The sequence below is a fragment of the Arvicola amphibius genome, chromosome 2, assembly GCF_903992535.2.
Source record: "Arvicola amphibius chromosome 2, mArvAmp1.2, whole genome shotgun sequence".
Lineage (NCBI taxonomy): Eukaryota > Metazoa > Chordata > Mammalia > Rodentia > Cricetidae > Arvicola > Arvicola amphibius.
Window position 1 is genome coordinate 17,138,228 of NC_052048.2, and position 72,089 is coordinate 17,210,316.

Below are 72,089 nucleotides of genomic sequence, written 5' to 3' on the forward strand. Positions count from 1 at the left end.
AATTATACAGGGATTATGAATCACACTTCTAAAGAAATTAATATAACTAGTGTAGAGAAAAAACATAATACTACTCTACGGCAAACCAGAGTTTGCCTGGATCCTCCCTTTGTCTGGCTTTTGTTTAATACTACAGGGAGTTCAAATAATACTGCAGTTGATTGCAAGAAGGATAATTGCTCTCTGTCACAATGTTGGAATTTCTACCATTCAGGTGCGATTGTTATGCGCATCCCTACCTTTGTGTTTTTGCCTGTGAAAGCCAATCCTAAGAACTTCCCATTAGCCACCCTGGTTCGCCGGAAAAGGGATTTTGGCATTACAGCAACTATTGTGACGGCTATTGCAGTGTCTGCTGCTGCGGCTGTTACTGCAGGAGTAGCTATGGCCAATCAAGTTCAGACAGTTACTATTATCAATTCCGTGGTTCAAAAAACCTCGGACGCTATGTATATACAAGGAAAGATTAACCATCAATTAATGTCAGGTATTTTATTGTTAAATAAGAGAGTTGATTTGGTGGAAAGAAATATGTTAGAAATGTTTGATATAGTTACCTTTGGTTGTGTGGATCGTACTAAGCACTTGTGTGTTACCCCCTATACTGCTACCCTTAATGAATCCCGAGCGATTTCTCAATATCTAAATGGCAATTGGACAAGGGAATTGGAACAATTGCAAGCCAATTTTAGTTTGAAGATTTTGGCTTTGAATCAAACCCAGGCGACTATGGTTTCGCTGGGGGAATTTACAGATTGGCTGGTAGATACCTTTTCATATATTAAGGAATGGGCAGGGGTTGGCGTGCTAGGATTAATATTAACTTCGGGAGTGATATTGGCGTTGTTTCTGATTCTAAGGCTGATTCGGGTAAGGAAACGGGAAAAGGTGGCCATTGCTCGTGCCCTCGCAGCCTTGGAGGCCGGTAACTCCCCCCAAGCTTGGATCAGCATCTTACAGGACTCCTGACCCTAATCCCTGCTTTTGCACCCGAAGGCCATTGAGCCATTGCACTCGGAAAGAGGGATCGATGAGGTTCCCCTGAATCTGGGGATGTGTTGTCCTGGACAGGAGGTTTTGCACCTAAGAGTGCACTGAGTAGATCCACTCAGGAGATCATGACCTTATGCATATGGGTAGTCCCGCTTATTTTTCCCATCCCTGAGAAAAACGGGACATGTCTACATTTTCAGGGTAAGGTCCTCTGACCTCTGCCTTGACTGTCTTTTAAATGTCATAAAATTAAAAGGGGGGAACTGTGGCGGCCGCACTTACATTTCGCCATTACAAGATGGCGCCGAGGGCTAAAGTAAACAAGTATGTGGCGCGAACTTTTCGCGCCACATCTGCCTAGCAACAGGTTTCCACCAATCCTTTTCTGCCACGTCACCTAATCAGTAGACACGCCCCGTCCTCCTGTATATAAGCCGCCACCCAGCCCGGCTCGGAGCCCCCTGCTTCCAGCTCTCCCTCAACCAAGCAGCGCTTCATTAAAGTTGTGATCAGAGAAGAATCCTGTGTCGGTGGTGATCTTTCCCTGCTGGTCAGGGCTCGCTCGCCGCAGGAACCCTGACTGTTCTTAGGACTGGAGAGAGAGGGGTAGGGATCTGGGGAAGGGAGAAGGAAATGGGAGGTGGGGCAGAGGCAGAAAGTTTTTAATAATAATAATAATAATAATAATAATAATAATAAATAGTAACATCTGTTGAATATTATATGTCTTTATGCTGAAGATGGATTCCTTAAAGTTATAAAGGAATGTTGACTGACTATTCAGGCATTCAGTTGTTTCTGTCATTACTCATATTTTTTGAAAGTCTCTTGCTTGCACTTCTTGTTTACTAAGTTAATATTATTTCCTTCTCATGTCTCTGAGGTAGTTGAAGGCTAGACAGTTATAGTTTTTCTTGTTTATGAGACTCAGAAATGATACTCACTAAAGAACTGTAAGATGAATAAGGCTGAGAGGTATCAAAAGATAGTTTTGGATGATTATGATAGAAAATAAATCAGGTATAAAACTTTGGACTCACCAAGATAGAATAGATATCAAGTATTTTTTACAAATTTGCCAAATGCAATGGATTATACATTGTTGATGTACTTATTACCTGTATACATTATATAGCTATTATACATATTGCATATAGTTTTTCTTATATTAGTTATAGCCTTCTTTCTTTAACTTAGATAAAAATTGGAAATATAGTGATATTTTCTTTGTGTTTTAATAAATAAAGCATTCCTGAAGAGTGAAAAGCCAGTCACACTAGTCAGTCATAAAGGCCAGGCAGTGGTGGCACACAACTTTAGTTCAAATTCCCATACTAGTTAGCCATAGAGGCTGGGAGTTGGTGGTGCATGCCTTTCATCCCAACACTGGAGACAAATATAAAGTGGTATGAGACAGGAACTTCCTTTTCAGTCTGAAGATTTCATAGAGATTGTCTGCTTCACATCTCTGATCTTCAGGTAAGATTTATTAAAATAGAATAAATACTACATTGCTTCATTTCCTGCTTGTGTAGGTCATGCTTCATCCTTGCAGCTTGTGATGGTGGCAGTGGAGAAGATACTTGTTGGGGTTTATGTCCTGTCCAGTCCCCACAGCTGGCAAGTCCCAAAGAAAATCACACAGAAGTGTACATTAGATATAAACTGATTGGCCCATTAGCTCTGGATTTGCATTAGCTCTTATTACTTATATTAACCTATTATTCTTATCTATGTTAGCCACATGGCTCAGTACCTTTTTCAGTGGGGCAGGTCACATCCTGCTTATTTGGTGGTCTGGGCAGGACTGGGGAGCAATGGTCTTCCTCCTTCTCAGCATTCTCCTGTTATCACTGCCCCAACTTTACTTCCTGTCTGGTTGTCCCAACTATACTTCCTGCCTGGCCTGTCAGCATTTATTTAAAACATGATTGATGGAATACATACAATTCTTCTACACCACTTCCCCCCACCCATTTTTTTAAACAAAGGAAAATATCCATAGTCCATTTTTTGGGGAATGTGGGCATAGTATTTCAGGCTACTTAGGGCTGGTTGGAGAGCTGATAATCTTATGGGGACCTAAAGAAAATTTAGAGTCATAATCAAGTCCTGACTGGAGTATCCTGTGAGGCTTGACCATCTCAGGCAACATCTTGAATCCGTTCTGGATGTAGAACTCTGACATCTGGGCCATCTGTTTCTGCCAGAGATGTCTCAGGTGGTCTTCCTTGATCAAACCTGATTTTTCTTAACTCAGAATTAATCCACAACCTCTCATTTCCTGGAAAGAAAAGCACAATCTCTTCTCCAAAGTAACATACATTTTGATTTCAATTTTGAAGTCAAGGTATTTTCAAAATGCCTATCTTGGATTAATTCAGCAGCATTTATAAACAAATATCTTATAGCAGCTGTTGCTCCTTCCTGAGCATTCAAAAAATTCAAAAACAGCATAATAACATACAGTATCAAGATTCTCTGTGTATTTTTCATCTTTATGTGGCTCTATTTCTTTTATTTTTACTTTTTGGCTTTTTGAGATAAGGTTTCTGTGTATCTTTGTCCTGGAACTCACTCTGTAGACCAGGCTGTCCTTGAACTCACAGAGATCTGCCTGTTTCTGCCTTCCCATTGCTGGGATTAAAGCTGTCCACCACCACACCTTGAATTCACAGAGGTCTGTCTGCCTCTGCCTCCCAAGCTTTGGGATTAAACATGTGTACCATACAACCAACTACACTCTTTCTTTCTTTTTTATTTTAAGGACTTTAACATTTTTTTTCAAGCCAGCATATTTTTTAACATACTGTAAAAGGTTTTCTTCCTTTTTGAATCTCTGTTTACTGTATACCTCTCTTTTTCTGACCACATGAGTCTTTAATTTGCTAAGGAATATGGAGAGGATTAAAGCCATGGCTTTGACAACTGGATCGATCCCATTCCTTAGCTTTCTGTGATTCCAGCCTCATGTCAGAGGTACTGGATGTAGTCATGTTTATTGACTCAACTCTATGGCATTTCAAGTTCCCTGCCAGCAAGCAAGCTGCAAGAATGTGCTCACAAGCCACATTCAAATGCTCCATAGTTGGACCGCTTGCCTGAAAGAGTCATGCACAATGCCCCAGAAAGCATCTTGACAACTATAGCAGTATAAGCATAAGTTACATGCCCAAAATTCTAATGGTAAAACAGATTTACTAAATGGCGATTCAAGGGCTTTTGTGTTTTTCTACTTGAGGATAGCAGTGTGTCTGTGCATGCAAAAAGTAAGATGGTTATTATTCTTAGTACATAATATCTTACAGACAGTGATATCTAAGAGACTTTTAGGCAAGTTTGATAGCTTTCTATAAGAGCTTTGGGAAACCTATATAGTTCCCTGGAAAACATAGCTTTGATTTATTTAATGTACTTCATCTATGTGCCATTCTTGATTTGGTTAATGTCTATGAGTTACAGTTCCTTAATGTTACTTGTCCAGAAATCAAATATCTAGACTAAAATATGTATGAAGAAAAACTAGTAAAAACCAATGCATATTAGTGTATCTTTATTTTGATGACAACATGTAAAAATACAATGTTTCTTCCACATCTATGAAATAGACTTCAAGGTTCCCTTTGTAAGGCACATAATATCTGGATATACTCTAACATAGCTGCCTTGGAACTTCTAAAATTTTGTGCAGAAAAATATGGAGCAAATCAGTAGAGAATTGATATTTGGTTGGTACTGGGTATAGGGGCTCATGACAATGAATGTTATGAGAATTCAATGTTTTCACAGCATTATAGAGGACTTATTAACACATCTTCATCAGTGTACCATCCTAGTACATCCTAGTGAGAACGAGTCATATTCTATGTGACATTAGCATTTATTCTAAGTGTGGAATTTATAATAGGGAATGCATTGATGGCACTGGCGAACATCATGGACTGAGTAAATAAAAGAAAGATCTCTTCAGTGGATCAGATGCTCAGTGCTCAGGCCATCTCTAGATTCTCTCTGCTCTGCTTATTAATTGTATATTTATTGGTTTCATCCATCTATACAGCTTTGATGCTATTTGAAAAAATAATGAGAATTATCAAGATATTCTGGACAGTGACCAATCATTTTAGCATCTGGTTTGCTACATGTCTCAGCATCCTTTATTTTTCAAGATAGCTAATTTTTCAAGCTATATTTTTTTATTTGAAGTGGAGAGTAGAACAGGTGATATTAGTGACATTGCTTGCATCTTTGCACATCTTGGTTTTAAACATTTTAGTTATAAACACACATATTGATGTCTGGATTGATGGGCATGAAGTAAATGTGTCCTACAGTGCTATCTATCACAAGTAACTTGGCTCAATTTTCTAAACTTATTTACTTATCAACACTATGTTCACACTCACCTCATTTATTGCATCTCTGACATTGTTTCTCCAGCTCATTTTCTCCCTGTGGAGACATCTGAAGATCATGCAACACAATGCCAAAAGATCCAGAGATGTCAGCACCACAGCTCACATAAAGGCCTTGCAAACTGTGGTCATCTTCCTGTTACCATATATGATTTTCTTTCTATTTCTTCTTTCACTGTGCTAGAATGCTGACTTCAAGCATAGAAGTATCATAGTTTTGTTTTTACAGATAATGAGAATTGCTTTCCCTTCTGTCCATTCATGTCCTAATCCTAGAGAACAGGAATCTGAGTCAATTCTTGCTTTCTGTGTTGTGGTAGGTGAGGTGCAGACTCAAAGATACAAAACATTTTTTCCATTAAAACATATTGGGGACCACCTTCCATATTCTAGAAAACAAATCAGTTCATAGTTGTCACATGTTATGGATGACCAGGGTGGAGATCCTCTTTAGATGAAGGGTTTGTTAGAGATGCAGATAGTGTGGAGGTTTCTATTCAGATGGGAGAGACCACAAGCATGGGTAAAATGTTGGTAATATCTATCTTATAATAACAGGGTTAATTATTTTCCTTCTAAGCATGTCAGGAATTTGGAAACCATTATACCATACTTGTGTGCATCTGAGATTAGCTGACACCATCTAACTAACTAGACAGAAACATTATGCTTTCCTGGATTTCTGGCTAAGTATGTAGAACAGAATGACAATCCTGGAAAAAGGCATTCCCTAAGAATATTAGTATGTGATGTAACAGTTGTTGCTTGTTTGTCCTACATGTCTTCTAGGGTGTTACTAAGGGATTATTCCAACGAAAGGGGACAAACTGGGCATTTTCTTGTGAGAGCTTTGAGGAGAGGAAGAAAGCCTGCAGACTGCAGTCCTCACATCTGTTTTCAGGAGCATCAAAGTGAATAGAGTCCATGATGGATGGAAGTCTTTTATGTATATATGCGCACTTTCCAAATTATTTGGGTGTCTGAAACTTTATAGATTTAGAAGGTTCTGTGTAGATTAACAACTATTACAACATATTACAGCTCTACAGGCAAGGTGCAAGTATGGTTTTTGTTGTACAATGATGTATTCATATATTTGAACCACTTAAATATAAGAACTAGCATCTCTATCTTATCAGTCATTTAACTTTTAAAGATTTTAAAATGATCAATGAATAAGAAGTGAGATGTGTATGTGTATACACTCATGTGAGGCACTTAAGGAAAACTGTGTGTCAGTACATGAATAACTTTTATTCTCTGAAAATGTCATGCAATTAAGTATAAAATATAGACTCAGACATAAAATAGACTTAACCCATATTTCAAACATAAGATCAATTTAGAAAATACAAGAACACATTCTGAGCCAGTGTGTAAGCAGTTTTACCTTTTGAAATATTACACACACACACAGACACACAGATGCATACAGACACCAACACATACACTGCAATTTAAAAATAAAAATGCTTTCAGTTTATTCCAAGTTGCCTATGTATATTATTAAAATGGTGAATCAAAGAATTCTTGAAACATGTCTATCACTGGGAAATTTTTATTTAGTTCTTATGTATATATTATAATATATTTTAGTTTTTATGTTCATATTTTATCAAATGAACCCATGATAGTGTCTTTCTCAAATATCACAGCAGGAATTTGGCTATATATTTTGCTTCATGTCATTATGCACATGAATTTTCTGTGTTAAAAAAACAGATTAATGTAGAAGTGACTAACATTTAATTAACACAAATGTTGTTATACGTTTATAATATTGGTATATAATTTATGTAAAACATACTCAAACTTAATCAACTAAGTGAATAATTTAAAATAATTCAGGTCAAAGAAAGAAGAGTTTAGCTAGCTCAGCATGCTTATTTTCATAAAAAAATCCCTTCAGACTTTTTTGTTAATGTTTGGCATACATTTTTACCTTCAATACAGCTTTTTAAAGTTATAAATTAAAAAAATAAAATTTGAACATATTTCTGTATGTTTTCTAGAGATATTTTTTATGAGAAATAGCGGATTTCAAATGGAAATGGAAAAATAGGCATCCACTAAAAGAAGTTGTTATGCCATTAATTTTTGGTAATTTGTCCACTCACAATGGTGGAATGCTGTATCTCATGTATAGAAACCAACTTTCCTTGAAGTTAATTAGAGCAATAATTTCTATGGAGGGAGGCTCTCCCTTAAATTTATGTGAAGTATCCAGGAGAAGAAGCTATTACCAGCCATACTTGAAATTTTGTGGAAAAATACAGACGAGAATGGGAAGTCTTTTTGCTGAATTTAAGTTTGTCCTTTCTTTCTGTGATACTTGATAAGTACTTAGTTTGTACAGAAAGCTCAGGTATGACATTTGTTTGATACATCAGTATCTGTCTTGTTGTATGGGAGGTTCTTCTGTCTATGTATTGCTTTTGTTGGTTAATGAATAAAGAACTGCTTTGAGACTATGGCAAGGGCAGAAGAGAACTAGGCAGGGAAATCTAGGCTGTATGCTGGGAGAAAGAGGCAGAGTCAGAGAGAAGCCATGTAGCCGTTGCCAGAGTCAGACATGCTGAAATTTTGCCAGTAAGCCACTGCCATGTGGTGATACACAGATTATTACATATGGATTAAATTAATATGTAAGAGTTAGCCAATATGAAGCTAGAACTAATGGGCAAGCGGTGATTTAATTAATACAGTTTCTGTATGATTATTTCAGGTCTAAGCTAGCCAGGTGGCCAGAAACCAACAAGCAGCTTCCCACTATATTTGGTGCACTAATGTGGAGGACTAAATCCATGTAAATTCTAAAAAAGTTTGAAAAGACAGACAAAGTTTAGCCTAATCTTTTCTTTTCTTCTTCTTTTTGACTGGAGTGTGCCACAGCTCCCTTAGAGAGGTTTTCATGATTCACTGGTAGCAGAAAAATAAAGCTATGCCTTTTTAATAAAGGCAACTTCCTGGGCCATGCTGCCAGCACAAACTCCAGCTATGGAGTATTTGAGTGGCATTTGTGTGCCTGGGTGTTTGCGCACCCACTTGAGTTGGGAGGAAAGTAGCTGAGACCTACTCAATGACCCCTGCCTGGGTAGGCAGTAGGATCAGGACTGCTAGGCATATGCAAGCAGGAGAGCATGGTAGATTCCTGCCACCACACACAGAAATATTTCCAGGCCGCACAGTGTCCTGCAGGTCATATTTAGCTATTACTAAGATAAAAAGGCTTTATGTTCTGCACGCTCATTCTCAGGCTTAAAGTGATTAGCACAGTTCCTACCTTGTGGCCCCAGTGCTGGCAGTAATGGTACCTCCACCATTTTAAATGGAGAGAGGTGGAGCAAGCATACAGAACAGCTGCAACCAAGCTGCTTACTATTCTAAAAGTTCTTCAAGACAGTAAAGAATTACAGATAATGCAATAAGGACAGATTAAGATATAAAAAAAGACTCTAAATGGGTCACAGTGTTGTATAAATGTACATAGGCTTGGGAGAGAGAATAAAAAGAGTACAGAGAGTCCAAAAAGAAGTAAATTGTTTATAAAAAAAGTCTTTAAGTGACAGAGTACAGACAGTCATAGATTAAAAGGAGTAAAGAAAAATAAGCCACGTAAAGATGGACAATACACAGAGAGTCTGAATTATGCATATTATCGTGTCTTCTTTAAATATTTTGACTGTGAATGAGCTAAGCACAGAGAGACATTTCATTGTATGGACTGTTAAGTTAAACCAACATAAAGGTGTCTTGATTCTAAAATTTGAGTCTAAAGATATGTTGCTTTGAAAAAGAAGTTCTTTTGTTTTTAACAGAGGATGAGAACCTATGGATTGCTTCCAGAACAATATGGTTTGATGGAACAAGACCCCCAAAAGGTTTCTGTGAGCACCCTTCAAAAGAAAATACTTTGCCCAATATACAGCAGAAAGCAGTTTGCAGAGAACTACATCCATATTCCCAAATATTGTTTATAACTATTTGTTTACATTTAAAGGCAGATAGGTCATAGAGTTTGCATTAGTATGAATTTTTGTTTATTGATACAAATTTAAGGTTAATCTTGTTATGTGCATATTTCTGCCCTTGATTTAGGTATTGATATTGTATAGTTTATGTAAAATATAATATACAATTAAGAAATATAAGTTAATAGTCATCTATAATTGTCAAGCTTGTAGTCATGTTAGTTAGATTTTCTAGATGCACAGAGGTATATTTCAGATAGATAGGTATTCTTCAAATCTTTCAGAGACCTTCAGAATATCGCATTTAAATGTTTTAAAAATTAGGGCTTTTCATGACAGTGAGACATATCTGCTCCTGGCAGCACCAATTACTTCAAGAGGAAGATGGGAAATAAAGAGGTTTCTTATGGTGCTGGCTAGCCATTTGGGCAAGAAACTGCTCTTTCCTGGATTGCTTGATGAATTAGATATGCAGAACCCACAGAGAAATGATTGCTGAACTTGCCTAAAGGTGAGATCATCCTTCAAGGCTCCAACTTCATGAAAGCCTGCCAGACATTATGACTGATAAACTGTCAATATAGGTGGAACTGTCCTTGAAATTTCTGCTTCATGGAAAAGTCTGCTGGATACTATGGGTCTGTAGGCTGAAGATGGTTGCCCCAATGGTATAGAAGAACTTTGGGTGACTGTATAGTCAGCGAGATGTCTATGTCAATTCTAGAGTTTTGCAAGTTGCTTATAATGTACTTCCTGTTTAAATAATATTATTATTGAAGAATTTATAGTCATAGTTATAGTTTTTTTAAGTTATGACAAAAAATAAAGTAGATATAAATATTGTAACTGTAATTCTTGCTTGATAACTGTTTTGTTATATATAATTTTACTATGTTAAAGTTAAAGCCTTCCTCTTTGTTTAAACAGAAAAGAGGAGATGGTATGGGAGGTCCTTCTGTCTATGTGCTGCTTTTCTTGGTTAATGAATAAATAAACTGCCTTTGCCTGTTGATAGGACAGAACTTAGGTAAATGGGAAAACTAAATGCCATGCTTGGAGAACGAAGGGTGAAATAAGTAAAAACCATGGAGCCACCAGAGACAGATGCTGGGAACATGATGGGTAAACCACAACCTTGTGGTGATACACAGATTACTAGAAATGGGTTAAACTAAGATGTAACAGTTAGCCAATAAGAAGTTATAGCTAATGGGCCAAGTAGTCATTTAATTAATACAGTTTCTGTGTGATTATTTTGGGGCTGAGTACCTGGGAACCAACAAGTGGCTTCTACCTACAATCTTGCTTATTTTTCTTGTTTTTATGAGAAAATACCTGACAAAAGCAACTTAGGTAAGAAATAGGAATGTTTTGACTGACAATTTGAGGGTGCCCCTTATGGTAGAGAATTCAGGACAATGGAACATTCAGGGAAATAGCTATGTTGTGTCTGGAGTCAGGAAGCAGAAATAAATTCTGTTTCTCTGCTTGCTTTCTCATTTTCTAGATAAGGAACTCAATTCATGGATGTCATGACTCATAGTAAGAATGAGTTTCCCTACCCAATTAACCTCTTTAGAATGTCTCTTTGACACTTGCCCAGAGGCTTGTCTATTGTAAGGAGCCCTCGTTCATGTTCTTGCAATTAATCCTAATTGAATCATTAGTTCACTGATCTAGAGTTGAGTGGAGTCATTTCTTTGTGCTGTTGTGTATGCATCACATGGAGTAAATAGGCATCTGTTGACATCTCCATAGGAAAAGTCAGAGAAGAGGTTATATTGCAAGACCCACCAGATCAAAGTCAGATTCAGAAAATGTCTACAAAATTATGGCTGTAAAAAGCATTTTCACATGAGAAATCTTTTTAGAAATTTGTATACTGGAAGGTTACTGATTGGTAGTCATAAAGTGCTAAAGAATGTAACTATAAACTATAAACCCAATTTGTACACAAGATTTGGTCTTATACATTCAGTTAAGTACTGTCATTGCATATCAAAAACCAAAATAAGAGCAATATTATTCAATGTCTACTTTCTTCTTGTGAATATTATTGGTCCAGATACAGAATGAATGTGAGATACTGATTTGCTTGTCCCAAAGATGTAATTGTTGATGATATATTGCTCAAAATGCCAAAAAGAATTTGTTGAAGCCGGGCGGTGGTGGCGCATGCCTTTAATCCCAGCACTCGGGAGGCAGAGGCAGGCGGATCTCTGTGAGTTCGAGGCCAGCCTGGTCTACAAGAGCTAGTTCCAGGCCAGGCTCTAAAAAAGCTGCAGAGAAACCCTGTCTTGAAAAACCAAAAAAAAAAAAAAAGAATTTGTTGAATATGGTTAGGTATAAATGATACCATAGGGTAAAACTGTAATCTAATGGAATCAGTGTCCATAAGACAAGAGGGTAGACACGAGAAGTCTCTAGACATAGAGAAAAGTCTGTTAGCCTACAGAGGAAGGCCCTGTGAGAAGGTGATTTTCATACTCCAGCAGGATAGTCATTGCCACAATACAACACCAAATAGACACTTAACCTTGTACTTCAGTCATGTGCCTGTCACTTAACAAATCTACTATGTACTACGTTTTCAATGGATGTTTAAGAAGAACAAAGGAGATAGTATAATATCGATGTAATAAAATGTAAAAATGCTGAGAAAATAAATCTTAACTTTGTGCAATTGGGAATAAAGTTAATATTTTATAATGTAGAACAATTAGTGTTAAATTGTCTACAATCTGGTGCACACAAAAATCTTTTTTTATCTTTTAAAAGATAATTTTACTATATTGACTTCTTAAAATATATTTGAAGCACAGCATGCTCCATTACTGAGGGGGCTTAAGAGGTGAGTGAACAGCCACATGGTGGGATGCCCCACTCTCTAGGATTTCCCCCATGGTACAGAGCTCCGTGTCCCTCCCCCAACTCTCTTGGCTTTTTATGGCTAGTCAGCAAGAAGTTTCCTGCTGCTGGGATTCCCCCAAACCCAATTCCATATAGCTGCCATCCAAACTACTAGCCATTCCCCAACCTCAAACTTGCCTATCATGTTCTGGTTTAAGTCCCTGGTCTCTACTACAAGATCAACACTTGACCCCCACTAGAACTATTCCTAGACATCCCACTGCCTCCTTGTTATGTGGGGATCCTGCAGCTTTCAGTCCATGGGTCAGGTTCCTTCATGTGTTCCAGCAAATCACAGTTGGTTGGATATTGATGCAGGTCAAATCATATACCTGGGTCTGGGCCTGGGTACCTGTAGGGTTGGTCTATCCCCTGTGAAATGGGGACAGCTCTACTATGTTCACAATTCCAGGGCTGGCTCACCCACCCCTCTGCTGATAGAAATGGCTCTGTTGTGCTGCTCTGATGAGGTACAGGGCTGCTCTCCCAAGTGTTGCAGCTGGCGGTTGTCAGGGATGGCTCTCCCACTTTTATGACCACAGAGCCAGCTCTCCCACCTGTCCCACGCATTGATGGGCTTGGGGGAGGGCTTCTTCCCCTCACCCATATGAGAGACATATGAGAGATGGGGGCAGTTCTTCCATGCTCAAAATGTCAGGGCTGGCTCACCCTGACACTCAACAGGATTGGCTCTATTGGTACAAGATTCTTCTTTATTTCATATGAATAAAACAGCAATATTGATGGTATCCACAGTATATATGCATATGTTTCTTGCTGAATCCATGATGTTCACAGACACCTCAATAGAGAAATGGGACTAAATGCTGCTATCACTTCTATCAATCAAGGATAAGCAGGCAAGGGAGATTACTGAAAAATAAAGTGCAATTTATCAGAAATTCATAAATGTGTTATATTAGTCAATGAAAAGCAGACATATCACAAGTTTAGATCAATACAGATTTATTAAGTTTTATGTATTGCAAGTAGTATTTTATAAAGTACGAATTGCATATTTGAATAATATTTTATGACTCTAATTTTTCTTTTAGAATTTTCAGATTTTTTATGTGTCTGAATATTTTTCAGCATGTATGTATTCATGCCTGTTTTCCAAGGAGGTCAGTAGACACTGTTGACTCCTCTGGGAGTAGAGTTGGAGATGGTTGCTAGCCAACATGTGGGTGCTGGGTATTGAACACAGGTCTTCTGAAAGGACAACATGTATTTTTAGCCACTGGGCCAACTCTCTAACCCCAAAATATATATTTTCTACAGTTTGAAAGTTTACATAGTTTTATTACACATACTATGCATTATATAGAAGTGTCCAATAATAGACAAAAACATGAAAAGCATTGAAAATTGGTGAATAAGTTGTACAAGAATAAGGAATACAAGTTTTAAAGCTTCTTTTATGTTTAATTATAATTTTGACAATTTCATGTTACAGTAGTTACATAATTTCCACCATCTATTCCATAATCATCCTATGTACTTCTTCCATCTTAAATTTATGACTTTTTTTGAGTGACACACACACACACACACACACACACACACACATACACATATATGAATACTCTGCTGCATCTATTTAGTATTGCTCACATGTATGTGTGTTTTAGAAGGAACATGTGAAATTGGGTAAACTTGCATGAGATTCCTAGAGAAGATTCACCTCTCTCAGTAGCCGTTAATTGTCCGTCACTCTTACCCTAAGGATGGGGCCTTGTGAGTTTTCTACCACCCACATAATGGGTCAGTGGGTATTGTCACTGTGCAGGTTTTATTTAGATCCTTAATATGAAGATGTGTTCTGAGCCTATAACAATGAGAAAAAAGTTTATGAAAAAGTAATATATAATGAAATACCCTCAAACATAATGAAATAGAATCAGCTGAGATTGTTAGAAGCATGAAAGGAATGGATGCTGTGTCATGCATATCTAATTGCAGCATTTCTGAGGCAAGAGAGAGTGGTGATCCAGCAGAGTTAACTGGGTGTTCATACGCCAGCCAGCCCAGACTATCAGTGTAGTGGAAGAAACTACAAGAGAAATCTGCCTCAGAACAAGATGAAAGGACAGCACCATGTCACAAAAGTTGTTCCCTGACCTCTACTAAGGCATGTATGTGCTTACACACACCACACACACACACACACACACACACACACACAGACTTCACAATCAACATTAATAGTTAAAGTAATAAGTAAAAATTTAGGTATGTAGTTTATTTAGACAAAGACTATATTAATGAAGAAATAAATAGTAAGACAATAGTTAAGTCTGGAATAACTTCTTCAAATTGATAAAATGAGAATACTTTAACACATAGTAAGAATTTTAAATATTTCACAAGGCTTGGTGAAATCTGTAACAGTCAAAAAAGTGAATATAGAGAAAAGTAAAAATAGAAAGATACAACATTACAAACACTGTAGGGTCAACTCAGACATACATAAAACACATAAGCATAGATTTTCAATAGAAATCACAGAACCCAGATAAACTGGATAGTTTAATGTATAGATCCAGAGCTTGCCCAGCTTTTTCCTCAGGACTTCAAAACTGTTGGTAGATCGTAGCATTAAACATACCTAGTTTTTCAGAAGTTCCTCATGATATTTTACACAGATTACGTCTGACAAGACATCTGTTGTGAGTAGCTCTCAGCAACACAGAAATGGGTTTAGGGGCTGGACCCCTAGCCTGGATTTCTATCTATGGGACCCTCAATTGATCTTGAATGATGTTGTTGTCTTAGCCATGGAGTGTGTTTGTATGTGTGCCTGTGTGTTTGTGTGTGTGTGTGTGTGTGCTTGTGTGTGTGTGTGTGTGTGAGAGAGAGAGAGAGAGAGAGAGAGAGAGAGAGAGAGAGAGAGAGAGAGAGAGAGAGAGAGAAAGAGAGAGAGGGGGGGGAGAGACAGAGACTGAGAAAGAGAAAGAATTGGTTGTGAATAACAGTGCTCTAACATAGTGATTATCTGTAGATCTCTGGAGGGAAGATGGACTTCCCACAGAAAACAAGCAGATCTTGAAAAGGAAGGCATTTTTGTTCATTTGCTCTCACAGCTGCAATGTGATACCTGAAGTTAAGCTAATGATCCTAGGAATCGCTCTTGCTGTCTGAGGGCTAAGGCTCATCTCTCACTTCAGTCATTCTCTGCAGCCCCCACACATGGTTTAGAAGTTTTATCAGCTAACTTCTAAGTTTGATGAATTCAAATCACACAGGAGCTATACAAGGCAAAACTTTGCAAAACAATGAAACAGAATACTTCCTTTGCATGTTAGCAAATGGGAATCTATAAACTGAAGATTGGGGCTCATGGTTAGGATATACAATACATTTTTGGAGTTACTTTGTACTTTTTTGAATAATGATGTTTTCCATAACCAACACTGTACTTGTCCATTGTCCTAGTTTATGTTGGCCAGGACTTCATTCTCCTACCAATGTTCTGTTCAGATGTTGGTAGAACTTTATGTCAGGAGATTAAATTATAGCTGGTGATGCTAGGGTTTTGTTTGTAGTATCTCCTGTTTTAAGACCAACACCGGATATACTTTCTATCAAAATGGTTGAAAGATTTACTCCAAGAAAATTTTCCAGTATCTCTATGTTGCTAGAAAACTGCTGTTTTTCAGGAGTAATTTTATGCCCCCCAGGTGATAGAAATCTCACTACTCTGGTGCTTTCAAATTGGTTTGCTTTGGGAAAGTCAGTGTTAGAGTACGCAACTGCAGTTCATTCTAGTTCATCGAGTGGCAAGTGAAGATAATGTTCTTACTACCTGTCCTGAAAAGTTTTATAAAAACAAGTTTCACATTTTTGAGAATTTCATAGGGGCAATATTTAAATGGTTTCCTCACCATCTTCCCTCCACCTCTTCCCATGGCCCACACTCCCTCTCAAAAATATGGCCTCATATTGTTTAGTTATTATTGTTACACATATACACGTCTTTAAATTTATAAATACATTCTGGTGAGTTCATGTTGTATTATATATATTTATATGTATGTAGGATTGACCACTTGGAATTAAACTATGAAGAGGAAAGACTGAGTGTCTCTCACTCAGCAACCATTATTTGCCTATAGCTCTTCATTTATGGTTGTGGTTTGTGAGAGTTTTCTCCCATTCACAATGGGATGTTGACTGGGGTCATTTTTAAGGCTTTATTTAGAATATCACATTGTTGAAATTTCATGAGTGAAACTTTTCCTGTCATATATAAAATACTTTATTATGCAGCAGATGTCCTGGTTGTACATCTTACAATCTTTCTTCTCCCTTTTCCTCAATATTCTTGAAGCATTAGGTGTAAAGGTTGTATTGTAGATGTATCAAATGGCATTGGTTACCCCATAGATGCTTGTTTTCTGCATTTGGCTGGTTATAGTTTTCTCTGTTTTGATTGCATTGCTGGTATCTCTGCTTCTCTTGTCTTTGAATATTTTAGTCATAAACATGTGTTCATGTCTGGATTGATGGACATGAAGCATAAAATGTTCTACGGGGCTATTTCACGCAACTCTGGTCAATTTTCTAGGCTTATTTTATTCACCAACACTATGTTCACCCTCATTCACTCCTCCACGACCCTGATTATTTTCCTTCTGCTCACCTTCTGTGGAGACATATTAAGAACTAGTAGTTTATTACTGAAGATGCCAGAAATGTAACATCTCAGCCCACATAAAAGTCTTTAAAATGGTGGTCAACTTCTTGTTACTGTAAACTGCTTTCTTTCGGTTGCTTTTCCTACTGTTTTGTGTCAGTAGCTTTAAGCAGAAAAGTCAATACTTTTGTTTTTACTAGCTCTGGGATTTGCTTTTCCCTCAGCCCATTTTGTGTCCTAATTCTAAACAGCAGGAAGCTTAATCAGGTCTTCCTTTCTGTGCTTTGGGGCAAAGGTGTAGGTTTGTACACTTCAACGAAAAACAATATCCTCCCTAAGGTGTATTTTTTTTCCTAGGGAATACTCAGTTTATAAGTGTTACATTTTAGAGATGATCAGGAATGGAGTGACAGGGAGGGATGCTGTAATCTCGGCCCCGGTCTGCGCTCTATGTGCTAGACCTCAGTTCGGGAGCTTCAGGAAAGGTGCTGGAGGTTGAGAACTCAGATGCAGTGACAGACTGACACACAGAACTCCCAGTGTTGGTTCAGGAAAGCCCCCTTTATTAACACCATGTAGACTTAAATACACTGCAGTTAATGGTCAACAGGTGATCCTCTGATTATCTAACTAGGCACAGCTTCTAGTAACTTATATTAGAAGGTTCTATGAGAGAAAAGCAACTGAAGGCCAGGACTCATTAATCCCAACAGAGGAGGGAGATGGGTCATTTATTATTAGAGTTTATTAGAGTCAGGAGAGCAGTGGGTTATTAACATGACAGAATGCTGACATGAGATTCCTGTTGACAGAAATTTTTGTTCCACACAGTCCCACAGCCATTCAGTCCCAAAGAAACACACAGAGGTCTACATTAATTATAAACTGGTTGGTTATTAGCTCAGGCTTTCTTATTAACTAACTCTTGCATCATTAATTAACCCATAATTCTTGTCTGTGTTAGCCACATGGCTTGGTACCTTTTATCAGCAAGACATTCTCATCTTGTTTCCTCTATGTCTGGGTGAAGATTGTAGACTGAGTCTTTCCTCTACCCAGAATTCTCCTGTTCTGTTAACACCATCTATACTTCCTGCTTGGCCATTGACCAATCAGCATTTTATTTTTTTATTTTGTTTTCTTCATAGGTTTTTTCCTATATTTCTTTTTTATTGATTTTTATTGAGCTCTACATTTTTGTCTGCTCCCCTCCCTGCCTCTCCCCTCCTCTTAAACCTTCTCCCATGTTCCCCATGCTCCTAATTTACTCAGGAGATCTTGTCTTTTTCTACTTTCTACATAGATTAGATCTTTTATGTCTCTCTTAGGGTCCTCAGTGTTATCTAGGTTCTCTGGGATTGTGATTTGTAGGCTGGTTTTCTTTGCTTTATGTTTAAAAACCACTTATTAGTAAGTAAATTTGATAACTGTCTTTCTGGGTCTGGATTACTTCACTCAATATGATATATTTTAGCTCCATCCATTTGCCTGCAAATTTCAAAATGTTTTTTTTCTCCTGTGTAGTACTCCATTGTGTAAATATAGAACATTTTCCTTATCCATTCTTTGGTCGATGGGCATTTAGGTTGTTTCCAGGTTCTGGCTATGACAATCAATGCTATTGTTATAAGGAGGAGGGGGTCCCCTTGTTTGTCCCTGCCTCCCAGCTAGCTTATACCCGAAATAAGCGTATAGAAACTGTATTAATTTATACACTGTGTGACCCAGTAGCTCTAACTTCTTATTGGCTACTTCTAACATCTTGATTTAGCACATTTCTATTCATCTATGTATCGCCACCTGGTTGTACTTACTTGCAAGATTCTAACTGGTGTCTGTCTGAGGAGGAGGATCCATGGATTCTCTCTGACGCCACTCTCTTCCTCCAAGAATTCAGTTTTGTCTCTGCCTACCTAAGTTCTGTCCTATCAGGCCCAAAACAGTTTATTTATTCATTAACCAATGAAGCAACACATGAACCGAAGAACCTCCTATACCATGCTATAAACATAGTTGAGCACATGGCCTTGTGGCATGATTGAACAGTGTTTGGAGATATACTCAAAAATGGTATAGCTGGGTCTTGGGGAAGGTTGTTTTCTAATTTTCTGAGAAATTGCCATACTTACATACAAAGGTACTGTATCAGCTTGCACTCCCACCAGCAATGCAGTAGTATTCCCTTTATCCCACAACCTCTCCAGCATAAGTTGTCATCAGTATTTTTGAAATTGGGCATTCTTACAAGTGTAAGATGTGATGTAGGAGGGTCTTCTGTCTATGTGTTACTTTCATTGGTTGAATAAAGAAAACTGACTTGGCTTTAGAAAGGGCAGCCCTTAGATAGGCATGGTAGACAGAACAGAATTCTGGAAGGATGAAGGCAGTGTGGCAGATGCCGTGGCTCTCCTCTCAGAGATGGACACTAGTTAGACTCATGCTGGTGAGCCACAGTCAAGTGGCAATACACATTAATAGAAATGGGTTGATTAAGATATGAGAGTTAGCCAATATGAGGCTAGAAATAATGTGCCAGGCAGTGATTTAATTAATACAGATTTCCATGTGATTATTTCAGGCATAAGCTATCCAGGTGGCTGGGACAACAAGCAGCCTGATGGCCCGGGTATAAGCCAATCAGGCAGCGTGGGATGCGGGCCCGCTGCTCCATTTACTACAGAGTGGCTGCCCAATGTAGTCTACTAACTCTACGTAAACCTGAGAGGGCTTAAAAAGGAGAGAGAGAGAGTTTAACACAGCTTTTTGCTGTTTGTGGGTGGTGTGCCACAGAGAGAATTTCCTGACTCAGCAGCCTTATAAAAAAAGGCCTTGCCATTTTAAAATGAGGCTTCCTGGGCCCTGCTGCCAGTGCAAACTCCTGACTATGGAGCATTTGTGTGCTCACTTGGGGTTGGGAATAATGTAATTGAGACCAAGCCTATGGCTCAGCTCTTCCTGCCTGGGTAGGCAGCAGAATCAGGTCTACTAGAAAGTGGCGGTTTTAGAACACCGGCTTTCTGGGCTGTATTGCCATTGTGACCTCTGACTCTTTGGGGAGATGGAGCATTTGGAGTAAAGTGCTACAATTTGTTTCATGACAACTAGACTTGCTATGTGCCTTAAAGGGGCACATTGTGTGCTGCAGCTCAGAGGCACAAGCAGCTCCACCATGCTAGCGGTGCAATATGCATGGCTTGGAGTCACAAGCACCTTCACCATGTTGAACTGGGCATGGCAAGCAGGCAGTACCTGTTTTTGACCTAGGAATGTCACAGCTTAAATTCTTAAGTGCTTAGTGATTTAAAAGCACAAAGCAAAAATGTTCTTGGACAGCAAAGAGTTACAGAAAATGCAATAGGACAGATTCATACATAAAAGACCTCTAAATGAGTCATAGCATTAGACATACATAGGCCTGGGAGAGAGAAGAAAAAGAATATAGAGAATAAAGTTAATGCCTTAAAAAAGGGTAAAGTCTTTAAAGAGACAGAATATAGAAAGTTATGGATTATGAGAAAGAAAGAAAAATAAGCCATTTAAAAATGTAAAATTCACAGATAATTTGGATTCTGTATATTGTATTTTCTTTAAATTTTTTGACTGTGAAAGAGCTAAATACAGAGAAACATTTCATTGTGTGGGCTGCTAAGCTGATCCAACATGTATTTTCTAAAGGTATCATGACTTCCAAATTTGGGTCTAAGGATATGATACTTTGGAGAGGGACTTCTTTTGTTTTCACAGAGGATGAGACCCTGTGGATTGCTTCTATCCCAATATGGTATGATAGACCACACCATCCTGAAAGGTTGCTGTGAACACACTCAATAAATTACTTCCCCCAACTGATGACTGAGATGAACCTAGCACACAGGATACACCATACAAGACCTGATTAACGGCACACCCATACAGCAGGAAGCAGTTGGAGAGAAATAACTATGTCCATATTCCCAAATATTGTTTATAAATGTTCTTTTACATTTACAGGGGGATATGATATAGATATGAATAATTTGCATTGGTATGGATTTTAAGGTCAATTTTTTTGGTTTTTTGAGACAGGGTTTCTCTGTGGCTTTGGAGCATGTCCTGGAACTAGCTCTGTAGACCAGACTGGTCTTGAACTCACAGAGATCCTCCTCCCGAGTGCTGGGATTAAGGCGTGCACCACCATCGCCCGGCCAAGGTCAATTATTTATTTGTATTTCTGATATTGATTAAGGAATTTTGATTGTGTAGTTCATTTAAAAATGTAATGTATAATTAGGAAATATAGGTTGTTAATTGATAATCCTCAATAATAGTCAAGCTTGTAGTCATGTTAGTTAGATTTTCTAGAAGTGCATAGATATATTTCAGAGGGGCATTCTTCATATCTTTCAAAGACTACAGAATATGGCATTTTAAAGGTTTTAATAACTTAGGGCTTTTCATGACAATGAGACACATCTGCTCCTGGCAGCACCAATCTACTTCAAGAGGAAGATGGGCATTGAAGAGGCTCCTTATGGAGTTTGATATCCATTTGGGCAAGAAACTGCTCTTGCCTGGACTGCTGCATAAACTGGACACAAAGAACCGACAGAGAGAGGACTGCTGAACTTGTCTAAAGGTGAGATGATCCTTCAGGGTTCCTGATTCATGAAAGAGTCTGCAAGACATTGTGCATGATACAAAAGAAAGTGACTGAACTGTCCTTGAAATTTCCTGCTTCATGGAAATGTCTGCTGGGCTTGTAGGCTGAAGATGGATGCCCCAGTGGTACAGAGGAACTTTGGGTGACTGTACAGGCAGTGAGATGTCTCTGTCATTTCTAGAATTTGGAAGTTGCTTACTTCTTGTTTACTTAGGTAATATTTTATCCTTCTGGAGTCTTTGATGGAGTTGAAGAAAAGATAGATAGTTATAGTTTCCATTGTTATGATAAAAGATAAAATAGATATAAATACTGTAACTGTAATTCTTGCTTGATGACTTTTGTTATATGTAATTTTGCTATGTTAAAGTTAAAGCCTTCCTTTTTGTTTAAATAGAAAAAGGGGAAATGATGTAGGAGGATGTTCTATCTATCTGTTGCTTTCATTGGTTAATTAATAAAGAAAACTGCTGGCCTGATAGGTCAGAACATAGGTAGGTGGAGTAGACCAAACAGAATGCTGGGAGAAAGAAAGCAGAGTCAGGCAGATGCCATGAAGCTCCAGCCCATGATGGATGTAGGTTAGAATCTTTCCGGTAAGTCACCACCTTGTGGTGCTATACAGATTATTAGAAATGGGTTAATCAAGATGTGAGAATTAGCCAATAAGCAGCTGGAACTAATGGGCCAGGTAGTGTTTAAATGAATACAGTTTCCGTGTACTTATTTCAGGATTAAGCTAGCTGGATGTTGGAAACACAGACCACCGTTCCTTTTTACTACAAATATAAATTTGGGTGGATAGAGGATACAAGGAGGAGGGCTGAGAAGAATTGGGGAAAGCTGAATATGATCAAAATACATGTATTAAATATTCAGAGAACTACCAAATAAGCTTAAAGACACATAATGACCTGTTGCTATATCCAAATACATTGTATTAAACTTTCAAAGAACTAACAAATGACTTTAAATACTCTAATGACTTGTTACTATATCCATAGATCATAGCATATTTAAACCCCCATCAGAGAAGTTTCTCCTTGTGGTAAATGACAATGAATATAGGAATTCTCACCTGCCCATATGTATAGAACATAAGACTGGGGCCTTCTCACCTCTAAAATGAGTGTGTTAACTTTACCTAAGGAAACAATTCTGGAGACAGTTCAAGGAGTAAGAATTCTATCACTAAGGATATCATTTTCTCCCAGTAATACACAAACCATTTTCAAATGCTATAGAGACATTGGCAGATTTTCCAAAACCAAATATTCTCACACTAACTGGGTGAAAAGCATGCTCAGTTGTAACTAAGCCTGTGTTACTGATTATGATTAATAATCTCCTGACAAAAAGTTCTAGCAATACTGTTTCTGGATGGACAGTAAAGTCCTATTTTCTTTTTGTTCATTTTTTTTCATTTACCTTTGAGAGTTTGGTATATTTGTATCATTTCTATGTCCATTTCCTCCATCTGAACTCTCCCATATGTAACATTATCCACATTGGGCGCCATTCTGTAACATGAGGGCCTGCTCGTTGGGGTTTCTATCCTGCCCAGATTCCATAGCTGTTAAGCCCCAAAGAAATCACACAGAGGACTCCATAAGTTATAAAACTATTTAGCCCATTATCTCAGGCTTCGTATTAGCTCTTATAACTTACGTTAGCCCATTATTCTTGTCTATGTTAGCCACAAGGCTTGCTAACTTTTTTAGCGGGGCAGGTCACATCTTGCTTCTTCAGTGATCTGAGCAGGACTGTGGGAAGAACTTCCTTCTTCCCAGAATACTCCTGTTTTCATTGCCCCACCTCTAGTTCCTGTCCGGTTGTCTCGTCTATACTTCCTGCCTGGCTATTGGCCAATAAGAGTTTATTTAAAACATGATTGACAGAATACAGACAATTCTCCCACACCACCCATATACTTCTCCTGGCTCTCTTTCAAATTCATGACCTTTTTTTCATATTTTTTTACACACAAACAAATCTTTCAGTCTAAATGACTTTCTACTGGCTTTTACATTCTATGGACCTTGTTAAGGAGCAATACAACATTAACTAAGACAAACCCACAGCTCAATGCCAGTTTCATGTAAATAAACACTACTATACCTAAACAACATGAATCATACACTATATTCCTCACCATGAGTTTCAGACTTCAACCCCCGGTCCTGAAGACAAAGCTGAATTCTGATTTACTAGAATGCAAATAAAGGCATACACTTTTTCACTTTTTGCAAGCATTTTCCTTTGTCTAGCATCTTTGAAATTTGAGTTCATGAAGTATGAATGTTATTTGGCAAATCTTTAAATGTTTTAAAGTTACCAAGTTTTTTTTTAAAAAGAAAGAAAGGTGAATGCAAGGATGGGTGAGCTTCAGTCCTCTAGTGATATCATGAATGGTCCTTCATCATCATAAATATGTTTCAGCAGATAAATTGGATTCATGTAATAGTGTTTTTTCTTTCTAATGTGTCTTGTTTTCTATAGAATCTCCTTGGGAAAACCCTCTTCTCTACAATTATCTGCTGGTAATTAATGTCTTATAGCATCATTGTCTTCAACCAAGAAGCATACATAGACACACACACACACACACACACACACACACACACACACACACACACACACACATCAACCAAGGCTGAGAACAAGACACCATTCAATGAAACATAGCTATTATTATTGAGCTAGAATTCCACTATCTAGGCATGGCAGTAAATCTAATGTGCTGATGAAGGGAAAGTCCCTAACAGACATGAATCTTGCTAGAATTGTTCTCTGTAAGTTATTTGAAGTAGTGCTAGAAAAAGCCTGCTGAGTGCCATGTTCTTTGGTTTACCAGTGCCTTGACAGCATGGTAAAAGGAAAGTGGACAGGCTTCCATCTTCATACTGAAAATGTGAGATTTCTCTGATTTGTTTTTAGTGTACATTCATTTGTTTGATCTGTGGATTGTATTGTGTTTGAAATGTTACTATTATGCAATTTACATTTTATCATTGATATTTACTATATCTATTTTCACCAAGAAATCCATACTTTGACTTTTATCTAATTTTTATCTTCCTGAGCTTCATCTTTGACTGTTAGTATTACACAGTCATAAATTTCATATTTAAAAATTCATTCAACTGTAGATAATTTACAAAGTATTTTTCTTAGCACTGAATTATTTTCTTATTGTTTACTAAGGAACAGAATAATAAACAACTATAGACTGTACAATTTTTCTGTTTTCCAATTCAGTCAGTTAACATCTATTCAAAAAATTAATTTATTCAACAATATTGAAAAAGTAGTCTGAAATTTTCAAATATCAATGAGCCATATAAAAGTACTACAATATCCTCCTATTGTTACACATGTACACATTTTATAACATGTCTGCCACATAAATTGGACCTGAAAGATGTACAGAAAATATGTTCAACATTTTTTTCAATGTGTAAACAAATAAATAAACAATATCCAAAGAGAAATATGTTGATAAAAACACACCTAGTAATCTGTAGGGTTTCCTTCTAAAGATTCACAGAATCTTTACAACAGATTTAACATCACTGAACACAGGCCACATGAACACATACACACATGTATTTTACATATTAACAAAAATCATTTAAAATGTCAAAGGGATTATTCTATAAAGAAAAAATGTATTTTGCTAATGTTATATGTTCATATATTTAGTCCATATTCATATTTATTCTTGTAGGGAACCACAAGTATTTCCATGTTTTCTATCAAGGCTATAATATTTACTGTATACCTAATCTACACAATTCACAATGCTACAAGTAAAGTGTAGAAGGTTGAAATTTATACAAAAATAACTCATTAAAAACTAGTATACCTCCAAAATACAAAAGATGATGTACATTTTAGGAAACTGAGGGCTCCACATCACTGAGCCTGCATCTCAGCCACCACACCATGGAAATAAATGCTAATCTAAGCTTACTATTTCCCAGAATCAAGACATAGGAGTGGCTGGAAGGGAAAGCAACTTCAGTCACACAGAAAAGCAGAGAAACTGAATATTTCAGCTCATAGTTAATGTTACAAAACTGCAAAAGAAGTGACAGAAAATAAATACTGTACAGTAACAGGAATGTGACCACCATTTGCAAGGCCTTTTTGTGGGCTGCCTTGCTGACATCTCTGGAGCCTTTGGCATTGTACTGCATGTTCTTCAGATGTCGCCACAGGGAGAAGATGAGCAGGAGAAACACGGTTAGGGTCACGGTGAAGGGGATGAGTGTGAACATAGTGTTGGTGAGTACAACAAGCCTAGGAGCTTGAGAATAATTACTTGGGATAATTCTGAAGAATGTATTGGCTTCAATTCTGTTAATCCAGAGATCAGTATTTGTGTTTATAACCAAAATGTTTACAAACAAGAGGAACAGAGATGCCAACAGTGTCCCCGAAACTACTTTTTTTACTCTCCACTTTAGATGAAGAAAAAAAGGATTTGAAAAATTGGCTATCTTGAGAAAATAGAAGATGCTGAGACATGTAGCAAGCCAGATACTGAAATGATTGGTTACTGCCCAGAAAATAAAAATTTGTCTCATAATTCTTCTAGTTACTATTATGTCTAGGTATTGTTCAGATACAAATATACCTGCAGTTATTGAAAAGAGCAAAGCAACTCTGGAAATTGCCAGAGTAGTCAAGATCTGATCTATGAAGCATATCTGTCTCCACTTTAACCAGTCCATAATGTTCACAAAAACTGTGAATGCATTGCCTAAGTTTCCAATTAGAAATTCCACACTTAAAGCAGTTAATAATATGTAATGTAAAACACCATTCATTGTTTCCAAGATGATGTTCAGAATTCCACTATAGTGCTAAATATTTCTGAATACATTCTTTTGGTATATGGCTAGCTGATTCTTAAGAATTTATAACACACACAAATTAAATGTACTCATATGTACAATGTCAAGTAAGCATCGAGATTTACTAATGAAATGGTTTATAGTATTCTTCTAAAAAATCTTACACTTTGCAAAAAACTCAGCTGATCTTTATCCAGATGCTTCATCCATTACACAAAATGATTGGAGTCATCCATAGTTGATGCTGAAGAAAGCAGAAATCTTATGTACTGTCATCAAAACAAATAAATTTATTTTCATTGTTTTGACTGTTCAAACATTAAATTTTAATCATTAATTTTCTCACAAAAATTATAAAATTCTTACTCATATAAAAAGGAAAGTATCTTAACTTCTATGCAACAAAAATTTCCATTAAATATTTCAAAATGAAGCCAGTTAGGCATCTATACATATTTTCTAAAGTGCTTTCTACAAGCAAACAATTAACTAATAATCTTACATAGTTATGCTTCAAATATTGGGACTGAGAAGATTAATTTTACTTTTTATACAATCATATATCCATGCATACATATCCATATGCTAATATATGCTAGTTCATAAGTATGCATTTATTTAGATCATAACCCCTTTCATTTCTGACATAAATAATTCAGGTTTATCATTGACTTAAAATTTATTGTGCATTTTACTTATGATTAGTAATATGATAGTTGTTAGAAGATGGTATAAAACTGCTTTCATTTTTAATCGATGCAATAATAATATAACTATTCTAAAGACTTGTGACTATTTTATTCATACATGTATATTATTATAGAGTAATTCTTATTTTGTTACAAAACAGACAATAAATTTACATGAATTCATTTGCACAACAAGAATTCTTTTCATTATCCTTGTCTGCTACCTTTGTTAATGCATCTGATTCCTTCACCAGTAGGAACACTAGGCATTATTCATTTCTCTCCAGTTTTCACTGACATTTGCTCCTGTAATGTTACTGTAGGCACAGAGGCATATAAAGGCTAATACATAGCCCTGGAAAGAAAGCAAATGGAGCAATGGGTCATAACATTCTTTAAATCAAATGGATAGTTAAAGAAGCAATAACAGAACAGAAGTATCGAAATAAGAAAGCAGAAAAACATGTATCAAAACTTTAGTAAACTTGGCCTAGTGGTGCACACTGGTATATGTGGCTCCACACTGAAGGAAACTGATCTAGTTGGTAAGACCCTGTATCAACATAACACTAACAAAAAAGTTTAGATTGTAGGAAAAACTATTGGTTAATGTGTTTGAGAGATGGATTATAACTGGAAATTATAGCAATAGTGAGCAAAGAAAGTGACAAAATTTCTAGAACAGAAACACTGACATACCTGAACACAGAAAGGTCCTCATGGGATGGCTCTTTCCCCATAACAAAAAGGCAGAAGAAGACAAAGAGAAATGCAAAACACATTGAGGGTGGGGCTGTGTGGAGCAAATGCTAGTACAAGAGCTTCAAGGTCTTCAGGAAAGGTGACAAAGTTTGTATTAATGAGAGGCAGTAACACCAGCTCAGGAACTTTCCTAAGCCCCTCTTCTTGACCTTCTACTCTGAACAGGAAACATTTGAGGTTCTACTGGAGTAGCTGTAGCTGCTGGACTCTGTAATCCAAGTTGCTTCTTTTTCAGATGCAAAACTGCAAGTTTATTAATAGAAGCAAGATTGTCGTGAAAGTCTCTGACACAGTTGTAGGAACAAAGCCCAGACAGACTCCTACTAAATTTTTGTAAGGCACTCCTTCAAGAGAGGAGTAACCCATATTCAAGAGACACATCAGCGATAACAGAGCTACAGAATAAACATAGTCTCCCATCCAAGCACAGGTCACTCAGTAAAGGTTTAAGTTGTATGTTTATATATTCAGTCACTGTTTGAGTGGCATAGTACATGAATATTTTCATCATTATTCTGTGTGAGACCTTAAATTTCTTGTTTTCTATTTTCTTGGTGAATCCTTCCATTTTGAACTATAATGGAACATTGTGAGCATTAGGTCTAATTTTCTAAATGGCTGTCCAGGTACTGGATGGTGGCAGGGAAAATATCCATTTAATTAAAGATTTTGCTCCATGCCTTCTATGAACTTTTAACATGCACTCTTGAAAGGAGTTTAGGAATGTTATGAGGAAAAAAACATACAAAAGTGATGGAGGAGAGTTATCTGTCTATGTTTCTTTCATTGGTTAATTAATAAAGAAAACTGCCTTGGCCCTTTAAGAGACAGAAAATTAGGTAGGTGGAGTAGACAGAACAGAATTGTGGGAACAAGGAAGTAGAGTTGGGGAGACGCTTCAGGCATTCGCCATAGTGAGTCTCCATGCTGCTCCTCTCCGAGATGGACGCAGGTTAAGATCTCTCCTGGTAAGCCACACCTCGTGGTGCTACCCAGATTACTAAATATGGGTTAAAGGAAGATGTGAGAATTAACCAATAAGAGGCTGAAACTATGGGCCAGGCAGTGTTTTAAAAGAATACAGTTTCCGTGTATTTATTTCGGGTGTAAAGCTAGCCGGCGGCCGGGTGGTGGGGCGCAGCCCGCTGCTTCCTTCTACACAAAAGTAAGAACTGAGAAAGTATGCTGGTAGGCCTTCAGTATAGCTTAGTAAAAGAATATGTTTCAATCATGTATAATACCCTGGGTTTAATCAACAACCATAAAAATAAAAAATAAAAAAGGAATCTTATTTCTAAGTAGATTTTATGATATTAAGGGTATTTTGCATATAAAATAAGTAATAAGAACTGTTGTGGGAGCTCCTTCTGCTCCTTCAGCCAATAGCCACTGAGATACCAGCCCATTGGGGCATGGTCTCTCTTTTTAAAAATATGGCCACTTCCTTCTTCTTGGTCTCTGGCTTCCAGTTTCAGCGACTAGGCTACCCTCCTGATTGCCCAGAGGGCTGTTGTCTGGGATGGTGATCTGTAAGTTTTTCCCCTTTAAATAAATAACCATTCTATTAATCATAATTCCAAACTGGTGTGGGATTGTTTGTGATTTACGCCTTCATCTGGCACCCAATGTAGTGAAGGGAGCAGCCTGCTGCATTCCCGCCACCCTGCTTCCTGCCACCCAGCTAGCTTATGCCCTGAAATAACAATACACAAACTATATTCATTTTAACACTGCCTGGCCCATTAGTTTCAGCCTCTTACTCACATCTTGACTAACCCATATCTAATAATCTGTGTAACACCACAAGTGGTGTCTTACCGGGAAAGATTCAGCATGTCTGACCTGGTGGCTGGCTTCATGGCATCTGTCTCACTGAGGAGAGGCATGGCATCTGTCCCAGAGTGGAGAGGTGGGGCAATTGTCTGAGCCATCTACCTCACTTCCTTCTTCCTGTTCTATCTACTCCACCCACCTAAGGGCTGGCCTATTAAATGGGCCAAGGCAGTTTCTTTATTAACGAATGAAATCAACACAAACAGAAGACTCTTTGACATCAAAGAATTGTAATAACGTAATGATAGTAACATTATCCACACTTGAAAAGTACATGAGATTTTATTAAAATCTTTTACATGGTTTTCAAAAATTACCATATTGTCACAAATGACATCTACCTTGGTGTTGCTGCATGCTGCAGTTAATACTTTTGGCATTTTAATAATCTACTAACATTTCACTTAAAATTGTATACTAGCCAGGCTTTGCTCTGAGATATGCTTCTGTTTGTAACCTCAAAGTGGAACAAGTAGGAACAGAATCAAAATTTATGCTACATACATATTTCATGTGTTTATTTGTTGACCTCTTGACAGTCTTTGCATAATTTACTCATTAATTCATCTATTTATTAACTCTATAAAATAATTTGACAGCTATTTTGTTTTCATTGTTAGGTGCGAAGAATGGTGTGAAGTGAGTGTGAAGTGTCTACAGTGAGGACAGTCACATGTGAAAAGTTGTTGTGCCCTTCATCGTTGTCTTTCCAGTTAAATTGGTTTCATACTCACTCAACAGAGAAGTCTCTTCTATGTTCACAACCATAAAAATCACAATCAAAACTTGTGCACAGAGATGTATTGCAGTATGGACACTCATGTGTGATAATGTACACACCCTACAAGGCAAAGACCATAGAAACTGTCAGCTGTTTACCCTATCACACTGTCCCATTTCCTTCAGCTAGAAATGTCAGCTATCTCAATGAGCCTGGAGTAGAACTGGTGGCCAGCAAGCCTCAGTGATCCTTGATTCTCCACTTCCTATCACCAGCAGCACTGGTGAAACAGACACACACCATCATGCCCTGTTTTTTATGAATTCTGAGGTTTGAACTTAGATTACCAAGGTTGTGAAGATTCTATTACCAGCTAAATCATCTTTCCTGCCACCCCTTCAATATGTGTACTTTATGTGCCCTTGAATTGTGGATGTAGTCAGTTATTCTTTACAATTTCATGACCAATGTCAAGCAAATAACATCACAGTGTGTTAGTGAACTCCAATCTTATCTTTCTACAAATACTACATTCCCAAACTGCTCAAATTAATTCTTATATATATATAAAATCCATGTCCCTCCTGTAGATCAATGGAATTTATAGTTGACTTTGAATTGAAACTGTATTCTTGTTTGCTAGGATGCAATAAGACATAATCTGTTTCAGCATTTGAAAACACTTTTGTTTAGTTTCTCCATTATTTGCGTTAAACAGTTTAGTTTTCTGTTAGTAAAATGTTAGATTTAATAAGTAGATTATTCAGAGTGTTTTCTTGGGAACCCAGGAAACTAATACTCTTTCAAGAGATAGTAACTATAAATAATGTTGTTTAAATGTATACTTGTTTATTTATACAGAGGCACACACACATGCTTCATAGGAGAATTATTGTCCTATCATTTCAGATGTGTTTCAAAGCACCTTTCATGCCCATCAGGATTTTACAGCCTTTTATCAATGTTTGTAAAAAAATAATCCTCATGTTTAGAGTTTTGTTGAAGTTACTGGTTTTAGTATATTCAATTTTAAAATAGTTAATTTTTTAAAAAATAATTTGCAATTTACAGGATTAAGGTTTAAGCTTTACCTGTTATTTCAATATTTTTTTGAAACCCGTTTCAAGCAGAAATAAATGGAAGTACAATATCTGTAAGCCCAGTTAGATGATGTCAGTTAATAGCAGAATCATTTCATCCTGGCCTCAGTCCTACTCCTGTGGAGTTTGCTGCCTCCCAATCAGCATTTTATTAAAGGAATACAAGTGACAAGTCTTTATAGTACAAGACCATTGTCCCACAGCATTTGCCCTCTTTTTGTACATAAAAACTTTGAATCTAATCTCTTTGGTTTAGCTTTTTTCTTGACCATTATCCATAATAACCAATACTTTAAAGAAAGACAAACATCCATAATCCATTTCTTTTTTTTTCTCCTGAGCTTTATGCCTTCTGCGCTAGGATGTCTATTATTGCTTTCCTTGTCCAGCAAATGTATGTGTAGTTCTCTAGATTACTTCCTGCTGATTAGGGGCACTGATAAACTTATGGGAACCTAAAGAATATTTAGAAACATTCAAGTCCTGACTTAAATATTCTGTTATACTTGATCATCTCAACAAGCAGTCTTGATTCTCTTCTGGATGTAGAATTCAGAGGAAACTCCAACATAGGCCCTCTGAAATGTTGGATAATCTGGCCCAACAGCTAATATGAGAGATTTTTCAGGGTGTCTTCCTTTTGTCGAACCTGATTATTTCTTTATTATTATTATTATTATTTTTTATTATTAAAAATTTCTGCCTCCTCCCTGCCTTCCATTTCCCTCCTTCTTCCCCCACTCCCCTTCCCTTCCCTCTCCAGTCTGAAGAGCAGTAAGGTTTCCCTGCCCTGTGGGAAGTCCACGGTCCTCCCCCCCTCCATGCAGGTCTAGGAAGGTTAGCATCCAAACAGGCTAGGCCCCTCCAAAGCCAGTAGGTGTAGTAGGATCCAAATCCAGTGCCATTGTCCTTGGCTTCTCAGCAGCCCTCATTGTCCGCCATGTACAGGGAGTCCGGTTTTACCCCATGCTTTTTCAGTCCCAGTCCAGCTGGCCTTGGTGAGCTCCATTTAGATCAGCCCCACCATCTCAGTGGATGGGTGCACCCCTCGTGGTCCTGACTTCCTTGTTCATGTTCTCCCTCCTTCTGCTCCTCATTTGAACCTTGGGATCTCAGTCTGGTGCTACAATGTGGGGCTCTGTCTCTACCTCCATCCATCGCCAGATGAAGGTTCTATGGTGATATGCAAGATATTCATCGGTATGGCTATAAGACTGGGCCATTTCAGTCTCCCTCTCCTCAGTTGCCCAAGGAACTAGCTGGGGGCATCTCCCTGGATACCTGGGAACCCTTCTAGAGTCAAGTCTCTTGACAACCCTAAAATGGCTCCCTTAAGATATATGCTTCCCTGCTCCCATATCCACCCTTCCTTTATCCCAACCATCCCATTCCCCCAAGCTCTCCCCATCCTCCCCTTCACACATTTCTCTCCCCATCTTCCCTTAGTCCCATCCCACTTCACCCCCAAGTTCCCAATTTTTGCCTGGCAAACTTGTCTCTTTCCAATATCCAGGAGGATAACTATATGTTTTTCTTTGGGTTCACCTTCTTATTTAGCTTTTCTAGGATCATGAATTATAGGCTCAATGTCCTTTATTTATGGGTAGAAACCAATTATGAGTGAGTACATTCCATGTTCATCTTTTTGGGTCTGGGTTGTCTCACTCAGGATAGTGTTTTCTATTTCCATCCATTTGCATGCAAAATTCAAGATGTCATAATTTTTTATCGCTGAGTAGTACTCTAATATGTATATATTCAACACTTTCTTCATCCATCCTTCCATTGAAGGGCATCAAGGTTGTTTCCAGGTTCTGGCTAAGAACTCAAGAAACTAGACTTTAAAATGCTAATTAACCCAATTAAAAAATGGGACACTGAACTGAACAGAGAATTCTCAACAGAAGAAGTTCAAATGGCCAAAAGACACTTAGGGTCATGCTCAACCTCCTTAGCTATCAGGGAAATACAAATCAAAACAACTTTAAGATACCATCTTACACCTGTCAGATTGGCTAAAATAAAAAACACCAATGATAGCCTTTGCTGGAGAGGTTGTGGAGTAAGGGGTACACTCATCCATTGCTGGTGGGAATGCAAACTTGTGCAAACACTTTGGAAATCAGTGTTGCAGTTTCTTAGGACATTCGGAATCAACTTACCCCAGGACCCAGCAATACCACTCTTGGGAATATATCCAAGAGATGCCCTACCATATTACAAAAGCATTTGTTCAAATGCAAATTGAGCTCATTTTTGTTTAAAATTGAGGTACTATGAAATATTATCATTATTATGTAAAAGTAAAGGTAGATCATTTCAGTAACAGAATCAATCATGTTCAACATCAATCTTCTGAAATACAGAAAAAGCATTTTGGAAGGGGAATCATGTCAGTTCTATTTAATGTTAGCATCTAAAAATGAAAACAAAATAGTTGTGAAATTTTTTTACAGAGTTAATAAATAGATGACTTAATGAGTAAATTTTGAGAAGGCTGTCAAGAGGTCAACAAATAAACACATTATGAAGTATGTGAGATTCATAAATTTTTGATTCTTTTCCCATTTGCTCCACTTTGAGGTTGCAAACTTACACAAACAGAAGCATATCTCAGAGCAAAGTCTTGCTAGTGTACAATTTTAAGTGAAATGTTAGTAGATTATTAAAATGCCAGAAGTATTAACTACAGCATGCAGCAACACCAAGGTATATGGCATTTGTGACAATATGGTAATTTTTGAAAACCATGTAAAAGATTTTTAATAAAATCTCATATACGTTTCAACTGTGGATAATGTTACTATCACTATATCATTATAGTTCTTATCACTTATTTTATATGCAAAATGCCATTTAATATCATAAAATCTAGTTATTAAGAAGATTCCTTTTTTATTTTTTTATTTTTATGGTTGTTGATTAAACCCAGGGTCTCATACATGATTGAAACATATTCTTCCACTGAGCTATACTGAAGGCCTATCAGCATCTTTTCTCAGTTGTTTCTTTTGTATGTTTTATCCCTCATAACATTTCTAAACTTTTTTCAAGTATATATGTTGTAAGTTAATAGAAGGAAAGGAACAAAATCTTTAAATCACTGGATATTTTCCCTGCCACCATCCAGTCCCTAGATGGCCACTTAGAAAATTAGAGCTAATGCTCACAATGTTCCATTATAGTTCAAAATGGAAGGATATCCTTGATGACATAAAATATTCACCAAGAAAATAGAAAACAAGATATCTGAGGTCTCATGCAGAGACTGTGCCACTCTAACAGTGACTGAATTTTTAAACACCTGACTTACATCTTTGCTGAGTGCCCTGTGCTTGGATGGGAGCCTATGCTTGTTCTGTAGCTCTGTGTATGCTGATGGGTCCCTTTTGTGAAGGAGGGCCTTGTATCAAATCAATAGGAGTTTGGGGTTTTTTTGTATAACTGTGTCAGAGACTTTCACAGCAATCTTCTTGCTATTAATACAGTTACAGTCTTGGGTCAAGCAAAGCAACTTTGCCTACAGAGTCCAGCAGCTAGAGCTATTCCAATAGAACATCAAATATTTATGTCAGAGCAGAAGGTTGATAAGAGGAGCTCAGGAAAGCTCCTGGGCTGGAGTTACTGCCTCCCCTGAATACAAGTTTTGTCACTTTTCCTAAAGGCCTAGAAGCTCTTGTACTAGCATTTGCTCCACACAGTCCCACCCTTAATCTATTTTGCATTTCTCTTTGTCTTCTCCTGTCTTTTTGTTACAGGGAAAGAGCCATCTCATGAGGACCTTTCTGTTTTCAGGTATGTTAATGTTTCGGTTCTAGAAATTTTCTCACTTTCTTTGCTCACTATTGCTCCAATTTCCAGTTATATCCATCTTTCACATGCAGTAACCTATGGCTTTTCCTTCAATCTAAACATTTTTGTTAGTGTTATGTTGATACAGGTTCTCACCAACTAGCCCAGTTTCCTTCAGTGCTAAGCCATGAATACCAGTATTCACCACTCGGCCAAGTTTACTAAAGTTTTTGACACATGTTTTTCTGTTTTCTTATTTTAATACTTCTCTTTTGTGTTGTTGCTTCTTTGACTATCCATTAGGTCTTAAAGATTATTCTGACCTTTTTCTCCATTCCCTGGCTCTCCTGGGTTATGTATTGTCCTTTGTATGTCTTGATGCCCACAGTGATATTACTGGAGCAAATGTCAGTGAAAACCGGAGAGAAATGAATAGTGCCTAGTGTTCATACTGGTAAAAGAATCAGATGCATTAACAAAGGTAGGAGACATGGATAATGAAAAGAATTTTTGTTGTGCAAATGAATTCATGTAAACTTATTGTCTGCTTTGTAACAGAATAGGAATTATTCCATATTTATTTATGTGTCACAATTAATAAGATAGTCACAACTCTTTAGAATATTTACATTACTACTGCACAATTAAAATTAAAGCAATTTTATACCATCTCCTAACAACTACCATAACACTAATTTTAAGTGAAATGCACAATAAATTTTAAGTAAATGATAAACCTCAATTACTTAAGTCAGAAATGAAGTGGATTATGATGTCAACAAATACATATTAATGAACTAGCTTATATTAGTATATGCATGTGTATGCATACATATATGACCTTATAAAAAGTAAAATTATTTATCTTCTCAGTTCCAGGTATTTGAAATAAACTAACTGTGTAAATTGTTAGGTAATGGCTTACTTGTTGAAAGAACTTTGGCAAATATGTATAGATGCCTAACTGGTTTTATTTTGAGATAATTAATGGAATTCATATATTACATAGAAGTTCAGATACTTTGCCTTTTATGTGAGTTAGAACTGTATAGTTTTTCCTTGTCAGAAGTTAAATGGTTACAATTTAATATGAAAACAGTCAAAGCAATGCAAATAAATTTATTTGTTTTGATATTAGTACACGAGAATTCTTCTTTTTTTCAGCACCAACTATGGTGGATTCCGGTATATTTTGTGTATTGTATGAAGCATCTGAATGAAGCTCAGCTGGGCTTTCTAGCAAAGTGTAATATTTTTTTGAGGAACTATATTAACCACTTCATTAGTAAATCTTGATGTTTATTTGAGATTGTATATATGAGTTCATTAAATTAGTATGTTATAAATTTTCAAGAACCATCTAGAATACATCAAAAGACTGTATTAAGAAATACTTAGCACTATAGTGGAATTCAGAACATCATCTTGGAAACAATGAATGGTGTCCTACATTATATATTATTAACTATTTTAAATGTGGAATTGCTAATGGGAAATTTAGGCAATGCATTCACAGTGGTAGTGAACATTATGGACTGGGTAAAGAGGAGAAAGATATGTTTCATAGATCAGATCTTGACTACTCTGGCAATTTCCAGAATTTCTTTGCTTTTTTCACTAAATGCAAATCTATTTGTATCTGAACAGTTTCCGGTCATAAGAATAACTAGAAGAATTGTGAAACAAATTTGTATTTTCTGGACAGCAACCAATCATTTCAGTATCTGGCTTGCTACATGTCTCAGCATCTTCTATTTTCTTAAGATAGCCAGTTTCTCAAACTCTATTTTTCTTCATCTAAAGTGGAGAGTAATAAAAATGGTTTCAGGGGCACTGTTGGCATCTCTGTTTTTCTTGTTTTTAAACATTTTAGTCATAAACACACACATTAATGTCTTCATTTACAGCATTGAAGCAAATGAATCCTTCAGTGTTATCTCAAGTAATTATTCTCAAGTTCCTAGACTCGTTGTACTCACGAACACTATGTTCACACTCATCCCCTTCACTGTGACTCTGACCGTGTTTCTCCTACTCATCTTCTCCCTGTGGCGACATCTGAAGAACATGCAATACAATGCCCAAGGGTCCAGAGATGTCAGCACTGCGGCCCACATAAAGGCTCTGCAAATGGTGGTTACTTTTTTATTACTGTATACCTGTGTTTTCATGTCACTTCTTTTACAGTTTTGTAACATTAAATATAAGCAGAAAAATTCAGTTTCTCTGCTTTTATGGGCTATTGGAGTTGCTTTCCCATCTGGCCACTCATATGTCTTGATTCTGGGAAACACTAAACTTAGACGGGCATTTGTTTCCATGGTGTGGTGGCTGAGGTGCAAGGCTCAGTGATGTGCATCCCTCTGTTTCCTAAAATGTATATCATCTTTTGTATTTTAGAGGAACATTAGTTCTTAATAAATTATTATTGTATAAATTTCAACCTTTTGTACTTCACTTGTAGCATTGTGAATTTGGCCAAATTTTGTGTAGATTAGGACTACCCTAACAATTACAGTTGGCAGAATATATGGAAATATCTATATTGTTCTACAATGACAGAAATTAATATGGACTAAATAAATATATGAATATATAATATTAGCAAAATTAATTTTTCTATCTAGAATTAGACACTTTGTAATTTTTAAATGATTCATGTTAAATGTAATATTTGTGTGTGTATTTATTCATGTGGCATGTGTCTAATGATGTTAAATCTGTTGTAAGTACTCTGTGAATCTTTAGAAGGAAATCCTTTATATTACTAGGTTTGTTTTCTTAATTTTCCTCTTCTAACATTGTTTATTTATTTACCTACTTATTAAAATAATGTTGAGCTTATTTTATGTATGTCTTTCAGAGACAATTTGATGGGGACTTGTGTGTATATATGTTTGGATATGTGTATTAGGTACCTACATGGAGGAGACTTGTGTGTATATATGTTTGGATATGTGTATTAGGTACCTACATGGAGGAGGATGATATACTACTTATACATGGCACATTGATATTTGAAAATTTCAATCTCTTTTTGAATATTGTATGGATAAATTCACTTATTGAAAAGAGAATACAGAACTGAATTGGTAAACAGGAAAATTGTGCAGTGATTATTTGTTTGTTATTCTTTGCTTAGGAAACAATAGGAAAAGAATCTATATAATCAGTGCTGAGAGAAATGCTATAATTTTTAAAATATCTGCAGTTGAATGAATTTTTAGAGATGGAATTGTTGGAAGGACACTAGTTCTTCCTGGTCATCCAGCTAGCTTAAATCCAAAATAATCACACAGAAACTTTATTAATTAAATCACTGCTTGGCCCATTAGCTCTAGCTTCTTATTGGCTAACTCTTACACATTAATTAACCCATCTGTTTTTCACCATCTGCCAGTGGCTTTCTGGCAAATTTTCAGCATGTCTGAGTCTAGCCATGGCTCCAAGACGTGTCTCTGACTTTGCCCTTCTCCTGTCATATATAGCCAAGCCAGTTCTTTATTCATTAACCAATAATAGCAACACACAGACAGAAGGATCTCCCACACCATTTCCCCTTTTATGTTTAAACAAAAAGGAAGGCTTTAATTTTAACATAGTAAAATTACATATAACAAAACAGTTATCAAGCAAAATTACTGTTCCAATATGTATATCTACTTTATTTTTATCATAACCAAGGAAAACTATAACTAGAATTATAAATTCTTCAACTCCATCAAAGTCTCCAGAATGATATAATATTTCTTAAATAAATAGGAAGTGCATTGCAATCAACTTCTAAAATTATAGAATTGACAGAGAAATCTCACTACCTGAAAAGTCACCCAAAGTTCTTCTATACTGTTGGGGCATCTATCTTTAGCCTACAGGCCAATTGTATCCAGCAGACTTTTCCATGAAGCAGGAAATTTCAAAGAGAGTTCTGCCTATATTGATAGTTGTCAGTCACTCTCTTCTGTGTCCTGCAGAATGTCTGGCAGACTCTTTCATGAAGCAGAAACCTGAAGGTTCATCTCACTTTTAGGCAAGCTTAGCAGTCATTTCTCTGTGGGTCTTACATGTTCAGTTCATCAGTTCAGGCAAGATGGCTAACAAACTCCATAAGGAGCCTCTTTGATGCCCATCTTTCTCTTGAAGTAATTGGTGCTGCCAGAGGCTGATGTGTCTTACTGCTTTGAAAAGGCTTAAGTTCTTAAATGTTGTAAATGCCATATTCTGAAGGTCTCTGAAATATATCTCTATACATCTAGAAAATCTAACAAACATGACTATAAGTTTGACTATTTTTGATAATTATCTGCTAACCTGTATTTCTTAATTATACATTGCATTTTTAAATGGACTACACAATCACAATACCTTTATCAAGAGCAAAAATATACATATAAAAATTGACCTTAAATTTTCATCAAGAAACCAAGATCTATACCAATGCAAATTATTTATGTCTATATCATATCCCCCTTTAAATGTAAACAAACATTTATAGACCATATTTGGGAATATGGTTGCCATTTTCTCCATACTGCTTCCTACTGATTTTGGGCATAGTAATTCTTGGGGGGTGTTCAAGGTGACCATTCAGGGGTCTTGTTCCATCAAACAATATTGGTCTGGAAGCAATCCATAGGTTCTCATGTCTGTGGAAACAAAAGAAGAACCTCTTTTCCAAAGCAACATATCCTTAGACTCAAAATTTGGAATCAAGATACCTTTATGTTGGTTTAAATTAGCAGTCCATACAATTATATGTCTCTTCGTTCTTAGCTCCTTTACAGTCAGAAAATTCAAAGAAGACACAATAATATACATAATCTAGTCTCTCTGTGTGTATTTCATCTTTATGTGGCTTGTTTTTATTTTATTACTTTTTAATATATATTTTATATCTTTACTCCTCTAATCTATGACTGTTTATACTATGTCCTTTAAGACTTTTTTTTTAAAAAAATTACTTCTTTTTCAACTCTCTATACTCTTTTTCTTCTCTTGTCCAAGCCTATGTACATTTAATCATCACTCTGACCCATTTAGACGTCTTTTGTTTCTGAATCTGTCCTACTGTGTATCTGTAATCCTTTACTGTCCAAAAGGAATCCTTAAAATGCTAAGTGCTTCTTAAAAAGTTAAGCTGCCTCTTTGCTACAGATAATATGGCAGTGCCTGCTTGCCCTGCCTAACCCAGAATAGTGGAGCTGCTTGCACCTCTGAAGGATGCTCACTGTCCCACTTCAGGCACACAGCTGGTCCACATCACCATTAAACAAGCTGCAGCACTCTGCTCACAAACCCCATTGAAATGCTCTGTCACTGGATCCCCTGCCTGAAAGATCAGAGTTTAAGCTGGCAGCATGGCCCAGAAAGCTGTTTTTTCAAAACCACAGCTTTTGTTCTGCTATAACTAAATCAGGAAAACCTCTTTCTAAGGAGCCATATCGCTGCCTGCTTCTAGCAAACAGAGCCCAGCCAAGAAATGCCGCTACCAAACCATGATTAACTCTCTTCTTTTGTTTCCAGGATTCCCCTTCAAGTCCTTCCAGGTTCTACATGGATTTTAGCTAGCCACATTGGCTCAAATTTTTTGGAAGGAGGCTACTAGTTCTTCCTGTCCATCTGGCTAGCTTAGACACAAAGTAATCACACAGAAACTGTGTTAATTAAATCATTTCCTGGCCTATTAGCTCTAGCTTCTTATTGGCTATCTCTTACACATTAATTTAACCCATCTCCATTAATCTGTGTATCGCTACATTGCAGTGGCTTACCAGCAAAATTTCAGCATGTCTGACTCTGGCCACAGCTCCATGGCTTCTTTTTGACTCTGCCCTTCTCATCCCATGCTATAGGCCAAGCCAGTTCTTTATTCATTAACCAATAAAAGCAAAACACAGACAGATGAATGTGAAATGCTAACAGTCAAAGATGAAGTTCAATAAATGAAATACTATATAAGAGTCAAAGTATATGTTTCTTGGTGAAAATAAATAGAGTATCAATAAAAGATGAAATGCAAATTATGTAATGGAAACATTTCAAACACAATACAATCCACAGGGCAATAAAAATGGAAGTACACAGAACAATTTTCACTAAAAAGCAAATCTCAGAAAAATCTCACATTTTCAATACCAAGATGGAAGCTTTTCCAGTTTTCTTCTACTATGCTGCTAAGGTACTTGTAATCAACAGAACACAGCATTCAGCAGGCTTTTTTAAGCACCACTGAAATTAACTTATACAGAACACTTTTAGCAAGATTTCTGTCTGTTAGTAGCTTTCACTTCATCAACACACTAGATATATTGCCATACCTAGACAATGGAATTCTATCTCAGTGATCACAGCAATGATTTCTTGAATGATGTCTTGTTCTCAGCCTCAGATTGGTGTGTGTGTGTGTGTGTGTGTGTGTGTATGTGCCGCTTTTTCACTGAATATAATGAAGGCATAAGGCATTAATTACCATCAGATAATTGTAGAGAAGAGCAATTTCCTAAGGAGATACTATAGACAACAAGACACCTTAGAAAGAAAAAGTTCTTCTACATAAATCCAATTTATCTGCTGAAACAAATTCCTGATGTTGAAGAACCATTCATGATATCACCTGAGGACTGAAAAAATAACAAATATTTTCAACTTTAAAACTTTTAAAGCTGTGCTGCATGATATTCATACTTCGTGAACCCAAATTTCAAAAAGTCTAGACAAAGGAAAATGCTTGCAAAACAGTGAAAGAGAGTCTGCCTTCATTTGCATGCTAGTAAATAAGAATTCAGCTTTACCTCTAGGACCAGCAGTTGACGTTTGGGACCTGTAGTGATGGCAAACAATGCATGGTTAGAGTTGTTTTAGGATGGCAGTTTTTTTTCTATGAAACTAGCATTGAACTAAGGGTTTACCTTGGTTAATGTTATGTTCTTCCTTAGCATGGCCTATAGAAAGTAAAAGTCAGTAGAAAATCATTCAGACTGAAAGGTTTGTTTGTTTGTGTGTGTGTGTGTGTGTGTGTGTGTTTGTGTGTGTGTGTAAAAAATTATGAAAAAAACAGGTGATAAAGTTGAAAGAGAGCAAGAAGAAGTATATGGGAGAGTTCAGATAGAAGGAAAAGGATGTAGAAGCGATGCAAATACACTAAACTCTCAAAGGTAAATGAAAAAAATGAGCAAAAAGGACATAGGACTTCATTGTCCATCCAGAAACAGTATTGCTAGACCATTTTGTCAAGAGATTATTAATTATAACAAGTAACACAGGCTTATTTAATACTGAACATAATTTTTATCCAGTTAGTGTGAGAATTTGGTTTTGGAAAATCTTCCAATAGCATTGAAAATGTCTTCGGTATTACTGGGAGAAAAGATGTCCCTGATGATAGCATTCTTATTCCTTGAACTGTCTCCAGAATTGTTTCCTTAATTAAAGTTAACATACTGCATTCAATTATAGTTTATCTGTGTTCAAATAATGAGACAGTGAAGAAGGGTGTCTTTAAAGCCCATGGTGGAAACGATCCTTGTGCCATCTGGTGTGCCAATAATCTCAGTTTGTTTTGTTTGTTCAAAGTGGCTAAGATATCTAATCCTGCATTTCCTTACCTAAATAGGAGAAATAAGAATTTACTCTGGTGATATGTAGGCATTTGTTTTGTCTTTTCTTTGATTCTTTTATTTTAAGAATATTTTGATTAATTCTTTGAAAATTTCATGGAATATATTTTAAACATATTATCTCACTCCTCCATCTGCTCCCATAACTGTCGCCTCCACTCTCCTCTATCTTCACACCCAAACTTGAGTTCTCATCATTTTTCTTCAACCACATGGAGTCCACTTTTTGTTGCTGTATTATTCTTGAGATGGGGCCTGGCCCAGTGTGTGGTTGACTCACTAATTCTACTGATTCTTCTTCCACAGCTATCAAAGCTTGTAGTTTCTCAGTTAGAGGTAGGATTTTGTGTCTTCCTTCTTCTTTGTTGGGGTTTTGTCTAGCTTGAGCTTGTTCGGGTTTTTACATGTTGTTATGATTCCTATGAGTTCAAATGGCCAACTGCCCTGTTTTATTGAAAAAAAAAAACAACCAGTTTTCTTGCTGTTACCCACTCTTTCCATCTCTCACAGTCTTTTTTTGTCCTCTTCTGTGAAAATCCCTGAGAACTGAGGGAAAGAGTGTTCATGAGTGCTCATTTTAGAGTTGAGAAGGCCCCAGTCTTTTGTTCTGTACATATGGGCAAGTGAGGGTCTCTATTTTAATTTTCAATTACCACAAGAAGTTTCTCTGATGGGGGCTGAAATACACTATGATCTATGGATATAGCAACAAGTCATTTAGAGTCTTTAAATTCATTTCGTAGATTTTCTGAAAGTTTAATACAATGTGTTTCAATAGAGCAAGAAGTCATCGGGAGTCTTTAAATTAATTTGGCAGTTCCTTGAAAATTCAATACAATATATTTTGGATCATATTCAGCTCTCTCCAATTCTTCCAACTGACCCTTATACTCTCCATTCTCCCAACTGATATATTCTTCCATCTATCTGAGGCAGTGCTTTATCATGTTGTTCTAAAGGTGAAATACATGGGAACACTCTCTGTTGCCAGTCTCATCTTGTCTGGTTAAGTCTGGCCATCCTAGGAACTGCTTACTCTTCATGTGGAACCTCAAGTGTTTCTTGTGTAGAGCAGAAGATACAGAGGAGGAGCTCAGGGGTGCTCATTAGGGTGGTATGTTACTTTCTCCTGGCAGATACAAGTTCTGTTACTTTTAAAAACCTTGCATTTCCAGAGGAACCTAGAATCCTCTACACAATGCCTCACCCCTGTAGTGTTTTGCATTTCTCTTAGTCTCCTTTCTCTTTTTTTGTTGTGTGGAAGGAGCCATGTCAGGAATCTTCCTGTGTCTGCAATGTTGGTATGCTCACTCTTCTATTTTTAGCAACTTCCCCTTAAATTTTTTTACATACTTATTATGCATGTTATCTTTTATCTTTCCAGTATAGCTGTTCTGTAATTGTTGGGCATTTGCTCCAGGTTACTGAGGTTTTGATCCAGTCTCCACACTAGGATACCTCATGCTTTGCCTGTAAAATCTTTATAAAGGGTTTGTTTTAAACAGTGTTTTATTTATCTTTCATGGCTGTTTTGGAGTAGTTATCCTCCTACATCCATCTCTTCACAGCTAGGCTAAGTTTACCATTGTGCACCATCACATTGATTTTACTGTAGCCTTTGACACCTGTATTTCTGTCTTCCTGGTTCCTTTTATTGCCTTTTATTCATTAATTCTTTGATTATCTTTAGCTCCTGAAAAGTTTTATTGTTATACTTTGATGGGATAGAAGGATAGATTATTGAATCTATTATGAAAAGAAAAAAAGGAGGATAGAGATATGATAAGATTAAATAGTAGATTATTGAATCTACTTTTTAAAAGCAACTACTAGTTTTAACTATTCTGTGTTGGATTGGACTTTTATATATTGCATAAAATTGTATATTGATATAAATTTGAGATTAATTTTGTTAAAGCATATTGTACATACATTTCTATCTCCTCAAGGTATTGTATTTATACAGCTCACATAACAAAGCAATGCAAATTCCTAGCCCTTATAAGTTATTATTACCAAGTATTTAAGATAATAAAAAACGCAGGTTAATATTTAATCATGTATTTCAGTTCAACTTGTAGAGTCATATTAAGTATGTTTTCAAGGTCAAACGGATACATTTTGAATAGACAGATTGTCTTCAAACACTTCAGAGATCTACAGAATATGATATTTAAAATGTTTTATTAACAAAGGTTCTATTTTTATGACAATGAGGCAAGTCTGCTCCTGGCAGCACCAATTATTTCAGAGAAGATAATGAACACTGAAGAAACTCTATATAAAGTTTATTTTCTTTGTGACAAAAGCAAGTTACTGGGCAAGAAAGTGCCCTTGCCTTGACTGCCAACAGTGTGCTGTCCTAATTGGATAAGCAGGACACAAAAGAGAGTGAATGCCAAAACTTGTCTAGACAAGGTGGGACAGTCCTCCAAAAGTCCCACTTAATAGAAAAGTCTGTTGAATATTATAGGTCTTTATCATGAAGATGGATTCCCTAAAGTTGCAGAGGAGCTTTGGGTGACTGTCCAGGCATTCAGTTGTTTCTGTCATTACTCACATCTTTTAGAAGTATCTTGCTTATACTTCTTGCTTCATCAGTTAATATTATTTCCTTCTCAGATCTCTGAGTTAGTTGAAGGCTAGGCAGTTATAGTTTTCCTTGTTTATGAGATTCAGAAAAGATATTCATTAAAGAAGTTTAAAATGAATAAGACTGAGAGATATCAAAAGATAGTTTTGGATGTTCATGATAGAAAGTAAATTAGGTAGACTTTGGACTCATGGAGATAGAATAGATATGGAGTATTTTCTCTGAATTTGTCAAATAGTAAAGGACTAGACATTGCTGATGTACTTATTCCCTGTATATATTGTATACAGTTATTGTACATAGTTTTCCTTCTATTAGTTATAGCCTTCTTTTTAAAACTTAGAAAAATGGTAAATATAGTGATATTTTATTTATTTACTAATAAATAAAACTTGCCTAAAGAGTGCAAAGTCAACCACACTAGTTAGCCACACAGGCCAGGCAGTAGTGGCATACACCTTTAATACCAGCAGCCACACTAGTTTGTCATAGAGGCTGGGAGGTGGTGCATGCCTTTCATTTCAACACTAGAGAGGAATATAAGGTGGGATGAGACAGGAACTTGTTCTCTTTTCAGTCTGAAGATCTGTAGAGGTAAGAGCTCTCTGGGGGTTGGCTGCTTTGTTTCTCTGATCTTTGGGTAAGCTTTGCTTATTAAAAACAATGAAATAGCACTATATTGCTTCATTTCCTGCTTGTCTAGGTCATGTATAATCCTTGAAGCTTGTGATGTTGGCAATGGAGGAGATACTGATTCAAAGTAGTGAGAAATGCTTCTATCAGAAGGTCCTAGGTGCTAAGTGTAGCAAATGTACTAACAAAGGGAGATAAAGAGATTAGGAAAGATCTTTGGTCTGTGTATATATTCACTGAAATTCTTTCTTTGAGAGCATGGTAGGACAATCTCTAGATTTGCTCATATACAGAGATGAAAGAATGACAACATTTGAGAAAATGTATATTTTATTACATCAGTTATCCTTGGAAACTATTTTATACAACATCTTGACAACTATAGCAGTATAATCATCACAAAAATGCCTGAAAATACTAATCTTAAAACAGATTTATTAAAATGGTGAACCAATGACATTTGAATCTTTCTCTTCTTTTGAGTAGCAGTGTGTGTGTATGCATGATTTTTTAAGACGATTATTTTTCTTAATATAGGATATCTGAGGGACAATAATATCTATGAGACTTATAGGCAACTCTGATACTTTGCAATAAGAACTTTGGGAAGCATTTATAGTTGCCAGGACAAGCATTACCTTGATATATTTAATAAGTTTTTCTGTTATATGTCAGTCTCAATTTGGTTAATGGCTATGAGTTACAGTTCCTTAATGTTACTTGTCTAGAAAGCCCATTATCTAGATTAAAATATTTATAAAGAAAAACTAGTAAAAACCAGTGCATATAAATATATCTTTATTTGATGACAGCAAATGAAAATTCAGTGTTTCTTCCATATCTACAAAAAGACTTGCTGTGTGTAAGACACATAATATCTGGATAGACTATAACCTAACTGACTTGGAGGTTCTAAAATTTTCTGCAGAAAATTATGGACCAAATCAGTAATGAATTGATATTTGATTGACACTGTGTATAGGGGCTCATGACAGTGAATGCTACGAGAGTTCAAGAATTTCATAGTGTTTTAGAAGACCGATTAACACATCTTCATCAGTGTATCAAGAACTAAAGCATCCTTCTAGTAACAATGAGTTATATTCTACATGTCACATTAACATTTATTTTAAGTGTGGAATTTATAATAGGAAACTTAGGAAATGCATTCATGGCAATGGTGAACGTCATGGACTGGGTCAAGAGAAGAAAGATTTCTTCGGTGGATCAGATCCTCACTGCTCTGGCCCTTTCCAGAATCATTCTGATCTGGTCATTAATTGCACATTTATTGGTTTCATCCATCTACACAACTTTGATGATGCCTGGAAAAGTAATGAGAATTATCAAAATTTGCTGGACAGTGACCAATCATTTCAGCATCTGGTTTGCTACATGTCTCAGCATCTTTTATTTTCTCAAGATAGCTAATTTTTCAAGCTATATTTTTCTTTATCTGAAGTGGAGAGTAAAAAAAGTGGTATTAGTGACATTGCTTGTATCTTTGCTCATCTTGGTTTTAAACATTTTAGTTATAAACACACATATTGATGTCTGGATTGATGGACATGAAGCAAATGTGTCCTACAGTGCTATCACAAATAACTTGGCTCAATTTTCTAGACTTGTTTTACTTGTCAATACTATGTTCACACTCATCCCATTCACTGTGACTCTGACATTGTTTCTCCTGCTCATCTTCTCCCTGTGGAGACATCTGAAGAACATGCAACACAACACTAAAGGCTCCAGAGATGTCAGCACCACAGCCCACATAAAGGCCTTGCACACTGTGGTCACCTTCCTGTTACTGTATATGATTTTCTTTCTATCTCTTCTTTCACTATGCTGGAATGCTGACTTTAATCATAGAAGTCTCATAGTATTGTTTTTACAGATAATGGGAATTGCTTTCCCCTCCGTCCATTCATGTGCCTTGATCCTAGCAAACAGAAAGCTGAATCAGTCCTTGCTTTCTGTGCTGTGGTGGATGAGGTGCAGGCTCATAGATACAAAACAGTCTTTTCCATAAAATACATTTGAATAAGCTTCTATATTCTGGAGAAAAATTAGTTCATAGTTGTCACAATTTAGGGATGACTAGGGTGGAGATCCTCATTCAGGCAAAGGGTTTAATAGAGATGCAGATAGTGTAGAGTTATCTATTAAGATTGCAGATACTACAAGAAAGGGCAAAAACATGGGAAATATCTATCTCATGAGAACAGGTTTTTGTTTTCCTTCTCAGAAAGTCATAATTGGGGAACATATTATACCATGCATATGTGGATCTGAGATTAGCTGACACCATCCAACTAAGTAGACATTATGTTTTCCTGGATTTCTGGCTAAGTAGGTAAAATAGACAATCCTGGAAAAAGGAGTTCCCTAAGAATACTAGTTTGCGATGTAAGAGTTGTTACTTGTTTGTCATGCACATCATCTAGAATGTTACTAAAGTACGATCCCCAGGAGATGGGGTAAACTGTGCTCTTTTGAGAGCTGTGAGGAGAGAAAGACAGCCTGCAGCATGCAGTCACATCTGTTTTCAGGAGCACCAAAGGGAATAGAATCCACTATGGGTGTGGGATATAATATATGGAAGTCTTTTTATGTATTTAGACTTTCAAAATTATTCAAATGTCTGTAACTTTATAGATTTAGAAGATTCTGTTTAGATTAAGAACTATTCAAACATTTTACAACTCTACAGACAAGGTGCAAGCATTGTTTTTGTTGTACAAAAATGTATTAGTATATTTAGACCACTTAAATATAAGAACTGGTATCTCTATTTTTATAAGTCATTAAACTTTTAAAGATTTTAAAATAATCAATGAAAAACAAATGAGATGTGTATGTGTATGCATTCAAGTGAGGCACTTAAAAAAGAAAACAATAACTGTGTTCATGTAGGAATGACCTTTATTCTCTAAAAATGTCATGGAATAAAGTATAAAATCTAACTCAGACATAAAATATACTTAATTCATTTTTCAGATGTAAGAACAATTTAGAAAACTTAGAAAGAAATTATGAGCCAGTGAGTAAGCATTTTTACATTTTAAATATTTGGTTTACTATTAACTGTTCCGGGGAATGAAACTTATTCCTACATTTTAAAGTCATCTCTCTCTCTCTCTCTCTCTCTCTCTCTCTCTCTCTCTATATATATATATATATATATATATATATATATATATATATATATATATATATATATATATATATGTATAAGTAGAGTTGCTAGCTGTACACATAGCGAGAGAGAAAGAGAGAGAGAGACTTTAATTAAAAAATAAAAATGCTTTCAGTTTATCCCAAGTTTCCTATGTATATTATTAAACCAGTGAATCAAGATTTCTTGAAACATGTTTATCACTAGGAATTCTTTTCTAATTAATTCTTATTATATTTATTATAAACATTTTAGTTTTTATGCCAAATGTGTTTATGGAAGTGTTTTTGTCAAACATCTCAGCAGGAATTTTGTTGTAACATTTTATGTTTATGTTTGTGCACCTGAATTTTCCTAAGGTGACAAACAACCAAGTGAACATAGGCATGAAAATTTAGTCTAATGTAGAAGTGACTCACATTTAATTAACTCAAATATTGTTTTACATGTATTTTTTTATTAAAAATTTCTGCCTTCTCCACGCCTCCCACTTCCCTCCCCCCCTCAACTCCTCCTTCTCCTGTCCGAAGAGCAGTAAGGGTTCCTTGCCCTGTGGGAAGGCCAAGTTCCTCCCCTCTCCATCCAGGTCCAGGATGGTGAGCATCCAAACAGGCTAGCCCTCCCCCCGCAAAGCCAGTATATGTAGTTGGATCAAAATCCAGTGCCTTTGTCCTTGGCTTTTCAGCAGCCCTCACTGTCCACTATGTTCAGGGAGTCTGGTTTTATCCCGTGCTTTTTCTGTCCCAGTTCAGCTGGCCTCGGTGAGCTCCGATTAGATCAGCTCCACCATCTCGGTGGGTGGGTGCACCCCTCGCTGTCCTGACTTCCTTGTTCATGTTCTCCCTCCTTCTGCTCCTCATCAGGACCTTGGGAGCTCAGTCCAGTGCTCCAGTGTGGGGCTCTGTCTCTTTCTCCATCCATCGCCAGATGAAGGTTCTATGGTGATATGTAAGATATTCATGAGTATGGCTATAGGATCTGGCCATTTCAGTCTCCCTCTCCTCAGCTGCCCAAGGAACTAGCTGAAGGCATCTCCCTGGACACCTTGGAACCCCTCTAGAGTCAAGTCTCTTGCCAACCCTAAAATTAATTAATTATCCCTTAATTAAGATATATACTTCCCTGCTCCCATATCCACCCTTCCTATATCCCAACCGTCCCATTCCCCCATCCTCCCCTTCACACTTTTCTCTCCCCATCTCTCCTTACCCCCATATATGTTTTTATCATAGAAATGTAGGCAAAACATACACAAACTTAATCAAATAAGGGAATTATTTAAAATTATTTGGGTAAAGAAGGGAAAGAAGTTTAGAGGGATTAACATGGCTGAGTGGTTACATGCCCTGTCTCTCATGTATAGAAACCCAATTTTCCTTGATGTTAATTAGAGTAATAATCTCTACAGAGGGAGGCTCTTCCTTAATTTTAGGTGAAGTATCCAGGAGAAGAAGCTGTTGACAGCCACACTTAAAATCTGATGGAAAAACACAGAAAATAATGGGAAGTCTTTATGCTTAATTTAACCCTTGTTATTTCTTTCTTTGATACTTGATAACTATTTAATTTGTACAGAATGCTCAGGTAGGATGTTTGTTTGATACATCAGTATCTGTCTTGCTTATTTTTCTTGTTTCTGTGACTAAATACGTGACAAAGCAATTTAGGGAAGAAATAGGATCGTTTTCACTGACAGTTTGAGGGTGTATCTTATTATGGCAGGGAAGGCATGACAACAGAGCATTCATGGAAATGGTCATGTTGTGTCTGGAGTTAGGAAGCAGAGATAAATGCTGCTGCTCTAATGGCTTTCTCACTTTATAGGTCAGGAACCTAATTCACTGATGTTGTGACTCACAATAAGAGTGAGATTTTTCCACCACAATTAACCTAATGTAGAATGTCTATTGCAGGGAGGGCTGCTTGTTGGTTTCTGGCTACTTAGACCCAAAATAATCTCACAGAAACTGTATTAATTAAACCACTGCTTTGTCCATTAGCTCTAGCTTCTTATCGCCTAACTCTTACATATTAATTTAATGAATTTCTATTAGTCTGTGTATCACCACATGGCTGTGGCTTACTGGCGAAAGTTCTTGTGTCTGTCTCCAGCAGGGCTACATGGTGTCTCTCTGATTCTGCCCTCTTTCTCCCAGCATACAGCCTTGTTTTCCCACCTAGTTCTGTTCTGCCCTTGCCATAGGCTCAAAGCAGTTCTTTATTCATGAACCAATAAAAGCAACACATACACAGAAGTACCTCCCACACCATTTCCCCTTTTCTTTTTAAACAAAAAGGAAGGCTTTCATTTTAATATAGTAAAATCACATATAACAAAACAGTTATCAAGCAAGAATTACAGTTACAATATTCATATCTAACTTTTCATTTATCATAACTAAGGAAAACTAAAACTATCTATTCTTCAACTCCATCAAAGAGTCCAGAAAGATATAATATTACCTAATAAACAGGAAGTGCATTGTAAGCAACTTCCAAAACTCTAGAATTGACAGAGACATCTTGCTGCTTAGACTGTCACCCAAAGTTCTTCTGTACCATTTGAGCATCCATCTTCAGACTACAAGCCGATAGTATCTAGCAGACTTTTTCATGAAGCAGGAAATTTCAAAACCAGTTCTACCTATATTGGCAGTTTGCCAGTAACTTTCTTTTGTATCTTGCAGAACGTCTGGCAGGAACCTAAAAGACCATCTTACCTTTAGGCAAGTTCAACAGTCATTTCTCTGTGGGTCCTGCATGTCCAGTTCATCAAGCAGTCCATGAAAGAGCAGTTTTTGCCAAATGGTCAACCAACTCCACAAGGAGCCTCTTTAATGGCCATCATCCTCTTGTTGTAGCTTGCTGCTGTCAGGAGCAGTTGCATCTCACTGTCATGAAAGTCTTAAAACCTTAACTCTTTAAATGCCATATTCTGAAGGTATTTGAAAGATTTGAACAATACCTATCTAACAGAAATATATCTCTATATATCTAGAAACCTAATTAACATTATTATAAGCTTGATGATTATAGATGATTTTAAATGAGCTGCACAAACATAATACCTTATTCAATATCTTACTTCTTTCTATAACTCTCTGTACTACTTTTCTTCTTTCTCCCAAGCCTACATTTATCAAACACTGTGACCCATGTCGAGGTCTTTTATGTCTGAATTTGTCCTATTGTTTATCTGTAATTTTTTATTGTCCAGGAATACTTCTTAAAATGCTAAGGGCCTCTTATAAACTTAAGCTGTATTGTTACTACGGTATAAGTACTATGGTACTTTCTGCTTGCCACACCCAGTCTAGCATGGCAGAGCTGTTTACAGCCCCATTCTCAGGCACACGGCCAGTCCATGCCACCATTAAGTTAGCTACAGCAGTCTGCTCACAAACCCTATTCAAATGTTTGTTCCCTCCCTGCCAAAGAGCCAGAGGTTACACTAGCAGCATGGTCCAGAAAGCCTGTATTTTAAAATGGAATGGCTTCTTTTTGCTGATGCTGAATCAGGAAAACCTCTCTTAAAGGAGCTGTAGCATGCCACCAGAAAATAGCAAGAAGTTGAAAACAGCAAGAAGTTGTGTTGAACTCTGTATTTTGTGGCTAGAATTCCTTTGAAAACCCTCTCACGTTTTAAGTGAATTTTAGGCAATGGCCTTGGTGCCAGTTTGTTGGATGTTGGTAACTATCTTGCTCATTTTTCTTATTTTTGTGACTAAATAACTGACAAAGCAATTTAGGAGAGAAATAGGAAAACTTTCACTGACAATTTGAAGGTACATCTTGTCATGGAAGGGAAGGCATGACAACGGGACATTCAGGGAAATGGTCATGTTATGTCTGGAGTCAGGAAGCAGAGATAAATGCTGCTGCTCTGATGTCTTTCTTATTTCCTCAGTCAGGAATTCAATTCATGGATGTCATGACATATCAGAGTGAGATTCCCTACACCAATTAACCTAATATAGAATGTCTCTCTTCCGCATGCCCAGAGATTTGTCTTCTGGCAATTCTAGATCCTGAGAAGATTATGGTTAATATCAAACTTCAAATAAACATCTGTTTAGTAAAGTATGAAAGAAGTTTTGTGCCTAAAGCTCATTCTTGTCTTTTGCAGAAAGAAAATCATAGCATCTGTAAATAATTACTTATGTGACTATTTAGCTAAATAATACTCTTAAGTGTTTGTAATTTTTGTTTAGTTTATGTTATGAACTGACTTAAACATGGAACATGTTAAGTACTTGTAAACAGTTGCTAAGAGAGGGAATAGCTTCAGCCATCTGCAGATTATTGTGGGGGCTGCAGGGATGCAACTTCTTTGATTGTCACCCAGGCTGAGTGGAGGTGAAGCTGCCCTTATATCTCCATGCTATTGTAAGGAGTCCTCATTTTTGTCCCTGCAAGTGTTCCCAATAAAATTCATTGATTCACTGATCTAGACTTGAGGAGAGAGGGGGGAAGTGGAAGGAGGGGAGAAAGTGAAAAGAAAATAAAATGAAAAGATAAAAATAGTGAAAAAATGAAAAATATTGTCTTGGAAGCTGCAGTAGGATCCAACACCACACACCATATACCACCCTTTTCATACATTCCTACTTGTATTCATTGCTAAAAGTCATTGTTCTGGTTCAAGGCTCATGATCTTCACTACATAATCAATAAAGGACCACCACTAGGATTCTTTCTGGACATTCTACTGGGACCGTTTTGTCAAGATACTGCAGCTTTAAATCTTCAGGTAATGTTCATTCATGTGCTCCAGTAATTCAAGTTTGGATGTTGGGGCAGGCCAAGTTATCCTGGATTCTGGCCTGTGCACCTGTAGGGTTTATCTCCAAGATGGGAAATGGGAAAATATCTAATATGGTCATGATTTCATGGCTGGCTCACTCAAACCTTGTAACAGGATTGGCTCTAATGTGCTGCCCTGTTGAGGTGCAGTGCCTGCTTTCCCAAGTATTGCAGCTGGTGGGAGTCAGGGATGGCTTTCCTGTCTTATTACCACAGAGCCAGCTCTCCCACCTGCTCCAAGCATTGATGGGCTTGGGGGAGGTCTTCTTTCCTTCGCCCATGCTGCCACAAGACAAACGAGAAATTGGGGCAGGTCTTCCATGCTCACAACTTTGGTTCTGGCTCACAGACACCTGCACTAACAGAGTTGGCTATATTGTCATATAGATTCTTTTATATTTCTTATGAATAAGAAACGATATTGTTGGTGTGCACACTATATATACATGTGTTTCTTGCTGAATCAATGACACTCACAGAAACGTTAATAAAGAAGTGGGACTAACGGCTGCTAACAATTCTATCAGTCTAGGATAGGCAGACAAGGCAGATTACTGAAGAAGAAATAAAGTGCAATTTATCTCCTCTGATAAGTTACATAAATTGCCCAAGATATCAGAAATCCATAAGTGTGCTATATAGTCAATGAAAAGCAAGTACATGATAAGTTTAGATCAATACAGATTTATTAAGTTTCGTGTATTACAAATCATATTTATACAGTAAAATTACATACTTAAATATTATTTTGACTTTAATTTCATTTTTAATTTTTAGATTTATTAATTTTATGTGCATAAATATTTTCAGAATGTATAAATTCATGACTGCTATCCAAGGAGGTCAGTAGAGGCTATTGGCCCCTATGTAGTTGAGTTAGAGATGGTTGCTTGCTAACACTTGGGGGCTGGGTATCAAACATAGGTCTCTGAAAGAGCAACATGTATTTTTATCCACTAAGCAAACTCCCTAACACAAAATATGTATTTTCTATAGTTTGAAATTTTGTATATTTTTATTTCACATACTATGTATTATATAGATGTGTCCTATAACAGACAAAAACCATGAAAATAGTTGAAAACTAGCTAATAAAGTTTTACAAGATTAAGGACTAAGAGCTGAGTTTGGTGGTGTAGAAGTTCCAGCTTCTCAGGAGAGAGGAACAGAAAGCTACAGACTTCATAGCCAGGTTGGTCAACTTAGTGAGAGTCTCCAAAAAGGGATGTGAGATAAAGGTCAAAAAGAACATAAACAGTCAAATGACTGCAGGGATGCTCCAATATCCATGCTTCCCTTCTTGGTTAATGACAGAATTGTAGGGATGTTGATGACCACACTACAATGTTTAGCATCCTTTTATTAGAGGATGGTATAAAATTTTCATTTAGCAAATTTACTGAATCTTTCATATTTTTAAAGCTTCTTTTCAAATTTAATAAGTATTTGACAGTTTCATAATATAGTATTTACATAATTCCCACCATCCTCCACCCCACTCCTCTCATGTTCCATTTGACTTTTTGAATAACATATACTTTTAAAAAATATTTATCATACATATATATGTACATATATATCATTCATATATATTCTGCTGCATCCATTTAGTATTGCTCACATGTATGTGTGTTTCAGAACAAACTTTTGAAATTGGATAGCCTTGCATGAGATGTTCCTAGAGAAGATTCATTCTCTCAGTAGTGATTGTCTAGCACTCCTGATCTAAGGATGGGGCTTTGTGAGATTTCTACCACCCACAAAATGGGTCAGTTGGAGTTGCCATTGTGTGGGACTTATTTAGTTTCTTAATATGAAGGTGTGTCCTGAATCTAAAACAATGTGAAAAAAGCTTATGGAAAAGTATTATCTAATGAAATACTCTCAAACACAAAATATATGGAGCTAGTTGAGACTGTTAGAAGCACTTAACATGCTAGTAATGGATGTGCAATATGCATATCTAATTGCAGCATTTCTGAGGCAAAGGAGAATGGGGCTATAGGAGAGTTATCTGGGGGTTCATAAGCCCAGACTACTAGTATAGTAGAAAAAAACTACAAGAGAAAATCTGCCTTAGAAGAAGCTGGAAGGGGAGTACCATGCCACAAACGTTGTTCTCTGAGCCAATGATAATGACACCGGATTTTGATTCTACTGTATGTACTGGCTTTTGGGAGCCTAGTCTGTTTGGATGCACACCTTCCTAGACCTGGATGGAGGATGGAGGGCCTTGGACTTCCCACAGGGCATGGCACCCTGACTTCACTTAGGACTGGAGAGGAAGAGGGAAGGGGAGTGGGGATAATGGGAGGGAAATGGGGGAATGGGAGGGGGCAGAAATTTTTAATAAATATATAAAAAAGTTGTTCTCTGACCTCCACTGTAGCATGCATTTGTCTGAATTCACATACACACACACACACACACACACACACACACACACCCCACAGTACAGCAATAAGGTTACATTAATAATTAAAAATTTAAAGTATGAAGTGTTTTTAGACAAAGAGATTATATTAATGAAGAAATGAATAGTAAGTCACAATAATTAAGTTTATAATATCTTTTCCAAATTGATAAACTGATAATTAATACATAACACACAGTAAGAATTTTAAATATTTCACAAGACTTGGTGAAATCTGTAAACAGCCAAAAAAGTGAATATACAGAAAATGAAAATCTAAAGAGACAACATTACAAACACAGCAGAGTTCACTGAGGAGTAAAGAGAGCATATAAGCACAGATCTTCAATAGAAATCACAGGACACAGATAAACTGGACAATTTGGTATTTAGATCCAAAGCTTGCCCAGCTTCTTCCTTGGGAACTCAAAAGTGCTGGTGGAGCATAACACTAAACAGATTCAGTTTTTCAAAAATTCCTCATCATATTTTATACAAATCACCTCTGACAAGACATCTGTTTTGAGTAGCTTTTAACAACGCAGAAATGGGTTTAGGGGCTAGAACCCTAGCCTGGATTTCTATTTCTGGAACCCTCTATTGGATCTTGAATGATTTTGTTCTTAGCCTTGAAGTGTGTGTGTGTGTGTTGTGTGTGTGTGTGTGTGTGTGTGAGAGAGAGAGAGAGAGAGAGAGAGAGAGAGAGAGAAAGAGAGAGAGAGACAGACAGACAGACAGACAGACACAGAGACAGAGAGAAATAGTGATAGATTTGGTTGTGAATAACAGTGCTTAGTCTAACACATAGTGATTATCTGTGGATTTCTGGAGGGAAGATGGACTTCCCACAGAAAACAAGCAGATCTTCGAAAGGGAGGCATTTTCGTTCACAGCTGCAATGTGATAACTGAAGAAGTTGAGCTAACAATCCTAGAAATCACTCTTGTCATCTGAGGACCAAGTCTCATCTTTCACTTCAGTCATTCTCTGCAGCCCCCACACATGGTTTTAAAATTTTATCAGATAACTTCTTAGTCAGATGAATTCAAATCACATCGGAGCTATACAAGGCAAAATTTTGCAAAACAATGGAAGGGAATATGTCTTCCTTTGCATACTAGCAAATGGATATCCATAAACTGAAGATTGAGGCTTGTGGTATGTACATACAGTACATGTTTGAAGTTATTTTGCACTTTTTTGAATAATGATATTCTCTATTACCACCATTCTGGTTTATGTTGCATTTTTCCTTGACTCTGTCCAGGACTTCATTCTTCTACCAAACTTCTGTTCAGATGTTGGCAGAAGTTTATGTCAGGAGATTAAGTTATAGCTGGTGATGCTAGGGTTTTGTTTGCACTGCCTCCTGATTTAAGACCAACAGTGGATACACTTTCTATCAAAATGGTTGAAGGATTTACTTTAAGAAAAATTTCAGTATGTATCTCTGTGTCATTTGAAAACTGGTGACTGTTTTTTTCAGGAGAAATTTTATGTCCCCAGGTAATTAAAATCTCACTGCTATGGAGATTTTCAGATTGGTTTGCTTTGGAAAAGTCAATATTAGGGTATGCAACTGCAGTTCATTCAAGTTTATTGAGTGGGCAAGTGAAGCTGAAGTACTTATTGCCCATCACAAAAGTATTTTTTAAAAATAAACCCAAGTTTACAGTTTTGAAAATTTCATATGAGCAATATTAAAATCATTTTATCATCATGTTTGCCCACCTCTTCTCATGGCTCACACTCCCTCTCAAATTTATGGCCATATATATATTTGGGATTGACCACTTGGAATTGGATAAACTATGAAGGGGAAAGCCTGATTGTGTCTCACTCAGCAACAATTAATTGCTTATAGCTCTTCATCTATGGTTATGGTTTGTGAGATTTCTCTCCCCTTCACAATGGCATGTCAACTGGTCTAATTTTTTAGGCCTTATTTAGAATAAAATTTTATCTAAAAATGTATAATTTTAGACAATATCTTGTATCTGGAGGCTTGTTGACTGAGGTTTCTGTTCTGCCCAATCCCACAGCTGTTCAGTCCCAAAGAAACACACAGAGGTTTGCATTAATTATAAACTGGTAGGCCTATTAGCTCAGGTTCTTATAACTTATATTATCCAATAATTCTTGTCTGTGTTAGCCAGGTGGCTTGGTACCTTTTTTCAGCAAAGCAATCACATCCTGCTTTCTCTGTGTCTGGATGATGACTGCAGACTGCATCTTTTCTCTTTCCAGAATTCTCCTGTTCTCATTGTCCTGCCTCTACTTACTGCCTGGTCACCTTGCCTATACTTTCTGCCTGGCTACTGTCCAATCATCATTTTATTAAAATACAATTGACCAGGTACAGACCATTGTCATACAGCACTTCTACCACCCTCCCCTTTTAAACAAGAACTCTGAATTGAATCTCCTTTGGTTAGCTTGTCTTCTGATCATTATCCATTACAACTTGTAGCCAACATTCTAAAGAAAGGCAAACATCCATAATCCATTTTTTGGGACCTGGGAACAGTTTTTCAGGCTACTTCCTGGTGATTGGGAGCACTGATAACCTTATGGGGACCTAAAGAAAATTTAGAATTATAATCTAGTCCTGATTGCAGTATCCTGTGGGGCTTGATAATCTCAGGCAGCAGTCTTGAATCTGTTCTGGATGCAGAACTCAGAGGAAACTCTAATAGGGATCCTCTGAAATGTTGGATCATCTGGACCATTTGCTCCTATTGGAGATTCTTCAGAGGGGTCTTCCTTGATCAAACCTAATTTTCTTACCCCATAATGAATCCACAGCCTCTCATTTTCTGTGGAAACAAAAGTAAAACCTTTTCTTCAAAGCAATATATGTTTTGACTTCAATTTTGAAGTCAAGGCATTTTCAAAATATTTGTTTTATTAATCCAGCAGCATTTATATTCAAATATATTTTAGCAGCTTTTGCTTCTTCCTCAGCTATCAAACAATTTAATGACAACACAATAGCATACAGTATTCAGGCTCTCTGTGTATTTTTCATCTTTACATGGCTTTCTTTTAAACTCTATTTATTTTTTAATATTTGTCTTTTAAGACAGTTTCTCGGTTCACCTTTGGCTGGCCTGGAACTCACTTTGTAGACCAGGCTGTCCTTGAACTCTAGAGAACTGCCTGTTCTGCCTCCCAAGTACTGGGATTAAAGGTGTGTGCCACCACACCTTGAACTCACAGAGATTCATCTGCCTCTGCCTCCAAAGTGTTGGGATTAAAGGTGTGTGCCACCAAATTCAATTACTCTCTTTTTCTTTAAGGACTTTATAAATTTTTCTTTCCTCTCCTAAGCCTACATATATTTTTAAACACACTGTAAACCATTTAGAGGTTTTCTTCATCTGAATCTATCTTTACAGTATACCATTCTTTTTCTGACCACATGAGTCTTTAATTTTCTAAATGATATGGCTAGGATTAAAGACATGGATTTGTCAGCTGGATCCACCCATTCTCTAGCTTTCTGAGACTCTAGCTTCATGGTGGAGGCACTGGCTGTAGCTATGTTTATTGCCACAACTCTATGGTATTCCATGCTGCCACCAAGAAGCATGTTGTATGTTATTCACATACACAAATTAAGTGTTTCGTGGCAGAGCCTCTGAAAGGGGTTGCAAAGTTTATGCAGCTAAAGCTGAGCCAGGAAACACCTCTTAAGTGAGATGTATTTGCCTCTAGCAAACAGAGCCTACGTGAGAAAATTCTGTTATCAATAATCCATGCTTAACTCTATTCTTTTGTAACTAGAATTACTTTCCAAAGTTGCTCAGGTTTTCTGTGGATGCAGTTGTCCATGCATTGGCATCATTTGTATAGAGCTACTGACATACACAGACATGCTGAAACTTTGCTGGTAGGCAACAACCTCATGGTGATGCACAGATTAATTGAGATAGGTTAAATTAAGATGTAGGAGTTAGCAAATAAGAAGCTAGAGCTAATGGGCCAAGCAGTGATTTAAATTATATGGTTTCTGTGTGATTATTTCAGGGCTGAGCAGCTGGGAATCAACAAATGTCCTTCTTACAACAAATTTGTGCCCACATGGTCGACTACATCCATATAAAACTGGAGAAAGCTTAAAAAGTAATTTTAGATGCAAAAGAACAGAGTTAAGCATGGCTCCAAGGTAGACAGCATTTTTCTGGTGGCACACTACAGCCCCTTTAAGAGAGGTTTTCTTGATTCAGCTGTAGCAGAAAAAAGCTACACTGTTTTTAAATGGCTGCAGCTTCCTTAGCTATGCTGCCAGACCAAACTCTGATGAAGTTCAACTATGGAGCCTTTAAATGAGTTTTGTGAGCAGAGTGCTACAACTTGCTTAATGGCAACAAAGATGCACTGTGTGCCTAAAAATAGGGCAATATACATAACTCTCAGAGGCAATGAATGGCTCCACCATGCTGGACTGGTTGGGGAAAGCCAGAGTGCTGTATTTACCCTAAAAATGGGGTGGCTTAGGTTTTTAAGAAGTACTTGGCATTTTAAGAATCAGTCCTGGTCAGAAAATAATTATAAATACACAATAAAGACAAATTCCAATTAAATGGGTCACAGTGTTATGTAGGCTTGGAAGAGAGAAGAAAATGAGTATAGAGAGTTATAAAAGGAGTAAATGGTTTATAAAAATAAAACAAAGCCTTTAAAGAGACAGAGTACAGACCATCAGATTAAAAGGAGAAAAATAATAATCCATGTAAAGAATAGAGCATACCAGAGAGTCTAGATTATGTACATTGTGTTTTCTTTTAATTTTTAACTGTGAAGGAGCTAAGTTTTTATATATATACATATATATGTATGTATATACGTATATACATATGTATATATATATATATATATATATATATATATTATCTTGTCTTCAAACTTTGGCTCTTTGGAAAGAGGTTCTTCTTTTGTTTTCACAGAGGATGAGAACCTGTGGACTCATTCCAGACTAATGTGCTTTGATGGACCAAGATTCCTGAAAGGTCATCTTGAACACCCCTCAAAAAATTACTTTGCCCAATAAATAGCAAAAAGGAATTTGGAGAGAACTATGAATAAATTTCCAAATATTGTTTGTAAATGTTTCTTTACATTTAAAGTGGAATATGCTATGGAGATGGATACTTTGCATTGGTATGGTTCTTGCTTTATTGATATAAATTTAAGGTCAATTTTGTGATACTGTATATAGCTATATGTACATATATGTATATATATTTGTTATTGATTAAGGTATTGTGTTTATGAAGTTCATTGAAAAATGTAATGTATAATTAAGAAATATAGGTTAATAGAGAATCATCTATAATAGTCATGCTAGTAGTCATGTTAGTTAGGTTTTCTAGATATATAGAGATATATTTCATTTAAACATGTTTTCTTCAAATCTTTCAAAGACTACAGAATATGACATTTAAAATGTTTTAAGAATTTAGGACTTATCATGACAATGAGACACATCTGTTCCTGGAAGCACTGATCTACTTCAAGAGGAAGAAGGGTATAGAAGAGGCTCCTCATGGAGTTTGTTGGCCATTTGGGCAAGAAACTGCTCTTGCCTGGACTGCTTGATGGTATGCAGTGTAAATTGGATATGCAGGACCCAGAGAGAAATGCCTTCTGTGTAGATGTAGCAGCAGCGGGCTGTGTTCCTGACACCTGGCTCCCTGCCGTCTGGCTAGCTTATGCCCCGAAATAGAACACACCAATTGTATTCTTTTAAACGCTGCCTGGCCCATTAATTTCAGCCTCTTATTAAATTCTCACATCTTGCTTAACCCATTTCTAATAATCTGTGTAGCACGACAAGTGGTGTCTTACCAGGAAAGATTCAGCATGTCTGACCTGGCGGCTGGCTCCATCTCATCTGACCCAGAGAGGAGAGGCATGGTGATTGCCCGAGGCATCTGCCTCACTCCCTTCTTCCCAGCATTCTGTTCTGTCTACTCCACCCACCTAAGGGCTGGCTTATCATATGGGCCAAGGAAGTTTCTTTATTAACCAATGAAATCAACTCAAACAGAAGACCCTCCCACATCACTTCTGAACTTGCCTAAAGGTGAGATGGTCCTTTGGGTTCGTGGTTCATGAAATCGTCTGCAAGGCATTCTACAGGACACAGAGGAGAGTGACTGACAAACTGCCAATATTGACAGAACTGTGTTTGAAATTTCCTGCCTCGTGGAAAAGTCTGCTGGATATTATGGTTCTTAGGCTGAAGATGGATGCCCCAATGGTACAGAAGAACTTTGGGTGACTGTCCAGGCAGTTAGATGTCTCTGTCAATTCTAGAGTTTTGGAAGTTGCTTACAATGCACTTTCTGTTAACTTAGGTAATATTGTATTCTTCTGGAGTCTTTGATGGAGTGGAAAATTGATATAGTTTTCCTTAGTCATGATAAAAGATAAAATAGTTATAAATATTGTCACTATAATTCTTGTTTAATATGTGTTTTGTTATATGTAATTTTACTATGTTAAAGTTAAAACCTTCCTTTTTAATTTAACAGAACAAGGGAGGTTATGTGGGATTCCCCTCTGTATGCTGTGAATACCATTGGTTAATAAACTAAAATGAATGCTGGAAAAAGAAGGAGGAATTTGGAGAAGCCATGGAGCCACTGCTAGACACAGACATACTGAAAGTTTGCTAGTAGGCCATGACCTTGTGATGATGTACAGATTAATGGAGATGGGTTAAATTAAAATGTAGGAGCTAACAAATAAGAAGCTAGAGCTAATGGACCAAGTAGTGATTTAAATAATATGGTTTCTGTGTGATTTTGGGGAGTCTGAGCAGTCGGGAACCAACAAGCAGCCTTCTTACAACAGAGGCTGTTCTTTTATTCCCGGCCACTCAGACCTGAAATAATCACATAGAAACTATATTATTTACAATACTGTTTGGCCAATAGCTTAAGCACATTTATAGGTAGTTCTTATATCCTAAACTAACTCATCTCGGTTAATCTGTGTCCTCTGATTTTCTACCCTGTTTATGAGACAGATACATACATTCACACACACACACACACATGCGCACACACACACACACACAAGTATACACACACTCACACACATTTATGTACATAATAAGGAGAAATAAAATTTAAAAATATAGTAGTTCTATAATTTCATGCTTTCTACCTAATTATTTAATGTGAGATCCAAGAATTTCTGCTTTGTACTTATCCCTAGGAAATGCATTGCAATTTTCTCTGTAGTTTTTATGTATGAAGTGTAATTTTATGCTAATGAATGCCAGATCATGTGAATGATAGTGTGTTAATTATCACAGTGGAGAGCTGATGTTTCTTTGACCATAGCTTTTTTATTTCTCTAAAGTGGAAAACAAACAAATACCACAGGAATTAAAACTTAGAACTAACAAACATGTTATTAATATGAGCTTCTATTGTACATGTATATTATTAGTATCGAAATGAAAGTAAAATGCATAAATTTAATCAAATAAATGACTACTTTAACATGAACTGGGTTGAAGATGAGAAGGGCAGGGAGTTGAGCATGACTGAGTGGTTGCACACCCAGTGTGAGGTATTACTAAAGCTTTAGTGAGGCCAAACAGTATGGATGTTTAGAAAAGTAAGATTCTTTCTTCACAGCTTATTTTGACCAATAAACCTTTTCAGACTGTTGGATTTAAGTTTATTCATTGAAAATACGAATATTGAGGTCATTCTTCCTAGGTTCTTTAGTCATAATTTATGAGCAATAAGTGCTATAAAAGGTATGCCTGTGTAATTGTCTATCACATTATACTGTTTACAGAAGTTCATCTGTGCACTTTTACAGCTTACATGAATTTCCTATGTGCAGGATTGGAGCCTGTGGCAGGGGAGCCAGGCTCGCAAGCCCTACAAGAGGGATGCTTTTACCTGGATTCAGAGGACACAACTAGAAGAAGCTGCACACACAGCCTGGTAAAGAGAATGGCTAAAGTATGTGACATGTTTGTGCGAAGGCGTACACACTTCATATTACATTTGATACCTAAGTAATGTGTACACAAAAAGGTGTAGACATTGCTTTGGTCTGTTTCAATCATTAGAAATTGTATTGATTACTTTTTAAGCATATTTGACAAAGTGCCTAACAAAACAATTTGAAGAAAGAAGACTATTTTCTGACATTTTGAAAGTTTGCCATGGCTGCTATCTGCTTTTCCCAGGCAGTAGGATCTGGAGTCAAGAGTTCGTTTTGCAGCATGGCTTCTCTAAGAGTTCTCTTTTCAGTGTAACTAGTCAGATACTTCTTGGCAGCACACACACAAAATAATGATAAATGTATTTAGAAATATAAATGATATCAAAACAGAGGCAATTGTGTTAATAAATGAAATAAATAATAAGATAATACAAGTAGGATCACAATTTCTTCACCCAATTCTTGAAACTAATAAATTGATAATTAATACACAGTAATCATTATAAATGTTTTATAGCTTGATAAAAGTTAGTAAGTAGGCAAAAATATCCATATATATATATATATATATATATATATATATATATATATGAAAACTAAAGCTATAATAACATTAAGAACACAATATAGACTATAGGGAAAAATAGAAGTTCAAAGCATGACTTTTCAAGAAAAGTTACAAAACTTAGATTAATCTGGACAGTTTTGGTACCTGGAATGGGGATATATTCTATGGTATATTCTATGCCAGGCTCCAAAGTTGCTGAGGACCGAGCAGAGAACATATACTTGGTGGATTTTGTTTTAGTAGGTCCTCTATAATCTACAAAGAGCACCTTGACCAGACATATGTCTATGAGCATTGTTCACCAGCCCAGAGCAGAATTTATGGCAAGATCTAGAGACTATATTTCTGTCTCAGTGAACAACAGGTTTTGGTGTCTTAGACTTCTATGTGTATATATACGTATATACGTATATATATATAGTATATATGTATATATACGTATATATATACGTATATATACGTGTGTGTGTGTGCTTCTTGATTGCAAATAATAACATTCTAACACATACTAATTACCTGCAGATCTATGTAGGGAAGATGAAATATCCGGGGGTGGGGGGAATCTCATAGTTAAAAATGTGGTGGAATAAGCTTTTCATTTTGAACCATTCATGTCCTCTCCTGAGGACCAAGGCGCATACATCACTTTGGTCATTTCCTGCAAACACTATGTATTGAAGTTTTACTAGTTGATTTCTAAACAATAAATTCAAATAAAAAAGAGGCTAAACAAACCCAAACCTTGAAAAACAGTAGAGAAGAAAATGTCCTTATATAAATGCTAGCAAGTGAGAATTGGCTTTAATGTCAGCACCAGCAATGGAAGATACTGAATATTGGACTCTCTGATTGGCTAGGGTGCATGAACATCAAACTTCTAGAACCTCATGTTCTGCTTCACAGGGATGGGATTAAAGGTATTTCACTGTTTTCTTTACCTTCGGTACTGGGATTTGAAATCAGGTCATAGCGCTTATATAGCAAGCACTTGATTCACTGAGCCACCGCACAGCCCAACTTTCATGTTTTATGATCTTACCATAATATACATATATGAGATATTGTATATAAAATCAAAATGTGGGCCATTGGAAATGAGTCAGATATTACTGTATTTGCTCTAGGAATCGCTATACCCTTAGTATACATCTGTTCTCTTATTTACCACTAACATATTTCCTGTGTTATATAAGGCTTCCTGGCAAATAACTCCAAGACCATGGCAAATGCTATGGTCCAGGGGGAAGGCCTTGAAATCTGTGTGTTCCATTCTCTTGCTCCTTGTTATGTACCTCTCTGTGCAATCATCATGTTTGATTGATAATTTGCAGAATGAATGTGCTGCTACTCAATGCCAGATTACCATCACTTTGTTTCTTTAAGCCATTTGTGTCCTGATTTAGGAAATAAGACACAGCGAGAGGCCTGCCTGTTGGCTAAGTCACATGTAAGGCTCCAGGTAAAATATTGAAGCCTTCAAGTTTAAGAATCAATAAAACTACAAAGAACTTTCTGTATATGTGTTGCTTTTACTGGTTGATAAATAAGCTGTTTAGCTCAATGGCTTAGAACAGTAAAGTTGGCAGGAAGGCCAAATAAAGGCACAGAGAGAGAGAGAGAGAGAGAGAGAGAGAGAGAGAGAGAGAGAGAGAGAGAGACAGAGAGAGAGAGAGACAGAGAGAGAGAAGGCAAAGTAATGGAAATGCCATGTAGCTGTCAATGGAGAAAGAAGACTGAATAATACCAGCAAGTCACAACCTCACATTAAAACATAAAATAATAGAAATGGTTTATTTATGGTTAGAACTACTTAGTAAGAAACCTAAGCCATTGACTAAACAATTATATTAAGCCTCAGAGTAGTTATTCGGGAACTAGCAGGTGGGACAGAAAACCTCCAACTACAAATAACCAATGACAAAAATTAAATAGAAATTACTTCAATGTCAATACAATTAATTTGAAGAATATTCAATACTCATATTAAAGAACTTCGTCAGGAACTATAGTCTTGTAAACTTCCACAGCTTTATCTGTTATTTTCTATAGGGAAGTTGATAGATGCTGTTTGTTCATGGTTTATGGTGAATATGACTCATTGACTCTCTTTTATTTGTTGAAATGCATTATATTTCAGTGCATTACTTTTCCTGGACCATGTCTCACAATTCAATTTGTATCCTTTCAGTCATCAATTTGATGTCAAATTTGTGTCATGAGACTGTTTTTAGTAAATACATTGAACTTAATGAAAGAAGCTGGGCACATACATAATGTATAGTGCCTTCCCTTCAAGTTCCCTGACCTGTATTTACTGTGTAACTATGCTGGCAGAGAACTGGAAAGAAGACACCATTTGGGTTCAAAAACTTAAAGTCTCTGTGACAGCATTCCTCCAAGACTGGTGAGAGAACTAGTCTTAAAAGAATAAGATGGAGAATGATAGAACAGAACACTTGACATATCAGGTCTCCAATGTGTACATAGGTACTATTTTCAGAACACACATGTGTGCACATACCATAAATGTAAGCGCCACACTAATACTGTACAACCATATTTATGCTTACAAATATAAAAAGTAAATTAGAATAATCACATTTGGTAATATTAGATTGGTCTTATTCCAATTCCAATTCCTATTTCTTCAGTCAGGTGTGTGAATTCATTAGCAAATATTACTTCTGATGTTAGTAATGGTGGAACTTTCCTAGAACTTTCACCAATGTCTTGGCGACATTGGTGAACTGTATCAACTAAATCCAAAAGGCCAAAGATCCTCTCAGGAGAGTAAATTCTCAATGCTCTTGTCTCTAGAAAAAGGCTTTCTCTGGGTATGACTAATATATTGATATTTCACTGTGTTTAATACATGTACACAGACACAGACACACATACACACACATACACAGCTATAAAAGAACTGTTGATCAGATTGCCTAGAGACAACCAATTGTTTTAGTACCTGTCTTTAGACAACACTCAGATTATTTTATTTGTTGTTTATCTGTGTTTTTATAAAAAATAGCATGTTAGTTTTCACTCAAAGAAGAGACTTGAAAATGTTATTTTTGGAGATTTTTGATTGGCTAATTTTTTGGATATTTTTTTTGTGTGTGTGTGTGTGTGTGTGTGTGTTAAACACAGACATGTTTGCTCGGGTGAGTGAGGATTTAACCATTGTGACTTGAAAGAAAAGAATGAAGAGTGTGCCAGCTTTTCACGTGTGACTGTGTGACTGTTCTCACTCTTGACATCACCCTCTGTTTTGCCTTCCTGAACTGGTCTCTGTTTTTTTTTAAATTTTTTTTTAAATTTATTTATTATGCATACAATATTCTGTCTGTGTGTATGTCTGCAGGACAGAAGAGGGCAGCAGACCTCATTACAGATGGTTGTGAGCCACCATGTGGTTGCCGGGAATTGAACTCAGGACCTTTGGAAGAGCAGGCAATGCTCTTAACCACTGAGCCATGTCTCCAGCCCCTGGTCTCTGTTGTTATCCCAGTTTGTGTGTAAACATACAAGGAGGATTTGACTCTGACAAATGATGCTAGATCCTAGTACCACAGTCCATATGGAGGTATTCCAAATTGTGATCTGTCTTTTTACATTGGTGTCTTGTGAAATTTTATCACTGTCATACAAAAGTAAAGGCAGATCACTTCAGGACCTGAATTATTCATGTTTTCCATCTATCTCTTTTAGCATATCAAAAGCACCACCTCACACATCAGTTTTGTTTGCTTCTTGAAAAGCAAACAAAAGCACATCATGAAATTTGCATGCAGCATAAAATTTTGGGGTCTGTTCGTTTTAAAGTTATAAGCTTTTACAAGTGAAAATATTTCTTATAGAAAATCTGCCTTTCCCAGAATTTGAGGGAGAATGTTCGCAGATTACAACCATGTATAGCTATGTCAGGAGTGTGAAATGCAGTTCTGTTAAAAAGGCAAAACAGATGGCACTCATGTCAATATTGATGCGGCGAAGATTGGAAATAACCAAAAATAGTCCTTTTATAATTATTCAATTTTAATACAAGGGGAGATAAGGGAACTTACAGAACCAAGGGTCCAGCGGAGCCGAAGGTGAGCGCGGGGCAAACGAACGGGCCACCTTCCGGCTCCCCAATCCTATTTAAGGGGAATGCTACCCCGCTGGAGCAGCCACGCCCCTGAACGCAGGGATTGGGCCAGCTGCCCCAACATCTCCCCTTTTTTGTCTAAATAAGACAGATTCAGAAACCAAATACAACTATATACAATGGGAACTGATCATATAAAATTACAAAAAGTAAACAATATCAGGTGAGAAGTATATAACGAAGAATTTTTCTAATCACTCTACTTTGAGAAGTCTAAATAATCTAGAAGGTAGCTACCATTATCTAATCTTCAACCCCATCAAAGATCTGAGAAGGAGAGTAAAATTACCAAAGCAACCAGGAAGCACAAACGAGAAACTTCCAAAAAGTGCAACAGAAGACAGAGACAATTGACTACCTGGGCAACCACACAAAGTCTTGATAGCAATGTTGAGGCAACCAACTTTGGCTGAGGCCTGAAAAAACCTGACATACCATTATACAATGGCAAGGAACCTTTAGTAGAACTATCCTATCCTGTCTTGGCAAGATAAGACAATTCTGTTTTATCCACTTATGGATATTTCGTACTTTAGTCAGTAATGGAGGTATGGGCTTTTCTTTGCCCCAAGGCCAGTTCTGCCAAGTAGAAGACAAACTCCCAGTGGAGTGTCTTTGGTGCTCAACGTTCTCTCGGGAGTAGAGCATTGTTGCCAGGAGTGATTGTGTCTCATAAATACAAAACTGTAGGTTAGATTAAAGGCCATGTTCTACAGTTCTTCAAAGAGGTTGAAGATTATGCTATCTATACTAAATACAACCTCTATGTGTCTAAAAAACCTGATTGTCCTAAATATAAATATGACCAACATATAATTCTCAACACTTATGTAACTGTATGACTAATAGAATAGACAACTGTGCAAAAAATGAAGACAATGATTTCCAAATGTAAACAGGGTCCTTACATAAATAATATCTGAGGTAGAAATGTACAGTGCAATATGGTAAACAATGTCAATATAACAATTGTTTCAAACAGAGGTAGTATCATACTCTCATACAATGTTCAACATATCAATATACAAGAATCAACACTCATATAGTTTTTTTTAAAGAAAAAAAAAGGAAGAAAAACAATAACTCACAAAAATCAATTATTCCTTCAGATCACCAGTTAATCCCTCCCTCCCCCCCCCTTTTTTTTATAAATACATATAGATATACACATAATTTATACCCCTGAGTCCATATAAAGCCTTCCACAACCCGACCACCCTATACCAGCCACCAATTAGTGTCCCTAAATCTGAGGGTAAACTTTGTTGGGGGGGGGGGCGTCGTCATCCAAGATTGCTTCCAGCTGACATAGGGGCGACTTTTCTTCCCAGGGGTTCCTGTGAAAGCAAATGATGGTAGAATACCCAGGGTAACATTTCGTCTAGGAAAAATGTGTCCAGCCTCTGAATTTTTTTTTTTTTTTGAAAAATGAGGCCAGAATGTTGTCAAAAATGTGCACCATTCAAAAGTGTTCTGTGCAATTGGTACCAAAAAAACAGGCCAAATATTAGCGCTACTAAAACATGACGTCATAATAACTAGTTGGAGTTGATGTTGCGGGGCCCCGTCTTCATCCTGGAAACTGCAAAGATTACTGAAGAAAAAAATTTTTGTCGTTTGTTGCGAGAGAGATAAGCATTATCTACAAGGACACATACAGACGTATACGTGCATATCTTCAATGAAAGGTGCATTAAAAACAACCATAGATATGAATGAAGGCAAAGAAGGCAAATATATTGGTACCATTATCAACATTATTGTTATTAATATTCTGTCTCATAATTTTACTCCTAACCTGAGACAGAAACTCTGAGAAATCTCTTATAAACAAGCTTGGAATTGGAGAGGGACTGGGCCAGAATCCAACTCCAAGAAACCAGCTCTGAATATCTATGAAGAAATGCATATTGACACACATACAAAAATTGTTTTTTATACTCACCGAGCTTACCCAATGTTAATGCTGATCCTTGTTGGGTTGCAATTGGTTCCAATTCATCAATATTCAAGGTATGCAGGGTCCCTCAGGTCCTTTGAAGGTGAGCGTCTTCCTGTGGGGATAAGAAAAGAACCCTGCCCCCGTACTATAGGTTTCTTACCATCAGTATGGTCACCATCCTTGTGCATGAATTGTTATTTTTCTTTGCCAAGGGGGTTCTCCTCTTCAAACCGAACCTTTATTAATTTTGCTGGTATCCACGATTTTTCTTCTCCTGTGGAGACAAGAGCAAAACCCCTTCCCCAGCGCAGCACATCCCCTGGCTTCCATTGTGAGGTTAGCACATCCTTGAAATAAACTGGTTGATTTAATTCAACAGACTTTTCCATTATCCAATGTCTCTCTGCAGCCGTTGTCCCCTTTTCATTAGCGTTGAGAAAATTCAAAGTTAGTAAAGCATTATGTAATCTATTTCTGGGGGTATTCTCCACCCCCTTTTGCTTGTTTAACATTTCCTTTATCGTCCTATTTGATCTTTCAATGACTGCTTGACCTGTAGGATTGTAGGGTATGCCTGTAACATGCTTAATATTGTAATAGGCAAAAAACCGTTTCATTTTTCTAGAGACATAAGCTGGACCATTATCCGTCTTTATTTGCGCAGGTATACCCATGATGGCCATGACTTCTAATAAGTGAGTGATTACTGAATCGGCCTTTTCTGAGCTTAAAGCAGTTGCCCATTGGAATCCTGAATAAGTGTCAATGGTATGGTGTACATATTTTAATTTTCCAAATTCTGCAAAATGGAACACATCCATCTGCCAAATTTCATTCCTTTTGGTGCCCTTTGGATTAGTCCCTGCAGGCAGTGGTGCTTGGTTATAGAAAGAGCAAGT

The 72,089-nt window shown here is 36.8% G+C and overlaps 3 protein-coding genes across 3 annotated transcripts; 2 read left to right on the plus strand and 1 right to left on the minus strand.

Annotated features, from left to right (window-relative positions):
• Positions 1-25,457: 25,457 nt before the first annotated feature.
• On the minus strand, positions 25,458-27,852 carry LOC119806534 (taste receptor type 2 member 140-like). The gene is made up of 2 exons (XM_038318309.2): positions 27,812-27,852; positions 25,458-26,355 (listed from the first exon to the last, which is right to left on the minus strand). Exons 1-2 carry the CDS (start codon positions 27,850-27,852, stop codon positions 25,458-25,460), a joined length of 939 nt encoding a protein of 312 aa, XP_038174237.2.
• An 8,902-nt stretch (positions 27,853-36,754) lies between these two features.
• LOC119806535 (taste receptor type 2 member 140-like) lies at positions 36,755-37,672 on the plus strand. Its single transcript, XM_038318310.1, has one exon. The coding sequence runs from the start codon at positions 36,755-36,757 to the stop codon at positions 37,670-37,672; it is 918 nt and encodes a 305-aa protein (XP_038174238.1).
• A 9,583-nt stretch (positions 37,673-47,255) lies between these two features.
• On the plus strand, positions 47,256-48,194 carry LOC119806536 (taste receptor type 2 member 140-like). The gene has a single exon (XM_038318311.1). The coding sequence runs from the start codon at positions 47,256-47,258 to the stop codon at positions 48,192-48,194; it is 939 nt and encodes a 312-aa protein (XP_038174239.1).
• Positions 48,195-72,089: the final 23,895 nt, after the last annotated feature.

What these genes read in the sequence shown, in the direction of transcription:
- LOC119806534 (XM_038318309.2), bottom strand. Translation starts at nt 27,852, where the DNA reads ATGGGGAAAGAGCCATCCCATGAGGACCTTTCTGTGTTCAG. An exon ending in GAGGACCTTTCTGTGTTCAG is followed by an intron (nt 26,356 to 27,811) that starts GTATGTCAGTGT and finishes AACTGCTTTAAG; the next exon opens with TGTGGAATTTCTAATTGGAA.
- LOC119806536 (XM_038318311.1), top strand. Translation starts at nt 47,256, where the DNA reads ATGAGTTATATTCTACATGTCACATTAACATTTATTTTAAGTGTGGAA.
- LOC119806535 (XM_038318310.1), top strand. Translation starts at nt 36,755, where the DNA reads ATGAATGGTGTCCTACATTATATATTATTAACTATTTTAAATGTGGAA.